Genomic DNA, 72,089 nt, shown 5'->3' on the forward strand with positions numbered 1-72,089 from the left:
CGGGGATCTATACACTTAGGAAATATATTAGATCAAATGTGGTGTTCATTTATACATGCTATGTACTACATTTTTTTGAAAAGCCGCATTTCTGTTTCAATATGTCTTTATTAAACAGTTGAGACATCAGAAAATATATGTGAACAGTTCTACTCGCAGGTAGAAGTAAATAGTTAAAGTCTCAAATAATAATTCAATTGTTAATTCCTATGAGTTTTAACATTTTGAGAAAATAGGATTCAAAATCATATGGATAATAAAAGAAAGGTAAATAAAATAAATGTTGTGAAGAACGTATACAGGTCATCATAAAGAAAAAATAAAATGTATACAACAGACAACGTATGAGCTCCCACTAGAAAGGGAGTGGTACGGCATATACAGAGTTATTCCAACACATCCAATCTCTACAGGCATAAATATATTCATATTGGTAGTTTGTATTGACTTTTTTAATGATGTCTGTGATGGTCGGGAAGTTACATGTTTTCCATCTGAACGCTACAGCTGATGTGGCAGATATTAAAATATGACATTCCCAAACAATTCCAAATTGTAATAACATCAATTCCAAGCCGTAGTAACCCAAGTTCCGGCGTGAGGTTAATATTTTGAATTGTAATCTCATTTAGTAGTGCGCTAATTGATTGCCAAAAGGTTAATAATAAAGGACATTCCCAAAATATGTGAAGTATGGATCCCAAATGGTTACATCCTCTCCAACATTGGGGCGATGCATCACTATATATTCTGGAAAGTTTATACGGAGTGAGATACCATCTATAGAATATTTTATAATATAATTCTGGATGATTAGTACAGGAAGAGGATTTAAGAGAGATGGAGAATGCTCTTAACCAGTGGTCTCTTGAAAATTGGCCGTTCAGATCTCTATGCCATTTAGATATGTGTTTGATTTTCAAAGGTGAGTGATTGGGAACCAATCTGATAAAACGTGTGAATACCTTTAATTGTTTATAATTGGTTATTTAAGTACGCATTTCAAGCAGTCTTATGACAAAGTGTCCATCTGTATTTAGATTACTAACACCCCAAAAAAGACGCACACGGCAATGAATACAATTACAAATACATAAATCTAGAAAAAAGTAAAAAACAAAGAATGATTGAATTCAATACCCTGAAAAGGGAAAATTAGACAAAATAAACTGGAAAACAATAATTCATAATACAAAGAAAGAAAAAAAAAAATATTACTATAAAAACAAACAATGGTAGGAATGTGTATTCAATTATTATCATGGTGATCATACTAATGACCACATCTATATATGTGCATTATTTTGCAACTACAAAGAATAGACATGGTATAGTATACATCTATAAATGAATTTGAATAATATAAAAGTCACAAAATTCCAAAAGGGATAGAATACATAGTCCGGATTAAGTCCACATCGTATGATATATAAGTGGTAAATAATCTACCCCAATATTTAGCATCCATATTTGGAAAATATTATTATTTTGGGTGTGTGGGGAATGTGCACAATTTTATAGACAGTATATCATGTGTGAATAGTACTACATATATATATATATATATATATATATATATATAATGATACTGGTTTGTTTTGTACTATCAATGTGTCCCAAATATTAACAAGTAAGCCTAGTACTGGAACATAAGTTCTTAAGTTGAGACCCAAAGGAAACCTTGTTTTAGATTGTAACTCCAAAAAGCTTCTCTGTTTAGTAACCTATGTTTTTAAATCCCCCCCCTCCAGTAGAGCCTTTGTTCAAAACATATGCAATTGAAAAAATCAAATTAATGCATCTGTTATGACAGCTGACAAAATGCCTAGCTGCATTCGATACAATGTATTCTAGATGTTCAACATATTTTCAGGATTCCAGCGGTGAAACAAATTTCCCAATAAAGTCATATATTAATTGCAACAGCGAGTTTGTTGTATATATTATAGAATGTACCAGCTGCAACTTAAAATATGTCGGCGCAGAAATGTAAAGTGCCCCAGAGTTTGCAGTTTTTTTTTTTTAACTTTACTTTTTTTTTTCTTCTCACTACTAAAAACTTTAATTCTTAGGGGACTTGATCCAGCGATCATTGGATCGCTGGTACAATATACTGCAGTATATTGTTATTCTTACAGGCTTCTATAACCGCACAATCGCTCTTCCGGTCTGTTAGTCCCCGGTGTCAGCTGTAATACACAGCTGACACCCGCACCGTATGGAGTGGGCTTAGCACGTGAGCCCGCTCCATACATCAACCCCCACACCAGGACGTGCAATTAAGTCATAGTGTGCAAAGGGGTTAATGCACAGCGGATGGTTCAAAGTGAACATTGCAATTTTCCACTGATATGCCATTTTAGTGCATAATGTCGTGCCCAGTTTGTGCCACTGAAGACATACCTCATGAAATGTTAAGCGGGTTCTCCCGGGTATGGCGATGCCATATTTGTGGGTGCAAACCGATGTTTGGGTATGCTGCAAGGGTCAAAAGGGAGGGAGCGCCATTTTGCTTTTGGAGCGCGGCTTTTTCGTGGTAGTAGTTCTGTTTGGGGTTTTACTGGTGTTTCAGTTTATAATGTGGGGGCATATGTAAGCTGTGCGGAGTACATCAGGGCATAAGAGGGTATAATGCGGTAAGTACATAATTCATAGATATGTGGCCGCTGATTACGGCGATACCATATGAATATAGTTTCTTTACGTTTTGCAGCGTTTGAGCAATAAAATCACTTTTTTTTAATTTTCTGTGTCACCATATTCTGAGAGCCATGACTATTTTTTAATCAAAAAAGCTGTGTAAGGACTTGTTTTTTGCTGGACGGGTTGTAGTTTTTATCGGTACTATTGTCGGGTGCATACAACTTTTTATTCTCTATTTTGGGAGGGGCGGTGACCAAAAAATAGCGATTCTGGTGTCGTTTTTTTATTGGATTTTTTTTTTTTGGGGTGTTCATCGTGCAGGAAAAATAACATTAGTTTTATAGTTAGGGTCGTTACGAACGAGGTGATACCAAATATGTGTACTTTTTTTAACGTGTTCATATTTTTCCTATAATGAAAATCTTATATAAACAAAAAATGCCTTTTTGCCCTATAATAACTTATAATTTTACACTTTTTTTTTTAAAAACATTTTTACTACCTTTTTTTTACTTGTCCCACTAGGGAACATTTAGACTTGCAGCTTTGATCGCTGCTAGAGTACATTACACTACCTACGTAGTGTAATGTATTCTAACTGTCATTGTGACGTGACAGTCACACTGACAGGAAGCCTAGGAGGACCGGCCAGAGGCTGCTCCTCTGAGGCTTCCTTACATGGCAACCCGGACGTCATTGTCTGGCCTGCGATTGCTACGACAAGCATCGGCAGCCCCCACAATCAGTTTGTGGGGGCTGCCGATGTGCTTCAAACCCCTTAAATGCGGCGATCGGTCGCAAGACTGGAGTCTCAGCTGTCGGGAACAGCTGACCTTTCGGTTCCCAGACAATGTCCGTTAAGACAGTGTGCGCCGGGAACTGCTCCGCAACTGTATGTCCTGATGCGGGCAGCAAACCCTCTCCGGGACGTACAGTTGCGGCGCAGAGCTGGAAGAGGTTAAAGAGTTATACAGAGAGACATCCTGAGAATAGGCCATGAATTTCATCTGATTGGCAGGGTACCATAAGTCAGACTGCCACCAATCAGCTGTTTGAAGAGGCCGCAGTGCTCATGCAAGTGCCGCTTCCCTTTCACTGCTCCATACCTTAAGGGGTAACTATTAGCAAAAACAGGGGAAATTGGATCCAGCGCTGAAAGGTGCAATTTCTATTAAAACTTGGGAACAGATTCCCGTTTTATTTAGTCTTGGTTAAAATCGCAGCAACTGCGGGACAGCAGTTAGTGACGGGTAGGTATAGTCCAAAGTAACAGAGAGAAAAGGAGGATAGGCGGTAGCCTACGCGTTTCAGACCTTCACTAGGTCCTAAGCCATGACTAAGGACCTAGTGAAGGTCTGAAACGCGTAGGCTACCGCCTATCCTCCTTTTCTCTCTGTTACTTTGGACTATACCTACCCGTCACTAACTGCTGTCCCGCAGTTGCTGCGATTTTAACCAAGACTAAATAAAACTTGGGAACAGATTCCCGTTTTAATAGAAATTGCACCTTTCAGCGCTGGATCCAATTTCCCCTGTTTTTGCTGTATCTCCTGCGTGTGCCGACACGAGGATCCGTGTGCCGATTCCTATACCCTTCTTGTGACAAGGTGAGCTGGAGGATTTTTTTCAAATTTTTTCTTGTGGGTAACTATTAGGGTATGTTCACACGCAGTGACCAAAAAAGTCTGAAAATACGGAGCTGTTTTCAGGCAAAAACAGCTCCTAATTTTCAGACATTTTTGTAGCAACTCGCGTTTTTCGCTGCGTACTTTACGGCCGTTATTGGAGCTGTTTTTCAATGGAGTCAATGAAAACCGGCTCCAAAAAGTCCCAAGACATGACATGCACTTTTTCGCGGGCGTGTTTTTACGCGCCGTATTTTGACAGTGACGCGTAAAATTACACCTCGTGGGAACAGAACACCGTAAAACCAATTGCAAGCAATGGGCAGATGTTTGTAGGCGTATTAGGGGCGTTTTTTCAGGCATAATTCGAGGTGTATAACGCCTGAAAACACTGCGTGTGAACATACCCTCAAACTCTTCGCACCTAGAATACTACTTAACCCCCTTCATGACCCACACACATATATACATACATACATACAAGCGGGCTACTACTCGTTACGCTAGTCGATTTTCACGGTCAATAGCGACCGCGGAATCTAAATGGCTAGAAACTGGGGAGGCCCCCTGTAACGTTACAATGGGGGCCACGATGCTATCGAGGGGTACCGCTGGTTGGCATAGCAGTGGTCTGCCGTACTCCAAAGCCCTACCTCTGGAAGGGCTTCATAGGGGAATGTCAGCATCACATTAGTATTGCAGTATATCATACAAGCGATCCAATGATTGCTGGTTCAAGTCCCCTAGGGGGGACAGGTAAAAAAAAATATTTTTTTATTTAGTAAATAACAAAAACTTCTATTAACCCCTTCCCACTTTTGATCTTCCTGACAGAGCCTCAAAAAAAACCAAAACAACGTTATGGCTTTTGGAAGGGAAGGAGGAAAAAACTAATGTGAAAATCCGAGAAAATGGCTGCGGCGGGAAAGGGTTAATATACTATAAAATCTCACTCTCTTTATTCTAAGTGGTAAGCAAAGAAATTCCACGTACGTGGTCTTGAGAAATCTGTATACATTACTCAATTTCTGTGAAGGCGCATTTCTTTCTGTGACCCAAATGTAATAATTTTCGTGCAAGCTCCCATTTTCTTTCCGAAGTGATGTCTGCCTGCACAGACAGTACTCCACCATTTCCGGCTGTATTCGTGTGTTAGCAGATTTTATCTGCAGAGGCTCAGCGCTGGGAACTTCTCGACATGAATGCAATCAGAAACAGAGTCACAACAGAAAGTGCGGTGCGCGTTCCCGATGGAACCGCACAGAAACGGTGGGTGCTACGGAAACCAGCGCCAGTATTACTGGCAAAGAACTCTGGGTCACCCCACCCCTTCATTCATGCTGCAGAGACAATTTTGCAAAGAAGACATGGCACATGCAGAGGGAGAAAAGAGTTGAAAAACAATATTAAAAAAAAGGTTAAGTAACTTGATCAGAAAGTTTATTATGACATTGTATAACATTTCCACAGGTTTTGAATTTTTTGGACCTGAAATGATCGACTAATTTATAAAACTGTTTGACTCTAGTTAAACTCCCAGAAACAGTGTTGTGTACTAAATATATTAGGTATCCACATGCAAGTCTTTGGCCACCAGCATTTCAGTCACTGGATGCATGAAGGATCTATTCTTGAGGAAAGTGCTGACGGCTTGATCCCGAGCTTTGTCAAAGTTGTACAGGTCCCTAAAGAACATACACAAAATAACACTTAGATCAGTACATAGACATGTGAAAAATTCTGATGAAGCAAAATTGAAAGAGCATATTTACTCCCATTTACTTCAATTCTACCAAATCGGCCCCCCTGCGACGATCGCGGGGAGCCAATGGTGGTCATGGCAGTCTGGGGGCCTAATGGAAGCCCCCAGGTCCATCTTTGTGCTCCTATTAAGCCCTGCCAAAGTCAGGGCTTCATAGATAGGAGCCTGTCAAAATCACGATATACATTAGTATTACTGTATGTAGTGCAAGCAATCAAACAAATCGCTGGTTCAAGTCCACAAGAGGGACTTGTAGAAAATAATAACAACTAAAATACAGCTACTTTTTGTACATGGGGGAGGGGGGGGGATTAAAACTTAAAAAAAAACAACTTCATTCTAGTGATGTTAAAAAATAAAAATATTACTATCTATCTATAATGATAACTGGTCTGTAGATGTCCTAACATTATTTGACACACACGGTAAAATGCCGTAAGAAAAAAAAAAAAAGCCACAATTGCAGTGTTTTTTTTAATATAAACTGCACACAAAAAAAGAAAAAAAAAAGTGACAGCTCTCAGAATATGGCGACAAAACAATTTTTCTTTTAACAAATTGCTTTTTCTTTGTACAAGTGGTAGAACATAAAAAAAAAAAAAGTATATAAACTGGTATCTCTGTAATCGTATAGTTTTTTGCCCATTTCACCCCACAGATTTGGTTTTCAGTTCAGTACGTTATAAAGTGCATTAGATGGTGGCGTGAAAAACTACAACTTGTTCTGCAAAAAACAAGCCCGAAGTATGGCTTTTGTAAGGTGGGGAGGAAAAAACAAAAAAGAACATTGGCTGCATCTCCAAGGCCTTAAAAGGGGTTGTCAACGCACAGGCAACTGATGGCCTCTCCACAGGATAGGGCATCAGTATATGATCGGTGGAAGTCAGACACCCGGACCCCGCACAGATCAGCTGCCTCCGAACGCCCGATGTCCATGCCAGAAGCAGAATGCTGCAGCCACGGAATAACGGCTGAGCTGCAGTACTGCAGCTCTGATCCTATTCAAGTGAATAGGGGAAGAGTTGCTGTTCTGCAGCACAGCTGCTATGCAGTAGTCAAAGTCATCTGCTTCCGGCTCAAAATACTGCATACCCTGCATAATATCCGGCAGCTGATGGGAGTCCGGATGTTGGATCCACACCGAGCATATACTGGTGACCTATTCTATCCGTGCGTGGACAACTCCTTTGAGTGTCCACCCTTTAACAATGTAGTTTTAGGTCCTAAATCCTGTGCCAATTAATCTATTGTAGGATTTAAATGTGCTGTATATACAGTTATATAGCTGGCACCACTAGAGGGAGTTTACTGCATACAGTTTTATTATTCAATTCAATATATAAACAGTATGCTGCAAGCACCCCCTAGTGGTGGCACAGCCAAGATTGTATAATTTACCTAATGTGGTTGGAGCTCAGTTTTTCTACTATAGAGATCAAAATCCTTTGTATAGATAAAGATATTAAGAAATCAAATCACCATGGAATTTGACCTATTGAAAAAAAACTAAATTATGTTAAAGGGTAACTAAACGGTCAAAACTCCTGACACGTCACTATGACATGTCAGAAGTTTGTTGATTAGTGAGGGTCAGAGCACTGGGACCCCCACCAATCACTAAAACGAAGTGGCAGAAGTGCTCCCGTGACCTGCTTAGTTTCTGATTGGCTTTTTCCGGATAGCCGAAGTATCGGAGTACGGGCTCATAGACTTTCTATGGAGTCCATACTCCGCTACATTGATTTCCGGAAAATGGCGAACAAACAAAATGGTTCAGCGCTCACACAAGCACTCCTGCCGCTTCGTTTCAGCGATTGGTGGGGGTCCAAGTGATCAAAACTTCTGACATGTCACTACGACGTGTCAGACGTTTGTTGAACGTTTGATTACCCTTTAAAAAAAAAAAAAAAGGTGGACATTCACTTTAATGCTATTTATACTGCATGTCTCCAAATGCAAAAATAATGCCACTGAATGTAATAACTATTTCTGTTTCCAGATCCCATCTCAACCAGATTTACAGTTTATTAAATTAGTCGTTTTTTAGCTTACCGATACAAGGGACGAGTGAACTTCATCCGTCCCTGCTCAGTTGCCATTTTTAAAGCCAAAGGGATCACGTCTTCCCATTTAGCACGAATACAGAGTCTTAACCACCTATATGTAAGGGGGAAGAAAAATAGAAATATTATAAACTAATCGCAGTTCTTTAAAGGCTATGTAAACCTTTGATGGGCATTTATTTTTTATTTTTTTACTAAACAGGTCAATGTGTTTGAGGTAACTTTTTAACTAGTCTTTAGTAAAAATTTGTTTTACTTTTTGACAAACAGCTGATCTGTGTTCTATATACAGAGGAGCTGTATGTAGCGCTAAATCCTGTTCCCGCCAGGTCCGTGTGACTGACTAGTTCAGTGACAGCGGATCCTGCGTGTCCCTAACATGCAAGATCCACCTGCTATCCATAATATCTAAGTTTAGTCCGCGGGACTGACTGATTCAGGTTATAGCGAACGATACAGCTGCTCTGTATAAAGAATACAGAGCAGCCGAATCTCAAAAAGTAAAGCTAATTTTTAATAAAGACCTATTAAAAAGTTACACCACACACACTGCCTAACCTGTTATGTGAAATATATATATATATATAAAAAATAAAATTGTAAATGCCCCTCAAAAGGTGTACATAGCCTTTAAAATGTAACGTTAAATGTTAATGTTTCAAGAAGCATCTTAAAGAGGAAAGAAATAAACCATGTGTAAGTATGTCAATCCAGCTCATAGCCATAAGATGGTCTCAAATGGCAAGAATACTGTAAAACATCTCACAAATAAGGAAGATAGCAGATAAAATATGTTCTGCTATATACACACACACTGGAGTGATGCTAAAGAAAACCACACCACTACCTAAACCTATTGATGGGAACTGCATCACATGATCAAATAAAACCTGCCAACATTACCAGGAAAAACGAAAAACATAAAACTGACTAGAAGACATGGGCGACTATTCTACACAACTCTGATTCGGTCCTAATTTCACAAAAACTTTGGATTTGGCAAAATACAAATATTTTGAGGTTTGTAGAGCACAAATCGGGGCAAAATGGCAGGTGCTGGCTGCCATTTTAGATTAGAAAAAGGATCACATGACCTTGGACGAGCTTCCCCATAATGCCTTTCAGGCAGCCTTCCCAAAATACACTGAGGTTATCCCTCCCTCTAGCACAGCCAATCATGTGGGGGTATAGGTGGATGACATTACTAATGCTGGCTTTAGCCGAAAAACGTCATAAATCGACCTGCTTGCGGTTTAATTCGCAGCATGTCAATTTATGCTGCGGAATCGCTGGTTCACTGTTGCGAGTTTTCTCCCATAAAATTCAATGTGGAGGTAAAACCCGGCCAAAAAAAAAAAAAAAAGTTCGTTACTTACCTGTAGTCACGGCGACGCGTCCCTCTGACGCCCTGCAATGACGTTCATCACATGTGACGGCTGCAGCCAATCACAGATGGCAGGGGTCACGTGGGATGAAACGTAATCCCAGGAGGCAAGACTGCAGGACGTCAGAGGGACGTATCAACATGACTACAGGTAAGTATTGGCTCCTTCGTTTTCAACAGCGGAACTTCCGGCCAAAAAAAACTGCACCCAAATTTGGTGCGGTTTTTCAGACTGAATCTCCTGTGTACTTTAACGCTGCCTATACGCTCTGTCTGAGCATACCCTAATGTTTAAAAAAAATAAATATTATATTCTAAAATATATATATTATATATATGCGCGCATTAATTTGCTGCCAGCAGAGTGTCTTTAATAGGATGGCAAATATTTTTAGATCTATCATTTCCAATTCTACATTATGAACTAGTTGCAGATCTTGGCCTTACATACCTAAACAGAATTTCTGAGTTTTTGACATCATTGAAGTTGTAAACATCTTGCATACGCTTAACATGAGACACAGGCAATGGATCCTACACAGAATGAAAATTAAATTAGGGTCCATATTCTACACAAACGTATTTGATTAAAATAAAATAACCGTACTTGTACAACAATGAAAAAAAGAATACATCCTTAATCTCCCTAGACAAACAATAGCACTAGAATATGTTGTAATGAAAACCTGAACAACTAGTATGTAATATAGATCGTACAGTAAATTGTCCCTGGCCTAGATGAAACAATATACTACTAACTTCCTATGTCACTGGCTCTCTGAACGTGGAAGGCAAGAAAGTCTTCCCTGCTCGCCCAGCTTAAAGAAAGAGGACACATTTCCTACTCTTCTTGATCTATCAGCTGGGAATGAGAACGGATATCCCATAGTCCCCCTAGATCTGTATTAGGAAGAAAAATAAATATTCTCACTCAACTGCAGCATGTATTGGAGTAGGGGGGAACAATATACCACACTATACCCGGAACATAAAATACCACCCAAAATGAGGGTCTCATGTTTTGATAATGTATCTGACCATTTCCATTATAACCAGATTACACAATTATCATGGTTCCTGAAGATTTAAATTTGATACTAAATAAAAGGTTATTTAACCATACAATGAAGAGAGTTCATTTTTATTAGAAACGCCTGCTTTTGGTTCACAAAGGAAAGCAGGACAGATGTAACTTGCCATTGCAGGCTGCACTATATGTATTTTAAAAACGAACACCAAAGTAAGGCTCTGTTCACACTAATATCGTGGCTTCTATTTATAACGGATTTAATTTGCTTTTATTCGGATACCAGCAAGTCCCAACAGGTGACATTGACTTCAACTAGGGTTCCGACTGCTATTCTTGCTATGAAAAATACTAGCAAGGCCGCCAAAAATTAAACCGGAACCCTTAATGCAAATGTCAACCAGCCCTTTTACATGCAGTTACACATTTCAGAACAATCTGTAGATCCAAAGGAAATAGGGGAGGGAGGACAAAGAAAAAAAACAACGATTAACAGTCTATAAAAATGCTTGTGGTAAAATACGCCTTGTGATCTCTATGCTGGAAACTTGTTGAATAGTAAAATGGAAACAATAGAAAACACTTTGCATAATAGAATGACATTATTGCCAGAGCAAAGCGGGAACAATTACCTTAAGAAGCAAGAGAGTCAGGAACTCAATTTGCTGATGGGATGATAATTCTTTCACATCTGCCGCCGTTAATGAACTCAAATCACTCTCCTTAGCCTAAACAAGCCAGAAGAAATGCAAATCAACAAAAGTAATTAGTGCGCAGTCACAAAAGTAAAAAAATATAAAATACTCATTTTAGTCTGATGAAACAAACATATACTTGCAACATTATATATGTTTAGATAATTAAAATAAATACGCTCACACAAAAAGGTCAAGATTGATTAAAAAATAGATTTCATCTTTTTCTTTGATATGGATATAAAACTTTAATCTTAATTGTCGGTATTCTACAAATATAATTTTTTTTTCTTTCTTTTAGAAGCACCCTTTTTAATGGGAAGGCTTTACGGAATGGTCTCACTAAGACAACCACTTTCCATATGCTCTATTAGGAAATATGAATGTCATAAATGGGGGTCCCCATGTTCAGGACCCCTCACTCTGAGCCAGACTGGGGAGACACTAAGTATCAGCAGCTTCCGCTCTGGCAGACCGAACCTGTATTCATTTTAATGTCAACCGTTTAATACTATATTTTCCCTGCAGCAGTTGATGCGGGGGAAACAGCTGGCAGACCTGCAGTGACCGATCGCATGGCCGGCTTCATTTAAAAAAGGGCTGTATTCATGAAACCACTTTTTTCATTTTCTTTTCAATTCAAAGCCAGGAAAGGAACAATGTTGCACCTCTTACCTCAGTCCATCTGTTGCCAAGTTTAATGCACGCGTTGGCAAGAGTCATATCATACCTGCAAAAGGATACACAATGGAGATACAGTCAGAATAATGTTTAAAAGACAAATGCATAAAACTGTGTCAGGACTCTCTACAGAGGTTTTGAAACGAGAGGCAGGACTAAGTCTAAGAAAAGTGGACATTGGGATACACTGCTGCGTTGAACTAAACATGGAGATTTGTGCCAAAGGCAAATTTCAAAGGCTGTGGAAACATTTACACTTAATTTGCTTTCAAAATGCAAAATTAAGCACCTTTCTAAAAAGTCTTCATAAAATAACGTCCTACTATTTTGCGCCTAGAGTCTGTAACTCCTTCACATAGCTGGTCGTCCTGCTGTTTCTGACATAGACCTGACAGTACACTACTCCTGGCTGTGCTGGCTCTCTCCCCTCCCTTCTCTTAGTCTTAGGCTGAGTTCACACTGAGTTTTTTTGCAGGCAGAAAATTCTGCCTCAAAATTCCGTTAGATTTTCATCTGCCTGCACGCCGTTTGCCGCGTTTTTAGCTTGCGCCCACGGAGTGCCACGAGCAAAAACGCAGCGAAATAGGCTCTCTGCCTCCCATTGAGGTCAATGGGAGGTCAGAGGCGTAAACGCCCGAAGATAGGGCATGTCGCTTTTTACCGCTCGCAGTAAATGGGAGGCATTTTCTGGCACGTTTTCCGACACGGTTTCCGCATCAAAAACTCAGTGTGAACAGGGCCTTAGATAGGAAGAAAAGCATACACGGGGAGGAGGTGAATCAAACAGACTGTGGATCTGAGTAAGGAGAGAGGAGAGCACTCAAGACAGACTGCAGGGAAGGGAGGGGAAACTACAGGCTCCTCAGCACATGAGAAAAAGTCTGAAACTAGGAGTACGTTGCAAACTGCAAATCAGGGAGTTTGAGAATGCATGAATGCAGACTGCAGCCTGAAACTTAGCGCAACTTTTCAAACTCAAGGTAACCACTAACCTATGTAAAAAATATTTTTATTAAAATATCGGTCAGTTTGTGAAAACTTTTTTGTGTAACTACAACTTTTAGTTATCAGTGGGACTTGTAAATCACCCCTCTACAACACATTCATCAGTTTAAAGACAGAAATGTGTCACACAAGAATGGAAAACATCTAAAGCTGGTGCCTATTGAAGGACATTTGTTAGTATCGAAAAAAAGTATCATGAGCCATGTAACATTTTAAAAATATTGCAGACATTAAGGCGGTGTTCACATCAGCGCTGTCAATTCGTTGAGGGATTCCGTCAGAGGTTAAACCTCAGGCGGAACCCCTCAACGGAAAGACATTGCTGTAGTGAACAGGCCCTAAGGACAGATCTTGGCATTGTGTATGAATGGTTATTTGTATAAATGATCATAGTATAAATTATTAAATTCAGAGCGTCTGACAGACGCCGTACTGACAAACTCGACTCCCCTTCCATTCAGTTAAGCGATTGTGACAAAGGCCTGGGATAGGCCGAAACATCAAAGAAAGGATCGCCGGTTACAAACTAATCATTTATACCTTTGAAACTAAGGAAATAAAAATATTTGGAAAATTCTATATGAATTCCTATATTCAGCTCTACACCGGAGTGCTTGGGTTGTTTTTTCTATACAAGTTGTGGGGTATCCACACCGGAGCCCTTATAGCACCTGAATATTCCATCCAGCAGTGCAGCCCATCGTTTTCTCTCTATGAATGGTTATTAGTTTGATTAACACAGTATAAATAAAGCTGCCAATTGTGTTTCCAAGCACGTAATGGATGGCGGGTCACGTTTTCGCTAGCCAATTTAAAAAAAAATAGCTTGAGCAATTATCTACAGTAGGGTTGCACATAATGTTTTTTGTCTGAGGGTCAGCCACAGAGACACATCTTGTACGTCCCGTTCTAGTGTTTTAGCACAGTTGCTGCACATTCTCCAAGCCGTGTACAGGAGTAGCAGAGCAGCTCTGTTGTACCCAACGGGAAGTATTTTCATGCTGTAAATGTTAGGGCAGAGAATGTATTTTTGTGATTTTGTCAATCAAAAAACTCACTTTGGTTGCACTGGTGGCATGCCAGGCGTGTGCATCCACCCATCCCAGTCAACTTGATCAAGAATTTCCACCTACATTTACACACAAGAATACATAACATTAGCCAACGCACATCTAAAAGACAAAGTACACAGCGCCAAGTAAACACTGCAGACATTACACTTTCATTCTGGATTAACATGATCCATGGTTATGTCGAACCCTAAAAAACAATAAACAGAAAAATATCTATCTATTTGTACCTTGTCTTTGAAGTATGAATACAGGAACGTTTTCCACTCCTCGGTGGTTACACTCTTATAAGCAAACAACTGGATATAAGTTTTCAAAAAACCCAGGAACACATCTAGGAGAAAACCGTATTTAAAATGAACCAAAATACAAAATCTCAAAAGTATAGTCAATTGTTAAAAAAAATTCAAAGACGAGAGCTCTCAGTATCATGAGTATTATGTGCATACAGGGGGCAGGCAAAGCAGGAAGCCTGTAAGGTGCAGCTTCAACCAATAGCTGCAGAGTGCTGAGTGATGTCAGAAGGGGGTGTGGTTTTAAAACTCATGTACAGCTCAGTAACATGAAGTTGTTATTTCTTGTGGTGTTAAGTAAACTTACATTCGGGAACCAGGGTGGAGGAATTAACAGCCCTGGTATGTTACATGACCCTAATAAATCCACTTTAATTATTTTACTTTAGCATCGGTTTCTTGGAAAGTGGAGATCTTAAAAGGGGTAATCTGGGTGTCAGCAAAATGAAAAAAGTGATACACTTTTCCCTAAATACTTTCTGCATAAATTCCTAAAATTTTTGAAGATCTCGGCTTGCTGTCATCCAGCAGAAACCTTTAATGGTAATTTCCAGGGGATAAAAATCTGTCCTAATCCCAATATAATACACCGGGTATATTCACCACTAGTCACTTTATTTGTTTCAACAAAATCCATAATAAACTATTATGGGAAATATCAGAGTCGCGTCTTCTAACAAGGAAGCAGGGGAAATAACACGAACCAGCTAATCTGGGTGAAAACTCCTATGGGTGCTGTAATGGCAACAAAATTGTTACCTAGCTTACACCCAGGAACAGATCTATGAAATTAAGACTGTTTCCTTTTTCTTTTAAATTTGAGTTTCTGGATAGGAGCGTTCAGGCAAAGGATTTACTTTTTAATTTGTCAAGGTTTTAAGCTATGGATTGTACAGCAGTGTGTCACCAAATTCAACATATGGCACCACTCAATAAGCAAATTGATGTTGCAATACTAATTTATAGAGAATGTCACAGGAGAACGATCCTTCACATGGAAGTCTATTATTCTGTGACATGAAAGCACCATCTATGGCTGCCATATAGGATCTGATCTGTAGATCTAATCTCAGGATGTTATGGCACCCAAAATGGAAACCATCAAAACTCTTATGTCACTCATGGGAGATAGAAAATGTTTTCCACTCGCACAAATGCAGTTATTAATCTTCAGCTTATATATATTTAAGTTTAGCAATTGCAGACCTGGTCCTCCAAGAAGCTGCTCCAAGTAGAACAAAAGGGCAAATCCTTTCTCATAAGGAACAGAGGAGAATGCTGCATCCACGTCCACCTCATGTAGATTAGGGACCAGGTTTGTGAGTGGATTAGTGGCACCGAAGGTGTTAACCTATATCGAAACAAGAGAAAAGGTACACACTATCAAATAACTTTGTTAAACACTCCTCTGGAGATTAGGATTCTGATAAGGTAAAGGGGTTGTCCAGGATTAGAAGAAGAAAAAAAAACAAAAAAAAACATACTGCTTTTTTCCCAGTAATCGCTCCATGCTGGTCTATGGGCTGAGTCTGGTATTACAAATCTTCCCTTTTCACTTGAATTGGGCTGAAGTGCAATACCAGACACAACTGTGGTGCTCTTTTTAGAGGGGGGGGGGGGGGGGAATTTTTTTTTTAATGCCAGACAAATCTCTAATTCCTATATAACAACAAAGAGTGCAGTCTTCTAACACCTCATTTTCATGTGCTGTGAAAACCTGAAGATACCTCAAACGTACCTCCAGAAAACAAAGTCATTGTCGTACCTGAAGAAATAGTGCAAAGCACTATTGGAAATTAAAGTAAAGTAAAGACAAGCCTCATAATGATTGAGTTCAGGCGTTTCATCCACACCCATTGCAAACAGGGGCATAAAATCAAGCACACAGCCATGCAATCTCCATAGACTAGTATTAATAGTAACGTGGGTCGTACTGAAGAGCCTAGTGACTTTAAATGTGGCACTGTCCTAGGAAGCCACCTTTGCAACAAGTCAGTCTGTGAAACTTCTGATGTGCTGGATCTGCTCAACTATAAGTGCTATTATTGTAAAGTGGAAGCATCTAGAAATAACAGAAGAACAGCTATGAAGCGGGGCTGCCGAGTGCTGTAGCACCAGCCACATACAAATCACCTATCCTATGTTACATTACTCACTAGAGTTCTAAACTGCCTCTGAAGGGGACATCAGCACATGAACGGAGAGTCGGGAGCTTCATGAAATGGGTTTCTATGGTCCAGCAGCTGCACACAAGCCTAAGGGTGTAGTGTGACGTAATCGGCGCATGCACAGTAGAGTCGATTTGACCGGTGAAACTTCAGTGCTGTACCGCGCCGATTCAGAAGCCGAGGATCGCTCAGGAGAATACGGGGCCAGACAGGATTATGGCTTCTCACTGCCTGGCCCTGTCAATCAAAGAAGGGAGGGATGGATGGGGGAAGGGAGGGACTGGGGATAGAAGGTAGAGCTGTTTGGAGCAATGAGGACGCCCTCAACAGCTCATTTGCATATGAAGAATAAAGCTATTATCGCTGCAACCGAGCCACGCGTCTGAAAAAGGAAAACAGCGTTATATTCAGGTGAGGCTACACTATGTTACTTTGCTGCCGCTTCGATTGGCCAATTTCTGGTGACAAGACTCCCTTTAATGGGTTTACAGATAGAATTTTGCCTTTTGAATAATTTCAGATTTGTATAAAGTTGCCAGACTAAAAGAGATAAAAAGTTACACTACATCATCTGAACTAAAATTTTAATTTACAACAAAGATAGTCAGATAGGATACATTTCAAATCATACCGAATTTTGGAGTTCTTTCCATCCCCCCAAAGCTTTGAACTGACGAAACTGCTCGCCATAGAGAAGTCCATCAATTCTCCTCTCCAGATATACTGTGTGACCTTCATTTAACCTGAAACAAAACAGCTTCAGCTAAAATGCATTCTTAAACATTAAAGGGTTTAACCACTTTATGTCTAACGTTAACAATTAGACATTGGACATTGTTAAAGGGGTTTCCGAGTTCATAAAAAATGTGGCCAAGGGGGGGGGAGATACTACCAAAAGAGCCATTACTTACCCGACAGATGGCTGCAGCGATGACGTGCCAGTGTACCCCACCCCAGTGATTGCTGCAACCAATCAGTGGCCTCAACGGTCTGCCATATACCCACTGAAGCCAGTGATTGTCTGCAGCGTTCCCGTGGGTATCCGGGCAGGTCATCGCTGCAGCCATGTCAACAAACAGTGGCCGGGAGCACCATAACAGCTTTTTTTATTTTTTTTTATTGCATCCTCCCCTTTGGCCACATTTTTGATAGAAAAAAAAACAATAATTCTGAGTTTAACATTAGACATTAAGTGGACAACCCCTTCAAATAAAAAACAAAAACAAAGATTAAAATAGTTTCTATATCTTCTAAGTACATTGCTATGGCATGACCAGGACCAAGAACGAAGCTTATGCAAAAATCAAAAACGTACATCTGGCCACATAATTTAAACACTCACAACTTTGATTTATTTATTTTTTAAAGTAGAATTTTTCAACCTATCAATACATCTAAATCAATCGCCAAATATTCATTTGTAGATATAAGCAAGACAGAATGCCATTTTAATTCACTGCCTATAGAAAGGGTACCTGTCTATAACAGCTCCACATTGTAAAATGAAAATAGGAGAGCTGGAGAGGGTTCAAAGGTAAATAACCTGATTATTAAATGGGATAGGAGGTCTCCCTTAGGGGGGATTCACACGAGCGTGTATTCGGTCCGTGCGGGCCGCGTGGTTTTCACGCGGCACGCATGGACCAATACAAGTCTATGGGGCAGTACAGACAGTCCGTGCTTTTTGCGCAGCGTTTGTCTGCTGCGCAAAAAGCGCGACATGCTCAATATCTCCGCGTATTTCGCGCATCACGCACCCATTGAAGTCAATGGGTGCGTGAAAACCACGCAGGTCGCATGGAAGCACTTCCGTGCGAACCGACTGAAACAGCGCACCAGCTGTCAAAAGGATGAATGTAAACAGAAAAGCACCATGTGCTTTTCTGTTTCCAAACATCCAAATGGAGTGTCTTTGAGATGAGTGAACCCGGACAACCGAACTTCACCGGGTTCGGCCGAACTCGTTTTGGCCGAACCCGGCAAAAAAATTATCGGTACGCGACGTCAGGAGATAGTCACTGTCCATGGTGCTGAAAGAGTTAAACTGTTTCAGCACCATGGACAGTGACTTCCGATCCCAATATACATAAACCTGTAAAAAAAAAAAAACGAAGTTCTGACTTACCGATAACTCCCGGCTTCTTCCTCCAGTCTGACCTCCCGGGATGACAATTCAGTCCAAGTGACAGCTCCAGCCAATCACAGGCCAAGCACAGGCTGCAGCGGTCACATGGACTGGTGCGTCATCCAGGGAGGTGGGGCCCGATGTCGAGAGACGCGTCACCAAGGACGCGTCATCAAGGACGCGTCACCAAGGCAACGGCCGGGAAGTTCTCGGTAAGTACGAACTTTTTCTTTTTTTTCAACAGGTTTTTCGATATTGTGTTCGGCATTCACTGTCGAGGGTGCTGAAAGAGTTAGCTCTTTCAGCACCTTGGACAGTGACGGCCGTCGACTAGCCTCATCTCTATGATGGCGGCTGCGCGAAAATCACGCAGCCGCGCATCATACACGGATGACACACGCAGCTGTCAAATAGTTTTTGCGCGCGCAAAAACGCAACGTCCGTCTGTATCTGCCCTTACAACGAAAGGCTAAAAAAAAAAAATTGGGCTTGTACAGCTTGTAGTAAAAAAAAAAAAAAGAGAAAAAAAAAAGGGAGGCCTTAGCATGGGGTCAATACAAAGAACTAACATTTGTATTATTAATTACAAGAACTGTACAAGCAACATTGTTTACCTGTGGAGGAAAAGACGATTCAGACATCAATGTAGGAAAGGGTTCTTTACAGTTAGAGTATTTGAGCTATGGAATTCCCTACCCCAAAAAATAGTAATGACTGATACAATGAAAGCAGCCAAGAAAGAGCAAGATACTTATCCAATGACAAATGGCATAAATAAATTTAGCAATGATCGATCTAGAATCCATCTGGGAAAGGTTGAACGTGTCTTTTTTTAAATTAACTAAAAAGAACTACAGCCCATAAGGTGACATGGATTTTGTTATACTGTCTATCAGCTACACACTATTTTCCTGGGGATGACAGAGACAATCCTGTAAGGAGATAAAGGACTCAAACGTACATACCAGAAGTTTTCCCAGGTTCTGTTTGTAACCAAGTTTCCTGTCCAGCTGTGTGAAATTTCATGTGCAATGACCTACAAATTAGATGGGAAAGAGTTACATTTCCGACGTCCAATAGAATAGACATTTGTAAACATTCCTGCACGTACCGAGAATGGTCACAAACTGCAGTACACTGGAAAAAGGTGTTGGAAATGTTCTGGGGGAGGATTATACAACTAGTGCAGATTAAAAAAAATGGAGGACTTGTTCATTGCAACCAATCAAAATGCTACTTTAACCCCTTCACGCACCCGGATGTGCAATTACGTCATAGTGCGGGGGGTGATGTTCGGAGCGCGCTCACACACCGAGCTCCCTCCATATGATGCGGGTGTCGGCTGTATTGTACAGCGGACACCTAGGACTAAGCCAGGAGCAGCAATCGCGCTGTTCCTGGCTGTTTAACCCCTCAAATGCTTCGGTCAATCGCGACTGCAGCATCCGAGGTGTTGAAAAGAGGGGGCCGGCTCCCCGACAGCTCATCGCCCCGCCCCCCCCCCGCAACGAGATCGGGAGGTAGCAACAGTTGTCATGGCAGTACAGGGGCCTAATTAAGGGCCCCCAGGACTGCCTTCACTCTGCCTCTGTTAAAGAGGCTCTGTCACCAGATTTTGCAACCCCTATCTGCTATTGCAGCAGATAGGCGCTGCAATGTAGATTACAGTAACGTTTTTATTTTTAAAAAACGAGCATTTTTGGCCAAGTTATGACCATTTTTGTAGTTATGCAAATGAGGCTTGCAAAAGTCCAAGTGGGTGTGTTTAAAAGTAAAAGTCCAAGTGGGCGTGTATTATGTGCGTACATCGGGGCGTTTTTAATACTTTCACTAGCTGGGCGCTCTGAAGAGAAGTAACATCCTCTTCTCTTCAGAACGCCCAGCTTCTGACAGTGCAGATCTGTGACGTCACTCACAGGTCCTGCATCGTGACGGCCACATCGGCACCAGAGGCTACAGTTGATTCTGCAGCAGCATCAGCGTTTGCAGGTAAGATCGACGTTTGCCGGTGGCCGGGCACATGGCCGCGGCCATTATTTTCAATGAGCCTGGACCACAGAACACGGCCCCCTGTACATAACGCCACGCACACACCTCCTGTACATAGCGCCACGCGCGCGCCCCCTCCCCCCTGTACATAGCGCCACGCGCGCGCCCCCTCCCCCCTGTACATAGCGGCACGCGCACGCCCCCTCCCCCCTGTACATAGCGGCACGCGCACGCCCCTCCCCTGTAGAGAGTGCCCCACACACACACACACCTCCCCTGTAGAGAGTGCCCCCCACACACACACACCTCCCCTGTAGAGAGTGCCCCCCACACACACACACCTCCCCTGTAGAGAGTGCCCCCCACACACACACACCTCCCCTGTAGAGAGTGCCCCCCACACACACACACCTCCCCTGTAGAGAGTGCCCCCCACACACACACACCTCCCCTGTAGAGAGTGCCCCCCACACACACACACCTCCCCTGTAGAGAGTGCCCCCCACACACACACACCTCCCCTGTAGAGAGTGCCCCCCACACACACACACCTCCCCTGTAGAGAGTGCCCCCCACACACACACACCTCCCCTGTAGAGAGTGCCCCCCACACACACACACCTCCCCTGTAGAGAGTGCCCCCCACACACACACACCTCCCCTGTAGAGAGTGCCCCCCACACACACACACCTCCCCTGTAGAGAGTGCCCCCCACACACACACACCTCCCCTGTAGAGAGTGCCCCCCACACACACACACCTCCCCTGTAGAGAGTGCCCCCCACACACACACACCTCCCCTGTAGAGAGTGCCCCCCACACACACACACCTCCCCTGTAGAGAGTGCCCCCCACACACACACACCTCCCCTGTAGAGAGTGCCCCCCACACACACACACCTCCCCTGTAGAGAGTGCCCCCCACACACACACACCTCCCCTGTAGAGAGTGCCCCCCACACACACACACCTCCCCTGTAGAGAGTGCCCCCCACACACACACACCTCCCCTGTAGAGAGTGCCCCCCACACACACACACCTCCCCTGTAGAGAGTGCCCCCCACACACACACACCTCCCCTGTAGAGAGTGCCCCCCACACACACACACCTCCCCTGTAGAGAGTGCCCCCCACACACACACACCTCCCCTGTAGAGAGTGCCCCCCACACACACACACCTCCCCTGTAGAGAGTGCCCCCCACACACACACACCTCCCCTGTAGAGAGTGCCCCCCACACACACACACCTCCCCTGTAGAGAGTGCCCCCCACACACACACACCTCCCCTGTAGAGAGTGCCCCCCACACACACACACCTCCCCTGTAGAGAGTGCCACACACACACACACACCTCCCCTGTAGAGAGTGCCACACACACACACACACACACACACACACACACACACACACACACACACACACACACACACACACACACACACACACACACACACACACACACACACACACACACACACACACACACACACACACACACACACACACACACACCCCACCTGTAGAGAAAGCTCCCCCCTGTAGAAAGTGGCCCACACATATCCCCCCTTTAGATAAAAGTCCAAATGCTAAACTCTGGCCACAGGTAGGGGGTCTGGTCTAGGGTCTGAATTTTTTTCTGGTTTGGTGTCTGAATTCAATTTTGTTGTGTGGTTTTTACACCGATAACGTGTGTGCGGTGTGTGAAGAGAATGCAAAAGAATCATCCAGGCGTGCCCGTGGGAGATCTTAGGGACTGCAGCAGCCAGAACTACATTTTGGTGAGTGACTCTGCTGTGTATAGGACTTCAGCAGCTTCGGTGCAATGAATTTTGTTCATGATGCGCGCCCCCCCCCCCCCCTACACCCTGACAGACTCATTCTATCTACACACACTCCCTTTTTGCCCCCTCACAGAGCTGCTGTCTCTTCCCTGTCACTCCACAGAGCCCCTGTGAGATTGCGTCTCCCCCCTGGCTACCATTGCTACTTTCAGTTCTACCAGCCCTGGCACTTAGTCTCTCCCCCTTGCCCTCAGACACCCTCCTCCAGTCTCTGCCCTGCTCCTCCAAAGAGTTTTCTTTTTAATGTGCCTCACCTCCCGCCCCTTTACATTTCACCCCCCCTCCTAATAACGAGGGGGGGGCGGGGGCCCAGACTCATTGGCAGTATGGGGCCCAGAAATTCCTGATGGCGCGTGTGTGTGGACTATGACGTACATGTATGTCAAATGTCGGGAAGGGGTTAATATTTTGTACTGCGGGGAAGCAATTGAATGAAAAAACATACATGACATTAAATACAAAATGACAGGGTGACTGAACAGTATAACCGCAAACTCGGTGGGGGAGATTTATTAAAACTGTCCTAAATGGAGTCTGTCACCACTTTTGATCCCTTACCCCTCAAAACCGCTGACAGCACTAGATGGGGAAAGAGGATACAAGTTTAAACACACCTATGTTGGCGATCATACTCCAAGCATTACTAGGAATATGAAGTTTTAAATCACTCATGTGTCATTTGCGAATGAGATGCTAGGAAGTGTCCTGGCTCCTTGGCTATAGACCCTCCCTAACCCCCCTCCCCTCTGCTCCTGAGTGACAGCTCTAGCGGATATCATGTTATATTATCGGATATCTAGCAGATCAGGGGCGTAGCTAGAGGCTCATGGGCCCCGATGCAAAAATTCTTACTGGGCCCCCCCCCGCAAACTTCTCATGGCCGACGGTCCACTTTCAGCTGCATCGCTGGGTCTCCTAAGTGACCCAACAATGCAGCACTAGCAGCCGGGGGCATCACTAAGGCTGGGTTCACACACACTATTTACGGATGTAATTAGGGCGTTTTAGCATTGAATTACGTCCGAAAATGCGGCTCAAAAGCGTCGGCAAACATCTGCCCATTCATTTGAATGGGTCTTACGATGTTCTGTGCCGACGGTCATTTTTTTTTTACGCGTCGCTGTCAAAAGGCGGCGTGTAAAAAAGTGCCTGTCACTTCTTCAGACGTAAATGGAGCCGTTTTCCATGGACTCCATGGAAAACCAGCTTCAGTTACTTCCGTAATGGACGCAGCAAAAGACGCCTCCACATGCCATTACGGCTGAAATTACGGTGCTGTTTTCTCCTGAAAACAGCACAGTAATTTCAGCCGTAACGGACGCTGCCGTGTGAACATACCCTCAGGGCTTAAAATGTCCGGGAAATAGCCCCAATACATATGTGTCCGCCCCCAAAAAAAGTGTGTATATGAGACAGCATAGCATATCTATAGCACTACGACCCTATAAACTATGGATAGGATTAGATACAGTGGCTGAGCAGACAGTATCACACATGATAGCATTAGATACAGTGGCTCAGAAGGCAGTATCACACATGATAGGATTAGATACACAGCTCAGCAGACAGTATCACACATGATAGGATTAGATACAGTGGCCCAGCAGACAGTATCACACATGATAGGATTAGATACAGTGGCTCAGCAGACAGTACCACACATGATAGGATTAGATACAGTGGCTCAGCAGACAGTACCACACATGATTGGATTAGATACACAGCTCAGCAGACTGTATCACACATGATAGGATTAGATACAGGGCCCAGCTCGCTGACATTGCGGCTCCAGCGCTGGACCCAGGATAGGTAAGAATAATAATTTTGCTTCTTTATGTGTTACTGATTATTTTTGTGTTTGTGTTTTTTTTACAGGTTCGGTTGTTGGACTTCGGATTTGAGGACTTCAATGACGGCGTTTTTTTTATTCTCAATAAAATGGTTAATGAGGGTTGTGTTTTTTTATTTCAATAAAATATTTTTTCTATGTGCTTGTATCTTTTTAAACTTTATTACTACCGCCTTAGTAATGGCCGCTGGCTGATTGACAACCTCCATTACTAAGGCGAGGCTTAATGTCAGCCGGTGCAGAGGCTACACTAACCCCCATTATTACCCCGGTACCCACCGCCACCAGGGGTACTGGGAAGAGCCGGGTACAAACCAGTACCCGACCATCTGTAGTGACGGGCAGGCACCGGGGTGGCCGCAGGCTGGTAGTATTAGGCTGGGGAAGGCCAAAAACAGTGGCCCTCCCACCCTTGTAATGCTGCCTGCTGCGTTGTATCTGGCTGGTTATGAAAATTGGGGGGGACCCGACATCATTCTTTCCAATTATTTTTTTTTAAATGACGTGGGGTCCCCCCCATTTTCATAACCAGCCAGATACAATAAAGCAGCAACAGCCTAGCATTACCAGGATGGGAAGGGCCACTGTTTTCGACCTTTCCACTCCTGATAATACCAGCCTGCGGCCACCCCAGTGGCCAACCATCACTACAGATGGTCAAGTACTGGATGGTACCCGGCTCTTCCCAGCACCCCTGGTGGTGGTGGGTAACGGGGTAATAATGGGGGTTAGTGTTAGCCTCTGTACCTGCTAACACTAAGCCCCGCCTTAGCAATGGATGCTGTCAATCAGCCGGCGGCCATTACTAAGGCGGTAGTAATATAGTTTAAAAAAAAACCACAAAGACATAGAAAAAATATTTTATTGAAATAAAAAAACCCACAGTCCTCATTAACCATTTTATTAATAAAAAAAAAAGCTGTCATCGAAGTAGTCCTGGAATCCGCCGTAGTCCAACGACCGAACCTGTAAGAAAACACACAAAAAATGATTAGTAACACATGTGTTAGGGTATGTGCACACACACTAATTACGTCCGTAATTGACGGACGTATTTCGGCCGCAAGTACTGGACCAAACACAGTGCAGGGAGCCGGGCTCCTAGCATCATACTTATGTACGACGCTAGGAGTCCCTGCCTCGCTGCCGGACAACTGTCCCGTACTGAAAACATGTTTACAGTATTGGACAGTTGTCCTGCAGCGAGCCAGGGACTCCTAGCATCGTACATAACTATAATGCTAGGAGCCCGGCTCCCTGCACTGTGTTCGGTCCGGTACTTGCGGCCGAAATACGTCCGTCAATTACGGACGTAATTAGTGTGTGTGCACATACCCTAAGGCTTAGATACAGGGCCCATGTGTGATACTGTCTGTGGGACCCTGTAACTAAGCCTACCACAAGGTAGGCTTAGATACAGGGTCCAGCAGACAGTAATCTTATACAGTATAAGATTAGTGTGTGCTGGGGCCCTGTATCTAAACCTACAGTGTGGTAGGCTTAGATACAGGGCCCAGCAGACAGGATCACGCATGGGCCATGTATCTAAGCCTACCATGTGATTGGCTTAGATACAGGGCCCAGCAGACAGGATCACACAATCTGTGATCCTGTCTCATGGGCCCCCTAAGCCTGATACATCGTAGGCTTAGGGGTTGTGCAGTCCCTAAACATTGATGGCCTATCCACAGGATAGGCCATCAATAGCTGATGTGTCACCCGGGACCCGCAAATCAGCTGTTTTGAAGGGGCCGCAGCACTCGTACGAGAGCTGCTTCCCCTTCATTTCACTACTCGCTCACACTGTGAATCGCCGACACCGATTCACAGTGTGACCGGAATGAAGTGACAGGAATGAAGGGGAGCAGCTCTCGTACGAGTGCTGCGGCCCCTTCAAAACAGCTGATTGGCGGGTCCCGGGAGTCAGACCCCGCCAGTCAGGGCTAACCTTACTTTCCTCTTCGGCCGCGGCGGGAGTTCTGTAGTCTCGATGCTGTGCGCGGCGGCATAGCACTGTGACGTCATGCGCTGCGCACAGCGCTTGACGTCAGGACCTCCGCTGCGATCCGGAACCAGGAAGGTAAGTAAAGTATGTTACTATAGTAACAGGGGCCCGCGGCCCGAGTTACTATAGTAACTTTTTATTGATGTGGTGCGGGGGGCCGTGGGCCCCCCTGGCTTCGGGGCCCGGTCGCAATTGCGACCGCTGCGACCCCTATAGCTACGCCAGTGTAGCAGATATCATGTTATGATGCAGGAGACCACTAGAGCTGCCACAAAACAGCAGAGGGGAGGGTTTGGGGGAACTTTTACAGCCAAGAAACCAGGATACTTCCCTGCCTGGCAGACACTTGGCATCTCATTAGCATACAGCACCTGAGCAATTGACACTTAATTAAATGGTGATTTAAAGGAACTCCTTTTAAAAGTTAGGGTATGTTCACACACAAACACAAAATACATCTGAAAATACGGAGCTGTTTTCAGGCGAAAACAGCTCCTGATTTTCAGACGTTTTTTTAACAACTCGCGTTTTTCATGGACGTTATTGGAGCGGTTTTTCAATGGAGTCAATGAAAAACGCCTCCAAAAACATCACAAGAAGTTTCCTGCACTTCTTTTGACGAGCGGTCATTTTATGCGCCATATTTTGACAGCGACGCATAAAATAAAGGCCCTTGGAAACAGAACATCGTAAATCCCATTGCAAGCAATGGGCAGATGTTTGTAGGCGTAATGGAGCCATTTTTTCAGGCGTAATTCGAGGCGTAAACTGCCCGAATTACGCCTGGAAACACTGCGTGTGAACATACCCTTAGACAGAATAAAACCAGACCAGACATGTTGAAACTGCGACATATTAGTCACAGTGGCACACACTGTATGAGGAATTTGGTGCATCTAGCTAGACATGTTAAGATAGATACTTTTCTTTATGCACCGATTGATAAATCTGCTGATTAATACATTTTACGATTTCTTAGCCACTTACCTTATTCTACAGACTTTTACACCATCTAAAAAAAAACTGAATCAATTTGGCACACCGTATGTACGCCAGTTTTTTGGCACGCTTTGCTATGTAAATCTCTCCCACTGTTCTATTTTTTATTTTTTTTTACTATTTGCAAAAGGATACTCACACTTGCTAGAGATCGGTCGCCAGCCTAGAATATACAAACATAATACAAAACCAAAATCAGACTGAATACATTTTTGGCAAACCACAAAAGTCACAAAAATATTAGTTATTGAACCCATTTTAAAAATTACCATTGTATAAACTAAAAGTAAAACTCTGAGCAGAATAAAACATTTCACTAAATGGAAACAACTAGAATTCTTAAGTAATTGTCCGCCACATGCCCTTTTCCTAGGGGTGTTAGCGTGGTAAAAATGGTAAAAATCAAAACCCGCCTCAGTTAGCCATTAGCGGTGGGGCTCTGGCATCACTACCTGCCATCTACCGTAGCTGCCAACATTGTATAGCAGTATGCACTCTAATAGCCTATTCTTTATGCATTTTGAAGGACCTAAAATACAAGCATGTGGTGGGGAATTACTTAACCCCTTAAAGACAGGCCAATTTGAGGTTTTTCATTTTTATTTTTTTCACCCCGCCTTCCAAAAGCCATAAGTTTTTTTATTTCTTCGTCGACAGACGTATGAGGGTTTGTTTTTTGCGGGACAAGTTGTAGTTTTTCATGGTACCATTTATTGTACCACGTAACGTACTAGGAAGCTGGAAAAAGATTTGTGGGGTGAAATGGACATAAAACGGCGCTTACACCATATTTTAGGGGGTTTTGTTTTTACGGCGCCCATCAAGCGGTAAAAACTACATATTCACCTTATTCCTACAGGTTGATACGATTATGGCGATACCAAAATTTCTATGTTTTACCACTTTTAAAAAAATAAATCCATTTGCTAAAAAAAATAAATATATATGTTTTGTGTCGCCATATTCTGAGAGCCATAACTGTTTTATTTTCCATCAATTTAGCGGTGTGAGGGCTTAAATTTTGCAGGACCAGCGGAGGTTTTCACGGATACCATTTTGGGCTACATGTGACTTTTTGATCACTTTTTATTCCACTTTTTTTTTTGGAGAGCCAAGGTGACCAAAAAACATAAATTCGCATGTTTTATATATACACATTTCATTTATTTTTGGAACATTAAAAAAAAAAAAACAACAACTATATTTAACAGTTTTTTTTACTAGTCCCCCTAGGGAAATTGAGCTTGCATGATATACTGCAATACTAAAGTATCGCAGTATATCGGGATACTGACAGTCTCCTTTGAAGCCCTGTCAGAGGCAGGGCTTCAAAGGAGTACAAAGATGGCAGACCTAGGGGCCTTCATTAGGCCCCCAGGCTGCCATGACAACCATAGTCACCGGCTGATTCCATCGCGCAGGTTGGCAGAATGGCGTGTTTTAGGGGACGACCCCGATTCTAACAATTTAAATGCAGCGGTCACGTTTGACCGCGGAATACAAGGTGTTAGATGGAATCAAATTGATCTTTGATTCCGCCCGTTGCAGTGAGGTGTCAGATGTAAAACACAGCCGTCACGCACGAGTGGAGAGCGCTCAGCCCGTTCCATACTTTCCCTTAACGGCTGCCACGTACATGCAAGTGACAGGTCGTTAAGGGTTCAACCCCTTCCCGCCGCAGCCCTTTCAGATTTTCATTTTTGTTTTTCCTCCCTATGAGGGCTTGATTTTTGCGGAACGAGTTGTAGTTTTTGGTAGCACCATTTATTGTGCCATATAATGTACTAGGAAACAGGAAAAAAATTATTTGTGGGGTAGAAAATAAAAAAAATTAAAAAAACAGCGATTTCTCCATGTTTTTTTGCACGTTGTTTTTACAGAATTCAGTGTGCAATTAAAACAACATGTTACCTTTATTCTGCGGGTCAATACGATCACGGCTATACTAAATATATATAGTTTTTTCTATATTTTACTACTTTTACAAGTAAAAACCTAAGTGTAAAAAAGAAAATTTATTTTGTGTCGCCAAATTCCAAGAGCCATAACTTTATTTTTCCGTCGATTAAGTGGTATGAGGGCTTATTTTTAGCGGAATAAGCTGTAGTTTTTAATAATACCATTTTGGTGTACATGCGACGTTTTGATCACTTTTAATTTTATTTTTTTCCCGTGCGGGTTAAATAATGATATATTGTAATAGTTCAGACGGATGCGGCGATACCAATTATGTTTATTTTTTTTTACTATGCTCTAGGGGGGCAAAAAAATTTTTGTTGCTTTTTTACTAGTCCCCCTAGGGGACTTCAACCAGCGATCGTTAGATCGCTTGCACGATATACTGCAATACTAATGTATTGCAGTATATCGTAACTCTGACAGGCATCAGAGGCAGGGCTTAATAGGTGCACCAAGAGGGCGGACCTGGGGGCCTTCATCAGGCCCCCAGGCAGCCATCGCCCCCCCCGCGATTACGTTGCGGGGGGCGCGATGAGCTGTTAGAGGGGGTCGCCCCACTCTAACGATTTAAATGCTGCGGTCGCTATTGACCGTGGCATTTAACGAGTTAAACGAGCGGCAGGGACAGTTATATTTAGGAGGAAGTGGGACAGAAACAGTGAGCGTGTGTGTATTGTAATGCAACTTACATGTATGTTTAGATAAGTGGATTGTGGTATAGATTAGTATTGTTAAGACCTTGTTAATAATACTGCACCACGTGTAGTGTTAGTGTATTCAATACATATTCACTTATGTGTATTTGGATACACCGATACTATACAGTGATTATTTACGGTGTTTGGTGTATTTTATATGCAAGCGTGAATACGGTTTGTATTAATAATTATTATCTTTATTTACTATACAGTCGTATACACTTACTTAGTAGCAAAGCAATTAGATGGACGTTAGTATAAGAAAAAGATAGGGGAACTAGGCATAACCCTAGTTACCCTGATATAAAGGAGGTAGTAAGAGTGGGTGACACTAGCCGGTGAACCCCGCTATTACTCAATGCCCTTTTACAGTAATCAGAAGTGTTCTCTACGTAAATATGATTATACAGTTAGTGATCACTGGGTCATTTTTATTATCTACTATATCACAAAGTAGATTGCATAAAGTAATAACCTACATAAACATGATATACAAACACTCACCAGCACAGTCGGAGTTACAAAGGTAAGGCAAGGGTTCTCCATTCCACCATATGGGAATGATGGAGGCAAAATGAGAAGGTCATATTTCTCCCAGACATAAGGACCTACCAGAGACTCAGCATATTTGAGCATTTTTTCTGTCTACGTAGAAAAACATATTAGATTAGTTAACACAAAAAAAAATAAAAAATAATATATATATATATATATCTCACTGACAATTATGGAGCAGCATGTTAATAGAATGATGGCTCAGCCAACAACCACCTTGTGTGTATTTGGCCAGCCTTAGGCTTAGGATTTTTAAAGATGGAAACCGCCTCAAGATAGGGCATGTTGCTTCTTTTTCCCACTTGCGGGGAAAAAAAGCCTCCACCTCCCATTGAAATCAATGGGAGACAATTTCGGAAGCTTATTGCCGCGGGATTTGTTGCGGTTTTCGCAGCAAAAACTCCATGTGAACATGGCCTTAGACTTCATCGTTACTTTTGCGTAATTGTAATAGGACTGTGAGCTTTAGGCCTCATTTACACGAACGTGATATACGTCCGTGCGACTCGTGTGCTTTTCACGCGGGTCGCACGGACCTATACAAGTCTATGGGGGCATGCAGACAGTCCGTGAGTTTTGGTCAGCATGAGTGCGCTGAAAAAAAACTCACGACATGTTCTAAAAATCTGCGTGTTTCGCGCATCACGCCCCCATTGAAGTCAATGGGTGCGTGAAAACCATTCGCGCAAGAGCTGTCAAACTGAATGTAAACAGAAAAGCACCACGTGTCAGTTAACTCTTTCAGCACCCTGGACAGTGACCGACGTCGACTAGCCTCATCTCTATGATGGCGGCTGCGCGAAAATCACACAGCCGCGCATCATACACTGATGACACACGGAGCTGTCAAGTGCCTTTTGCGCACGCAAAACGCTGCGTTTTTTTTGCGTGCGCAAAACGCACACGCTCGTGTAAATGAGGCCTTAAACACATCTCTGACAAGCTGTGTAAGACCAACCTCAGCAAATTCATAGGCAGAAGCTTCCAGTAACTCTTTCTCAGTCCACACTGTGGTCCTAGGGCCAATCTTCCTAAAAATAATGAGTATATCATGAATACAGGATTAGAAGGTTTCTTAGGTTACATTTATGCTACAAGAAAAAAAAAAACAAAAAAAAAAAAAAAAAACTGTATTAACAAGTTGATTTATCTACAGAGAACACCCATTACAGTACAACTCGTGCAATCCATGGAATTTCTGTAGAAAAACCAGAAAGGGATAAAGCATACTACAGATCATAATCTCTGCAACATTCACTAAAATTCCACATCGGTCTTTGTCCGCATAGTGTGAAAGGCATATACAAAAATATAGTTTACCTTCATGGCAGGTGTTTTATGCATGCTTTATGCAGCTTGTGAACTATACCGTATCACGCGGATACTTTGTGATCTGCTTATGGTCAAGGGACACCTAACAAGTTGAGGTTGTCCAATATGGGGGGGGGGGGGGGGGGGGGGCGACTTCTTTATGTAGTTTATCATTTTTAAACTATGTAACCTAAGGCTTCATTCTGACAACAGTATTTAAGTCCGTATTTGTAAGCGAAAACCAGGTCTGGGTCCATAACACGGAAGAGGTACAAATCTTTTCGTTATAGTTTGTGTGTAAAGTAGGTTCCACTCCTGGTTTTAATTTCCAAATACGGATGCAAAAAAAACGGACCTAAACACTGCTGTCTGAATCAGCATTTGGAAGCCAAAACCAGGCACGGAACCTACTGTACACACAAACCCTACAATGGAGATTTGTAACTTTTCCGTGTTATTGACCAACGCCTGGTTTTAGCTTACAAATACAGATGCAAAATACTGACCTAAATACTGCCGTGTGAATGAGCATTGAAATCAATGGATTGTTTGTGTAATAGAGGTCAGGTCCTGCATAGTGAGAGACATTCTTTGTAACCGCTCTCCACCCTTGACAAGAGATAAGGATCCTGAACAAGGAACCCCCTATATTCCCTAACTGGTTATATGAAAATGCCTTTTTTTAAACTCCTATTCTGAAACGTTGCCTGAAAGGTTGACGCTTTAACTTTTTATTGAAAATAAATGAATTCTTTTAATTTAAGAATTTAGTCAACTTAACCTTCAGGACGCAGCATATTTTTCTGGTCTGGTTCTTTGAATTTCAGTATATTTTTTTCTGTTTACAGTGGCATTTAATTTGTGATTTTTCTTTTATTGTAATTGCAAATCAATTGCCCCATTTTTATTTATTTTCTCTAAATTATTTGTTACGTTTATTGTAGGGAATACCTAATATGTGTATTTTTAATGCTTTAGGACTTAACTTATTTTGTTACGTGTACAGATTTTTCAACCAGTTATTTAAAAAAATGGCATTTGTAAGTGTACAAACCATTTTACATAGGTAATTACAAAGATCACCCGTGGGTTTATTAGATATCTATCTATCTCTCTATCTCTCTTACATATACTCCAGTGTGAGCATTGCATTGGAAACTAAGGATCATTCGCCAGGAGTACTGCCTTGTTTTCCACTTTTTATTTCGAAGGGACTTTGGACCAAGTCTTGAAAAGGCGTGCACCTTATACTTTGGCTTTTTTCCTATGCTGCTGACTGCTACTATTAACTGTTAAACCCAGGCCTGTCTCTAAAACAGAAAAAAAACACGTCAGCATGACGATTGGGGATCAAAGGTAGCTCCCTCCCTGTGGATGACGCTATGGATTACAGCATAACAAGGGTTAAACAGCCAGGTGATCATAATGTACAGTGCTGGCCATTAAACGTACTTCTTTTCGGCGTTACCAGTGCTTACAGGACAAACACCTGCTGCTGTACAACACTTCCTACTTGTGCTCAGCCAAGTTCAGAGTCCCTCATAGGGACATTCAGAGACTACAAATCAATACACACACACACCAATATATACATCTTGACTGGCTGAGGAAGTTGCAGCTTCACATACAGACACTAATGTAAATGGTGATTTGTATCCAGACAATGGGGGTATGTATAAAAACTGATGCAAATGAAAACTGGAGCAGTTCCCCATTATGACTAACCAGATTCAAGCACTTATGTTTTTTATACCATGGCATGTTAGAATAAGTGATAAGGGCACCTACTCCATTCTTTGCCCTAGATTTACAAGTTACCCCAAATGTGGATAAGCTAACACTGAACGAGCCACAGGATGGAAGAGTAAGGCTGGGTTCACACAACCTATTTTCAGACGTAATGGAGGAGTTTTACGCCTCGAATTACGTCTGAAAAAAAGGGTCCAATACGTCGGCAAACATCTGCCTATTACTGTCAATGGGCTTTACGATGTACTGTGCCGACGACCTGTCATTTTACGAGTCGCTGTCAAAAGACGGCGCATAAAATTACAGCCTCGTCAAAAGAAGTGAAGGACACTTCTTGGGACGTAATTGGAGCCGTTTTTCATTGACTCCAATGAAGAACAGCTCCAAATTACGTCCGTAAAAGACGCCCCTCAAAACGCGAGTACATGCAATTACGTCTGAAATTCAGGAGATTTTTTCTCCAGAAAACCGCTCCGTAATTTCAGACGTAATTGCAGTTATCATGTGCACATACCCGAAGTGTTGTCCTGGACACACCGCTCTATATGAGCTGCATGCATAAAACCCCTAACTTTAAGCAGCGATGACTCGCAAATGTAGTAAGCTTTTAAAAAGAACCCATACCATTTTTTTTATTTTTTTTTACCCCTTATGGATGTGGCGTAATTCTTGCCTTAATTTTGAAGTTCTTTTCCCTTACATAACTTATTAGTTTGAGAAGTGGGGCTTAACCATAATTTTGCCATTTTTTGAGGGTTTTATTTTTATAAATGACATAACGTTTTTCTGCGGGTCATTACGATTACAATGATACCAAGTTTATCGCTAAGAACCTTACTATTCTAGTTAGATTTAGCATAAATGCATTTTTATTTATAGTGTTTAGGTGGCATTAGTGTTCGCAGTGCGCTGTCACCATTTTCTGGTGTACTGTATTGTGTTGCAGTCACAGGCGTACTTGCAACTATATACATGTTGGTTTCATTTTGTTGGATTGTGCTGTTCAAACTTGTGTTGTTTATGTGATTCATATATGTGGGGTTAGTGACCGCCTCTATTTTTGTTCTTGCACTCCTCCCTTTCTGCCCTCTGATTTTAATTGGTTTAAAGCTGGTTCCTACCATCCCCAAGCATAAGTAAGCTTAGCCCCAGTTCTGGGTGTATGAGCAGCGTAGGTTCCCACCTCAGGAGGTCGCCATGTTGTGGCAGGTGGGCTCACACAATTTGATCAAAATGTGCACTAAGAACCTCACTATTGTAAGTAGATTCAGCAGTAATGCTTGTTTATTTATTCATAGTGTTTAGGTGGAATTAGTGTTCACAGAGTGCTGTTGCCATGTTTGGGGAATAAAAAAATAAATAATAATACTACTTTTGTACAATAACACAATATAATGTGATTTATAGTTTAATTGGTACCCAAGACTTTTTGATCATTTTATTCCGTTTTTTGATGGCAGAATGAACAAGAAAAACCAAACAAAAACAGCAATTTTGGCACGGTTTCTTTTCGTTTTTTTTTAAGGTGTTCACTGTGCTGGATAAATAATATGTTTATTTTTACACATTCATCCATTAGGAGCCTCCATTGCAGATTCTGTTTATGCCAGACAAAGCGATATTTTGTCTGACAAAACAACAGACACGCAGCGGAACCCATTAAAGTTAATGGGTACAGTCGGCCGCCGTTGGTGTTCATTTATATTTTTCTTGTTATTCTGTTCCTATGACGAGACAGAATAATGGAAATATTAACACAAATGTGAACAGAGCCTCACTCACAGGCAGCCTATTAGGCCTCTGGCAGGGCCTAATAGACAAATGAACATTGCAGACCTTGGGGAATTTTAGGCCCCCAGCTACCATGGCAACCCATCGATTGTGCCATCGGAGCGCCGATGGAGTGAAGCCCCATTTCTCTGTCTTGGGTGCCGCGGTTTACATATAAGAGGTTAAACACCCGGGCACTATGACATGATCTGTAATACACATTGCTGGTGAAATGACTGATCATGGAATTTGTTGATTGTAAAAGTAAAAACAGTAAAGGTTGGGTCAAATTTACAGCATATAAAACTGAAAAAACCCATACATACGGATACAAGGGGCAGGTGAAAACACAAGTATTTTTGTGACCAGGACACTTACCTTCCCTCCAAATCGCCAACTACTAGAGCAATTAAATAGCTTGGTATTGGCACCTATTTGAAAACAAACAAAAACGAGCTGTTACAAAATGCTTGGGCTTTCTGTGGGGTCAAAATAGTTGATCATGACAAAAACAGTAGCGTGCCACTTCTTTTCCCCTTACAGACGGTTATGATAAATGGGGTCCATCGTTTGGGTTTTTTCTTTCGGACTGGACTAGCTTCTGTTATGTTAAACTATGTACAATATAATCTTGCAGAGTTGTTCAGCTTAGGCATCATTCACACGAGCGTGAATCACGTCCGTGTGCTGTGCGTTGAAACAATGCACAGCACACGGGCCCATTGATTTCAATGGGGCCATTCACGATTTTTCACGCAGCGAGAGTCCACTGCATGTCCTATATTGGTGAGTTATCACGCACCTATGCACCCTTTGAAGTCAATGGGTACGTGAAAACCACACACCGCACACGGATGCACATCCGTGTGCAGTGCGTGATTTACGCATCAATTCAATTGAAAATAATTTAAAAAAAATATATGATGTGCTTTGCAAGTGCGTGAACAACGCATGCCACTCGCAAAGCACACTGATGCATAACGCAACACACAAGGATCAGATTCACGCACGTTTTTTCAAGCGTGTGAATCGGATACGCTCATGTGAACAAGGCCTTATGCTGTGGAAAAGAAGAAACGTTTATTGTGCAACCTTCATTATGTACCACAAGGCCTAGAAGGCATAATAGTGCTGTAACCCAGATAAAAAATAATATGTCTAATGGTAAGAGCTAAAAAAATAAAATCTATGTGTTATTTATTAAAGGGAAAAAAACAAAAAACAACCTACATTTTGCTTAAAGCAATAGATCTTCCTTTTGCAGTCATGTGGATCAATAAAATCTCCGTCATGTAGAGCGCTCATTAATGCCACCAACTCCTTCGGAACGGAAACCTAATGTAGGTAAATAATAATTCTAGTATATTTCTCATGCACTGAAGAATTTCATTTTCACTATTGCAGGTTTTAAACAACGAAAGTCAATAGAAAAATTTGCCATAAAATGGTACATAGAAAATAAATAATAAAAAAAAAAAAACACATTTTTTAAAATCTTCTCAAAACCACAGGATACAGCCAGGAATGCAGTCACAGCATCCAGTCACTCATGCAATGTGTGGTTTGCCATTTGGGCGTGGAGGTAAAATATTGCAGCAACGATATCAAATGAAACATAGTCCCACATTTTTTATGTATTTGCACCTTTTTTTTTTTTTTAACCATTTTAAGAAAAAACAATATGCTGATAAATATTACACATTTGTGCCAGAATTTAGTGTCATTTCTGCCATACGTGCCAGTTTATGGAGCGTGGCTAATGCTTGACCAGGATTTAGACAAAGTTATAAAATTTGACTTTTCATAGAAAAAAACAAACTAAGTTAGATCTCTACTCCACAGAATCTGGCACAGAAATAGTGGTCATTTTAAGTTATTGGCATTCATGCATGTTGTGACAGAAAAAGGCACATGCAGTCATAAACTTGTTGCAACAGGTTGGTAAATTAGTCTAGCTTTAAATTAGACATTGGCTTAAATGACGCCACAGTTTACATTAAACCAGTTTACATTAAACCGGTTAGGAACGAACTTCATATTAATAGGACTAGGACTACCAACTAAAACACGTCAAAAGCATAGGCTACAGCAGAATTCCATAGCTACAAGACAGTAATACCATAGGTCCTATACTTCTGTTATCCTACTGGTAATTGTTCAATATAGCCACAATAACACAGGCTATATGGTTATTTAGAAACGTTAGACTAGTTACTGGGGATTAGATCTAAATCACTGAAAAGCGGTAGTATCAGAATTTGAATATTCTTAGCCCAACATCTTTGGAATAGGGAAAAAAAAAAAAAATGAACAAACAAAACACAACAACTTCAATCAAATTCTTCTAAACAGCGAAAGCCCCTACTTCAATGAAGTTCCAGTTGGACATACACTACCGTTCAAAAGTTTAGGGTCACTTAGACATTTCCTTATTTTTGAAAGAAAATCCGTTTTTTTCAATGAAGATAACATTAAATTAATCAGAAATACACTCTATACATTGTTAATGTGCTAAATGACTATTCTAGCTGCAAACGTCTGGATTTAATGCAACATCTACATAGGTGTATAGAGGCCCATTTCCAGCAACCATCACTCCAGTGTTCTAATGGCACATTGTGTTTGCTAACTGTGTTAGAAGGCTAATGGATGATTAGAAAACACTTGAAAACCCTTGTGCAATTATGTTAGCACCGCTGTAAACAGTTTTGCCGTTAAGAGGAGCTATAAAACGGACCTTCCTTTGAGCTAGTTGAGAATCTGGAGCATTACATTTGTGGGTTCAATTAAACTCTCAAAATTGCTAGAAAAAGAGAGCTTTAATGTGAAACTCGACAGTCTATTCTTGTTCTTAGAAATGAAGGCTATTCCAAGCGAGAAATTGCAAAGAAACTGAAGATTTCCTACAACGGTGTGTACTACTCCCTTCAGAGGACAGCACAAACAGGCTCTAACCAGAGTAGAAAGAGAAGTGGGAGGCCCCGCTGCACAACAAGACAAGTACATTAGAGTCTTTAGTTTGAGAAATAGACGCCTCACAGGTCCTCAACTGGCAGCTTTATTAAATAGTACCCGCAAAACGCCAGTGTCAACGTCTACAGTGAAGAGGCGACTCCGGGATGCTGGCCTTCAGGGCAGAGTGGCAAAGAAAAAGCCATATCGGAGACTGGCTAATAAAAGGCAAAGATTAATATGGGCAAAAGCACACCGACATTGGACAGAGGAAGATTGGAAAAAAGTGTTATGGACAGACGAATCGAAGTTTGGGGTGTTTGGACCACACAGAAGAACATTTGTGAGACGCAGAAAAACTGAAAAAGATGCTGGAAGAGTGCCTGACGCCATCTGTCAAGCATGGTGGAGGTAATGTGATGGTCTGGGGTTGCTTTGGTGCTGGTAAAGTGGGAGATTTGTACAAGGTAAAAGGGATTTTGAATAAGGAAGGCTATCACTCCATTTTGCAACGCCATGCCATACCCTGTGGACAGCGCTTGATTGGAGCCAATTTCATCCTACAACAGGACAATGACCCAAAGCACACCTCCAAATTATGCAAGAACTATTTAGGGAAGAAGCAGGCAGCTGGTATTCTATCTGTAATGGAGTGGCCAGCGCAGTCACCAGATCTCAACCCCATAGAGCTGTTGTGGGAGCAGCTTGACCGTATGGTACGCAAGAAGTGCCCATCAAGCCAATCCAACTTGTGGGAGGGTCTTCTGGAAGCATGGGGTGAAATTTCTCCCGATTACCTCAGCAAATTAACAGCTAGAATGCCAAAGGTGTGCAATGTTGTAAATGGAGCATTCTTTGACGAAAGCAAAAGTTTGAAGGAGAAAATTATTATTTCAAATAAAAATCATTATTTCTAACCTTGTCAATGTCTTGACTATATTTTCTAGTCATTTTGCAACTCAATTGATAAATATAAGTGTGAGTTTTCATGAAAAACACAAAATTGTCTGGATGACCCCAAGCTTTTGAACGGTAGTGTATAAGCCCTCTTTGCACGGAGAATAGCCAAAGGGGGTCTCCAATGGTGCACAATTTTTCACAGGGACTTCAGGGAGATTCCCAGTATTTAAGATATGGTAAGGAATCTCACGAATTCCTACACTTAGAAGGAGCCTGTCCCGATGAAGTGTACCCTATGAGAAGTTAGGACAGCGGACCAAGAGCTTCCACTACACAGTCCACTGAATCAGAGTACAGGGGGTGCTGTTTGCCGATTCCTAAGTCCCTGTGAAATGAACGTGCAGTTGGCACTTCAGAAGGAGAACCCTGTCTTATCCAATCAGCGGTGCCAGGTGTAGCACCCTACACTTCGTCATCTTATAGATGGCACTTTAACAATGATTGAAACCACCCACACACAGGGTCTTCATACAATGATTTAGTTCAATTTGCAATTTTTGTGAAACGGTCATCAGGGTATTTCTAAAGGCACTCGGTGTACGTGCCCAGCTTCTATTATTTAACACTTCTTTAGGTAACAAACCTGACAGTAGTAGGTGAATTTCACTGATGGAGTGTCTTGACAAGGAACTATAGTTCTGCAATGTGTGGCCTGTAATACATAAAAATACAAACGGATATGGTTACTTCTCGTCCTTGCTGTAAAACACGCAACTCTTAATTCGTAAATGTCTAAATACTGATAAAAATAGAATTTAAGTGCACCTTGGATTGGACTCGCTTTCAGATCCATAGTGCAAATTTTATGGTGCTATAATGAGGTTCAATCAGAACATTTACCTGACAAGTCAGATCAGAAGAGGAGACTACGGAGCACAGCACTAACATGTATAGTATGGATTAAACACAGTGCTACAGTAGCCTGTTAAGGCTCACAAGCTGCAGACTTTTTTTCCGCATGGAACCCTGTAAAGATTTTGCTGTAAAATCCCCACGCGATACCATGTATTACGCAGATTTAACAGTGGTATTATCACACATTTCACCTCTCACAACAGAGTAGAGTGTGCTAAATCCGCAACACAATCCGGATCGTATGCTTGGCAGAATAGGGCACCTGTTATGAATTTCAAAATCTGCAGCTTTCTCTCAAATTGTGTGTCTCCAATAGTTATTATGCACGACAACCTATATATCCATCAATACATTATACAGCATCTCCTCCAATACAAGTATAGGCTGTCAAAGCTTTAAATGTAAGAAGTACATCTACTAACCTGGCACTGACTGAAAAGATAAGGGTGGGTCTTCCCTGCGGTCTGTTCAGGGTTAAGCCACTGAAGAGCAGATGATTTTGGGGACGTTTCAGAACAGATTTCCAAAATGGCCTCTTGTCCTCTATTTTCCACAAAAATGTATAAAATAAATAAATTATATAGGTCATACTACAGAACAAATTCTTCATTGTAAAATATTACATGATGATCCTACAAATTATACAAACTAGCCTGTAGAGATTATGCGCGTATAGATTATGTAGACAACACTATAAATATATATTTTGTAAAAGTGCAGCCAAGGAGCTTTCTTTCCCATCAAGAAAAATCTTTATCAATTACGGACATCATACAAGGTTTGGGGGGGGCCCCTGCTCAGGTTTCCGTCTAGCAGCTAGATCAAAGAGCTGCTACCAAGAGTAGTTTTCCCCAGGTATACGAGCGGATCTCAGGGGGTTTTGTCTACCAAGTTACCCGCCATTTAGAAAAGGGGGCGTCCTGATGTGATTTTCACCCGGTTTGTGAAATTTTAATTTCATTGCAGCATCCATTTTTTGCAGGACATAACAGGATCCGCCATCATATTGGAGGTCTCTGACAGAGATCTTGAAATTGCAAGGAACAAAAAATATTTTAAAACGCATTTTAGAGAGTTATAGACCTTTTTCGGTTTCAATCGTTTTTATATGTGAAATATATATTGACGTAATCATCAAGAAGAACATTAAAATTGACAGTCACCATAGCCCCACAGTGTGGAGCACATACAAGTGACTTAATAAAGCAGACCTATAACCAAGAAAATATTTGTAAGGAACACATAGTAGTCTCAAAAGCAACATAGAAAACACACAGGAATGGAATGGAAAAAAAAAAAAAAAATGAAATAAAAATAATGTGTGGTTGTGTGTGGGATTCTGCCGACCATCAAGCAAGAGCAGAGAGAATTTATGTCCACAGAGTAAATTATCCAGGGGGACCAGACAATTTAACCTTATCCTCTAGAATCCTAGAAAGGGTCTCATTGACCATAATCCAGTAAAACTTTAGATTACCATAGATCCTGTGAAAGTAATCAAAGGAATCTTCGTTGCCCCCACCATCATGATTACGGCAGCCAGAAACATGAATGAGATACATTTTTGAGTATGTTTGGGGATATCAGGAACAGATTTATTTAGAGACGCTTCCTAAGTGGATTTATTGAGGCAAGGGTATAGAATTTATTATACAAAATGATAAACCTTCAAATTTACAGAAAACTAGAAAATTCCCTTTACAGTAGGAAAACAGAAGGCAGATACGCTGCGTAAAACTACACACAGTGTATCTGCCCTTGAAACCGCAGGGAATTCCACCCGAAAATCCGCACCAAATAGTGGTGGTTAGACTTACTCCGGCCGGGGACACCTCCCTCTCTTCTGAGCGTAGCCCAGCCTCCTGGGATGATGCTGTAGACCTTGTGACCGCTGCAGTCTTTGATCGGCTGCAGAAGTCACATGAGATGAAATGTCATCCTAGGAGGCCGGGCTGCGCTCAGAAGAGAGGATTGCGTCGCTAGGACTACAGCCGGGCTAAGTATAAGCTTTTTCTTTAATTAATTTCAAAATAAAAAAAACCTTTTATTTGATTTTTGCGATGGAATCAGTGTTTCCGCCGCAAAACATAGCTCTTTGTTACGGGTTTACCTCTCCTTTGGATTCACTGGGGAAAACCAGCAACAGAAGAGCAGCGATTTCGCAGAATAAATTGACATGCTACAGCTTAAAAAGAAAAAAAAAAAAAAATGCACCACAGGTCAATTTAGGAAAAAATTTTCGGCACATTTTTCCCACTGTGTGTGGACGAGATTTGTTCAAATCTCACCCACACTGCTGCTACTGCATTACGCTGCGCATTTTCCACAGTGAAATCCATTGTGGAAAACCTGCAGTGTTTACGCCTAGTGTGTTCCTACCCTTTAGGTTAGAACTTCTCTAACCTTAGCAGATCATGGATACCTGCAATGGCTTGCCAAAGTGATGGAAAGATCCAACGTTTAAATGTTATTGTTCTTTTACTACGCGACAGTAACATTCAGGGGACACATACATAGTTATGGGTCAAGTTGTGGTCATGTAAGTAAGCAGTGGTGTACCTCTAATGGAGGCAGACCACCTCACTGCTATGGGGCCAATGGACAGGGTTGGGCCTGGGGTCGAATGGCCCCAACCCACCCAATTAGTGACGACCTGGCCACTGGATTCAATTGCATCTAGGTTTCCAGCACTGCAGGGGGCAAGAAAGGCAGCTTGGCTGGAAGAAGCCAGGCCTTACCTGTGTGGCAGCGGTGAGTAGGAATGGTCAGAGCAGCGTTGGATCATGGCAGGTGAATATTCCATTCCTTACTGAAGGGAGGGAGGCTTTTAATTCAGGTTGCACAGTGAGGGGCAAGTTTTTTTATTCAAAAGGCACAGTGTTTGGCAATTTTTGTGCAAGAGGCATATTGTGGGTCATTTTTTTTTATTCAGGGGCATATTTTTTAATCAGGGGCACATTTTTATTCAGGGGCACAGTGTGGGACATATTTTTATTGAGGGGCACTATTTGTGACATTGTTGTTTTTAAGGGAACAGTAGGAGGATTTGCTGCAAAAATGAGGAAGAGAGAACATCTCGGCGGTAAACTCTGAAGAGAAGATGAAGGTCGGGAAAAGTTATTATGGTTGTCTGGACCAAAGGGAGAAGAAAAGGAAAGTGATCGACTCCAGTCAGAGAAGACGACCCCTTGAATCAATGACTGTAAATATTTATTCTGCCTCTGATCAGTGCTGTAGTAACCAATATGCTCTACAGCATGATGATGGGGGCAGGGCCCAATTCTGACTTTTGCTATGAGGCCCCATGATTTCCACGTATGCCTCTGCAAGAAAACTCTAAAAACATAGCAAAAAGCTATGGCAGTCAATGGAGTCACCTCTACAGCCCTAACCCTATATGCCTTGGAAAGATTTGAACGCATTAAAACTTGTTGTAACTAAGGGACAATATTTAGACGCACAAGTACAAATATAAGACGAGAAACTGCGAAGAAAGTAGCATCAGGGCCTGAACCATCAGGCCCTGTTCACACTGAGTTTTTTTGCAGGCAGAAAATTCTGCCTCAAAATTCCGTCTGGAATTTTGAGACAGATTTTGATCTGCCTGAGCGCAGTTTGCTGCGTTTGCCACGAAAAATGCTTTCTCTGCCTCCCATTGATGTCAATCGGAGGTCAGAGACGTAAACGCCCGAAGATAGGACATGCCGCTTCTTTGTCCCGCGAGACTGTTTTACTGCTCGCGGGGAAAAACGCCTCCACCTCCCATTGAATTCAATGGGAGGCGTTTGACTTTTTTGGCGCGTTCAACAGGGCCTTAAAGAGGTTTTCCAACTGATAGTTAAATCATTAGATCTTTGTAGCGTCACCTGTGACACTTGCAATCTGTGGTCACGTATACACATTTCTCTTTTTTTCTCCCTGGATCATACCCGCTATTCTCCGCACCTGCCATCTTGTTCAGCTCTTGGGCAAGAAATGTACTTCTCATTTCCCGGCACATGCGCTGTAGCTCCCTGAACACTGCTTGCGGCGTGGAGGAACACAAGGGTACTGTGGCAATCATGTGATGATGCAACAGCGGCACTTGGAGCTTCGTGCGTGCGGATTATGGGAGAGCAGCAGCATGTAAAGTGAAGCGCACAGCCTGACAACATTTTGCAGACAGAGCACAGAATTGCACAGATCCCATGGAGAGACAGACTCTTTAAAATCAATATACTTCATACTTTGTTCAGTCATTAGGTATACGTTGCAGACACTTGTGATTTGAAGACAAGTAATAAAACTGGTCAAAGACTTCAGAATGTACAAGGTTGCAAAATATAATCATATTTTCAAAGCAATCTAAAAAGAGTGAAAAGTCAGAGGATTTTAATCTGACGTCTAACCAGATAACAGAATCTACTAGCAAGTCATTTCTCACCTATTCTTTCCCCCGGCGATCCAGAGCCAACGCTCTGGAGGTACTCCGGGTGTTTGTTTCCATGCGGCCAGCATGTGACCGCTGCAGCCAATCAGAGGGCTCAGCAATCATGTTTTATATTCCTGGAATGAACGCTCAGCGATGGGCACCACGATGCAAGTAATATGACACTTCACTGCGGAACCCTCTGAGTGCAGCGGTCACATACTGCAAGGACTGATGAAACGCCAGCGCTGGATCACCAAGGGAAAGAATATGTGGGGAATGATTATTATATTTTTTTTCAGGACATTTGCAGCTGTTTGTACCATATTTTAACAACCCGGATAATCTTTTTAAGTCGTAAAATAAAATGATTAATTGGAGGAGCAGACAAAAGTTAACTGCACAGTATATAATTTCACCACACAAATGCCTTATGAATGGAGCAGGCAAAAGGGCGTCTGTACCTGGTCAGGGGGAAAGGAAGGGTGATTTCCAGGGGCGTGCCTTTAAAACTGTGGGCTGCCCCAAGGGAAAATGTTGCTGCTTGTCCATTTAGAGAAACTTTCTTGACAGTGAGATCTTTGGTGTCCAAAGTCTATGGAGAAACAAAGATAGAAACAAGCACATATAAATCACAAGGAAAGAGTGCAAACAATTCTGCAGTGAAAAGAATACTAAAGGGCTTGTCTCAAATGATAGCTATGATAACCCTAGGCATTCCATCAGTGTGTGATCAGTGTGTCTGACCTCTGGAATATCCATAGATTGTGAGATTTTGGATTTTTCCAGACAGCGCTGGTTACACCCATGCACGGTGTCTGGTATTGCAGCGGAGCTCTATTCACTTGAATGAGGCAGAGATGCATTGAGCGATAATATACGTCTGTGCTTAGACGAGAGCAGCTCTGTGTCTGGAATTCAGCAAAGGACTCCCTTGGTTCTCACGATTGCTGGAGTTGCAATATAGCAGAATGTATATAATCAATCCTTGGCAGTACTTATTGCCAAAGACCCAGAGATTGGAGCCAAATTTAAATCTGCATGTAAATATTGAATTTATCTAGATGCAAAGGGTGCAAGTTTCGTTAAAACGTGGGCTCCGGCTCACAAACACGACTCCCCTGGTCATATATGTACAATTTAAAAAACAAAACAAAACGTGTGTCGTAAACTTCACTAGACCAATGACAAAAGAGTATTTTAACCCCTATCCGCACCAGGACGTAACTGTCCGTCGTTGCGGGAGGTTACTTCCCGCACGAGGACGTATAGTTACTGAGTTGTCGCTCCCCTCTTGCCGGCCAGCGGTCCTTTGCCGCTGATTTCGGCGAATTAACCCCTTAAATTCGGCAATCGGGTGCAATCGCCGAATTTTAGGGGTTTCTAGCAGATCGGCAGACCCCCGTCCGAAATCGCGGGGTCTGCCGATAGTTAGTATGGCAAACGGAAGCCAAACAATGGCTTCCGGGTCTGCCATGGACGGAAGCCCATCAGGACCAACCTTCGGCTGGTCCTGATAGGCTTCCTGTCAGAGTGTCACTGTGTCATTCCCGACAGCTGACACTCCAGTGTTGCCGATCAGCGGCTTATCGCCGCTGATTTCGGCAATTAACCCGTTACATGCGGGGCTCGATTGCGATCTCCGCATGTAGCGGGTTTGTAGCGCATCAGCAGCCCCCATGCAATCGTGGGGGTTTCTGATGCTTGTGATGGCACCCGGGGGCCAGACAACGGCCCCCAAGTCTGCCATGTATGTCAGCCTATGAGGATCAGCCTCTGCTGATCCTCGTAGACCAACTGTCAGAGTGACTGTGACGTCACACTGACAGTTGGAACACGTTACACTACCTAGGTAGTGTAATGTATTCTAGCAGCGATCAGAGCTGCAGGTCAAAAAAATAAAAAAGTGTAAAAAGTAAAAAAAAAAAGTTAATAAAAATGTTTTATAAAAGGTTTTGTTTTCCAATAATAAGTCATTTATTATAGGAAAAAAATGAAAATGTTTAAAAAAAGTACACATATTTGGTATCGCCGTGTTCTTAACGACCCAAACTATGAAACTATAATGTTAATTTTTCCGCACGGTGAACGCCGCAAACAAAATAAACGGAGAACTGTCAGCATCGCTATTTTTTGGTCACCACCCCTCCCAAGATATAGAATAAAAAGTGATCAAAAAGTCGCATTTACCCCAAAATAGTATCAATAAAAACTACAACCCGTCCCGCAAAAAACAAGACCTCCCACAGCTTTTTTTGACGAAAAAATAAAAAAGTTACGGCTCAGAATAGCGTGTCTCAGAAAATAAATTATTTTATAGAAAAGTAATTTTATTGTGCAAACGCTGCAAAACGTAAAAAAAACTATACACATATGGTATCGGCGTAATCGTACCGACCGGCAGAATAAATTAAAACGTAATTTATTGCGCACGGTGAATGCTGTAATAAATAAAGAATTTTAAGCGCCAAAATCGCTGTTTTTTGGTCACCTTAGCTCTAAAAAAGATCCTGAGGGGCCAAAATGCTCACTATACCCCCTAGAAAAATTCCTTGGAGGGGTGTAGATTCCAAAATAGGGTGACTTTTGGGGGGGGTTTCCACTGTTTTGGTCCCTCCGGGGCGTTGCAAACCAGACATGGCACTGAAAACCAATCCAGCAAAATCTGCGCTCCAAAATCCAAAAGGCGCTCCCTCCCTCCTGAGCCCTGCTGTGGGTCCAAACATCAGTTTAAGACCACATATGGGGTATTGCCGTAATCTGGAGAAATTGCTTTACAAATGTTGGGCGGCTTTTTCTCCTTTATTCCTTGTAAAAATTAAAAAATTCTATGTTTCTACAGAAAAATAGGTGATTTTCATCTTCACAGACTAATTCCACTAAATTCTGCAAAAAAACTGTGGGGTCAAAATGCTAACTATACCCCTAGAAAAATGCCCTGAGGGGTGTAGTTTCCAAAATGGGGTCACTTTTTGGGGGTTTCGACTGTTTAGGTACCACAAGACCTCTTCAAACCTGACATGGTGCCTAAAATATATTCCTAAAAAAAGGAGGCCCCAAAATCCACTAGGTGCTCCTTTGCTTCTGAGGCCTTTGCTTCAGTCCAGTAGCGCACTAGGGCCACATGTGGGGTATTTCTAAAATCTGCAGAATCTGGGCAATAAATATTGAGTTGCGTTTCCCTGGTAAAACCTTCTGTGTTACAGATTTTTTTTATTACAAATGAATTTCGGCAAAAAAAATGAAATTTGTAAATTTCACCTCTACTTTGCCTTAATGCCTGTGAAACGCCTAAAGGGTTAAAATACTTTCTGAATGTGGTTTTCAATACCTTGAGGGGTGCAGTTTTCAAAATGGGGTGATTTATGGGGACTTTCTAATATATAAGGCCCTCAAAGCCACTTCAGAACTGAACTGGTCACTGAAAAAATAGCCTTTTGAAATGTTATTGAAAATATGAGAAATTGCTGCTAAAGTTCTAAGCCTCGTAACGTCCTAGAAAAATAAAAGTACGTGAAAAAAAATGATGCAAACATAAAGTAGACATATGGGGGATGTTAACTAGTAACTATTTTGTGTGGTATTACTATCCGTTTCACAAGCAAATACATTTAAATTTAGAAAAATGCTAATTTTTGCAAAAATTTGAAGTTTTTCACAAATATTGAATTTATCGACCAAATTTTTTCACTAACATAAAGTACAATATGTCACGAGAAAGCAATCTCAGAATCGCTTGGATATGTAAAAGCATGCCGGAGTTATTACCACATAAAGTGACACATGTCAGATTTGAAAAAAATCATCTGTGTCCACAAGGCCAAAACAGGCTGTGTCCTAAAGGGGTTAAGAGTGGCATACAATCGGATATTGTGAGACTTTCAAGAGTAAACACTGAACCTAGTCAACTAACAGAGCATTAGATCAACTATGCTATCTACTATAAACAACTAGTAGTAATAATAATAATAATGAAAAAAATAGAGTTGACAATAACAAGAGATACACAACACTAAACTATAAAGAAACTAAATTGATAGAGTTACTTGCAAAGTATTAAATTACCAAACAGTAAGTTAATAAAGAAAACTGCTACATTTAAAAAAAAAAAAAAAAAATCCTGCCAAGAAACTCAATACAGAGTTGTTATTGTATAACCAGTGACATAAACCAGACTCGTGAAACAGCAGATTGTATAAAAAAGCTGTACACTGGATTAGAACGGTCCACGGCAGATTTGTAGCATGCTCATACAATTATTCACTGTTCTTTAGCTTGCACGGATGAAGCTAATAAGGCGGAACAGCAGCATGTAGCCTAATGTACAGGACTGGATATCTCGTAGTTCTAGAGATAATGCATTCGAAGGTTTGAAGGGTAACTAAAAAAAAAGACTTTTGACATGTCAAAATTTAAGGGGATTGGCCATTACCGGACAACTGATGACTTATCCACCGGATTGGTCATCAGTATATGATCTGTGTGGGTCCAACGCCCGCACCCTGCAGCGATCAGCTTCCCCGGTGGCCTGCAGGAACCGGTTGTCATTACACAGTATGCAATGTACGGAGCCAGAAGTAGTTTGCTCCATACATTGCATAGCGACTGTGCAGTACTGCAGCTCGGACGCTATTCCGTGACCGGAGCCACCTGCTTCCAGCATGGACATCTGGTGCTCGTAGGCCACCAGAGCAGCTGATCGATGCGAGGTTCGGGTGTCGGACCCCCACAGATCATATACGGATGACCTTTCCGGTGGATGGATCATCGGTTGTCCGGTAGTGGACAACCCCTTTAAGTATTTGCCACCAATCTGCAACCAGTATTGAAATATTTTTTGTGATTTGGACATTGGGAAATATATCTGCAACAACTGGAATGACCTTCTGTGGGTTTGGTGTAATGGAGATCTACTGAATGACATTTAAATGGTAAACCTGTCAATAGGGTTGGAGCAACTAAACCACGAGTATGCGGTTACACAGCTGGGGATTAGTGTTGTAAACCTGCCCACTTCAAAAATGGCCATTTCAGGAAGAATAAAGTAAGTTACAACTTACTGAGATGAGCCCGGGAGCAGCATCGGGCACATGCGTATTGTACAGAGGAGCGTACACTGTGCATGCTTAGTATACAGTCCTCTGCTTCAAGTGCGCAATACAGCAGATGCCGCGGGACTCCTCTTTGTAAGTTGTAATTTACTTCATGGGCAGGTTCGGAACACTAAACCCCAACTGAATAACGACATGCCAACAAACCTACTGACAGGTTTCCTTCATAGGGGTTATCCCATAAATAATATTATGTTTAGTTAAAGGGGTTTTCCACGACCGGTCAACTGATTACCTATCCACAGGATAGGTAGTCAGTATATGATCGGTGCGGGTCCGACACGCGGACAGATCAGCCGTTCCAGCTTCCTCCTGGCACCGGATGTTTTGAACGGTATGCTGTAGTTGGAGCCGGAAGCAGACCACTGCAGAACGGCTGCTATGCTGTGGTCAGAGTGATCTGCTTCCGGCTCCAGCATACCGTTCAAAACATCCGGCGCCCGGAGGACACTGGAACAGCTGATCTGTGCGGGGTTCGGGTGTCGGACCCGCACTAATCATATACTGATGACCTATCCTGTGGATAGGTTATCAGTTGTCCGTCCTGGACAACCCCTTTAAATAAAGCAACCAATTCTAAAGGAGGTTTTTAATTGGCACAATGTTTTTTCTTCCAGTTATACATTTATAAACGTATTACAGCACCATAGAGTGTTTCAGTGCTACCCCTATAATGTATTAACCCCAGTAAGCGTTCAGAGGTGGGCATGCATGCGCCCTTTCACTGCTCAGTATTACCTTCGGTGGTGCGGAAGGATCTCTGCTGGTGAGCAGACTGTCCTATAATCTTCAGCATCTTCTCTGACAGATGGCATTCTCCTCCTCTGCATCACTAAAGAGGAGAAGGGGCGCATGCGTGTCTACCTCTGACCATTAAGTAAGGTGGACACACTATAGGGGGGGGGGTGCTGAAACACTAGGAGTAGCTAGAATACATTAATAGAGAGAATATCTCATCATAGAATTTTTTTTAACAAGTGTCAATACAAAACATGTTTAGAACTAGGTGCTTTATTTAAACTAAAACAATGTTATTTGTAGGATACCCCCTTAAAATTCTACCAGTTGCTCCTTAACAACATATTACAGTCAATTTGTCAGCATTCAGGCTGGAGCTAGACAGACTTTTTTATAGCTAGCAATAAATTGCTGTCCACAGGAATGCATTAGACTAGGGCTACACAGAGAACTTCTCTCACCATAAAAAAAATAAAACGCTGCCCACAGGAATGCATTAGACTAGGGCTACACACAGAGAACTTCTCACCATAAGAAAAGAAAAAAAAAACCCGCTTTTCATAGGAATGCATTGAAAATCTTGAAAATATCTTCAAATTCACTGCGTACAAGGGTGTAGCTCTAAAATCCCAGCACGTAGCCATTAAAGGAGACCCAAAAATGTCTGGAGCGATTCTGAAGAGATTCTAAAGCTACTCAATGCATAGCTATGGACAGCGATGTATGACAGCGATTTTTGTGGTGCGATAAATACTTGTATATAGCCCGATCAATAACTACAAAAATAAAAAAAAGTCTAGCCCCAGCCCCATTATTTCAAAATGTGACAGTTTGAGCAACTGAGAGAAAGAAAAGGCACACAGGAAATCTCCCCTAGATTGAATCTGCACCTAAACCGCACTCCGAGCCGGTTACAAGAGCAAAGTTCCATCAGTCAGAACCGCTCGCCATAGCAACATGGATATAATGATTATTAATAACGGTCTTTTACGGTTGCGTTACATCTACGCCCAGCCTAAACTTCTGCTTCTCATAAGGAGCCCGAGCAACTAAAAATTGATGGAGAATATTCTAGCCTGTCCTAAAGTATCCAAGTTTCTACTACTGTCTTAAAGGAACAATGCATACAATTATATGGATGTGGTGCCAGCTATTTTACCTATCATAGATCGAGAACACGTTCATGGCTGGAGGTATAGGCGATTGTACAAGGCAGGGAGTATACATGGGGCTGCAGCGTGTGTGGTATGTATATGGGTATAGAGAACAGTTACCAGGCGGGTGAGGGAGTCCTGCAGGCATCGCACAGTCAGTGCAGTGGAGGCGGCGATCACGCGGGCAGAGAAGTCCACGTTCAGGTGCAGGTTCAGGTGCCGGGTGGTGAACTGCTCCGGGAAACAGAACGAGCTGGGATCAGACATGATGACTGTGATCCTGGAGCTGTGGGCACTGATCACACTGACAGGAATGTGACGGCTCAGACAGAAGACGAATAAAAAAAAAAAAAGACAATCCCTGCATGCAACGCGGCCACGTGACCGCGCATGCCCTTATGGGAAATGTAGTTTTACTATTATACTGTTAGTGTCGCAATCCTACAGGTCGGGTTCTAGTCCTCTCCAGGAAGTGCACTTAGCCTGTAGTCTATGGAGAGACGAGCACAACGCTTCATCCATGTGCTGCAATCCACTCCACTCCCTGCAGACACTATTAGGGTATGTTCACACGGCGGGGGTCCGTAACGGCTGAATTTACGGGGATGTTTCAGCCTGAAAACATCCCCGTAATTTCAGCCGTACCGGCATGTGCAGGCGCTTGAACGCCGCGTCAATTACGGCCGTAATTAGCGCTGCTATTCATTGGAGTCAATGAATAGCGGCTCCAATTACGGCCAAAGAAGTGACAGGTCACTTCTTTGACGCGGGCGTCTATTTGCGCGCCGTCATTTGACAGCGGCGCGTAAATATACGCCTCGTGTGAACAGACAAACGTCTGCCCATTGCTTTCAATGGGCAGATGTTTGTCAGCGCTATTGAGGCGCTATTTTCGGGCGTAATTCGGGGCAAGAACGCCCGATTTACGTCCGTAAATAGGCCGTGTGAACATACCCTTAGGGTATGTGCACACACACTAATTACGTCCGTAATTGACGGACGTATTTCGGCCGCAAGTCCCGGACCGAACACAGTGCAGGGAGCCGGGCTCCTAGCATCATACTTATGTACGACGCTAGGAGTCCCTGCCTTGCTGCAGGACAACTGTCCCGTAGTATAATCATGATTACAGTACGGGACAGTTGTCCTGCAGAGAGGCAGGGACTCCTAGCGTCGTACATAACTATGATGCTAGGAGCCCGGCTCCTTGCACTGTGTTCGGTCCGGGACTTGCGGCCGAAATACGTCCGTCAATTACGGACGTAATTAGTGTGTGTGCACATACCCTTAGGGTATGTTCACACGGCCTATTTACGGACGTAATTCGGGCGTTTTGGCCCCGAATTACGTCTGAAAATAGCGCCTCAATAGCGCTGACAAACATCTGCCCATTGAAAGCAATGGGCAGACGTTTGTCTGTTCACACGAGGCGTATATTTACGCGCCGCTGTCAAATGACGGCGCGTAACTAGACGCCCGCGTCAAAGAAGTGACCTGTCACTTCTTTGGCCGTAATTGGAGCCGCTATTCATTGACTCCAATGAATAGCAGCGCTAATTACGGCCGTAATTGACGCGCCGTTCAAGCGCCTGCACATGCCGGTACGGCTGAAATTACGGGGATGTTTTCAGGCTGAAACATCCCCGTAATTTCAGCCGTTACGGACCCCCGCCGTGTGAACATACCCTTAGATAGAGGCATAGTGAATAGCCGTCTTCATGTTCTACATACGAGAGGGGCACTACAGAAATAGAATTGTGCGAATTCGGTAACATACATTTGGATCTTACTTTATCCACAACAGTTTTGGTTGATGAATATATTTTGTATTGACATTTCTAATGGTGTTTTCACATACACTGTACATTGTGCAAAATGTTTAGCATCAGTGATGACATGGAGATATGTATATGCAGGGCTGGTTCCAGGTTTATTTGGGCGACAAACTTAGTGGGCCCCTATGCGAGGGAACTCACGGTGGCAGTAAAATGGCAGAAAACTTCACTTTGTGCCCCATATAGAAGTTAAGCCCTGTTTATGTCCCTATAGATAAGTTAGGCCCCCAGTTTGTACCCCTATAAATTTAGTGCCCCCCTGTAGATTGTGCCATACAGACCCCCTCATAGGTAGTGCCACACAGCCCCCCTCAGGTACTGCCATGCAGCCCCCCTCGTAGGTACTGCCACATTGCCCCCCTCCCAGGTAGTGCCAGACAGCCCCCCTCCCTGGTAGTGCCACACAGCCCCCTTCCCTGTAGTTAGTGCCTCTGGGGCTCCCTCTAGGAGTGGAACCCCCAGCCAGAGCGTTGCCGACGGTCTGGCTAGGGGTTAAGCTCCTGGTGAAGCCCCTGACGTCACTGTCTATATATGGACAATGGTCTGGTTGGGGATTCCACTCCTAGAGGGAGCCCCAAAGTCACTTCCTACAGGAAAGGGGGCTCTGTGGCACTACCAGGGAGGGGGGATGGGTGGCACTACCAGGGAGGGATGATTCCGCTTCTAGACAGGGGCTATTTCTAGGAGTGGAATCCCCAGCAAGAGCGTTGGCAACGCTCTGACCAGGGACTCAACTCCTGGAGGAGCCATGACTGCAATGTCAGCACTCGGCGGCCGAGCGGGCCCTCCCAAGGATAGTGGGCCCGGCACTTGCCCGGGCTCACCTGGTGCTGATGCCTGTCCTGTGTATATGCAGTGTTTATTCTATATATGTGGAGCGCTATACAGGACTATAATAACAAGCAAGTCACATTGTACCTCCACCTTTTATCACTATATCCAAAATTCGGAGCTGATTTAAGTTCTTTATATGTCTTTCTAGAAGTCAGAGCTCAGTTTTTCATATAGAGCTCCAAATCCCCTACACAGACATAGATTTAAATGTTGTAGCTGCTTGCTGATGCCACTAGAGGCAGATTAGTGCAAACTGTTTTACTGTTGAGGATACCAGAGTTTCTGTTTTTTTGTCACTTTGCCCTACAAATATTGAAAACCTATAAGTTGTAGGGTCAATTAACACATAGTCATTTTTGAAAGAACATGTATAAATTTTTATTAAATATCACAGTATTAACAATATTAAAAGATGGATCATGCAGAGCATGAAATAAAACGTCTGTCAGTTACAGAGGACGTACAGGTAATATGAAGACGTAGAATAAGTAAATACGTGCACTACTGGACCCAAGAGAATCTGCCCAGAAAAATGATTGCAGTCTTTATATAAATAGCAACAGCAAAGAATTGCATAACATGTGTGAAGGAGCAGAGATGGGAAACTCTGCTGCAAATAACCACAAAAGACTGGGATGTAACGCCAGATAATTGCCTGTTAGTAAACCTAATGAATGCAGATGCAGTTGGTAAAGATGCAAATGGTTGGAGCGAAGTAGTGCACAAAAAATACAGCATGTAACATACCCATAACAGCCCTCTGCATAGAGAGAACGTCAGTCCCGACGCGCGTTTCGGCGAAATGCCTTCGTCCGGGGGTGGCGTCTCTCCAGCAGGGGCCTCCCCTTTACAGAGACAGCCGTCCAATCAGAGTTGCAGACGCCTGTCAGATGATGCATGAAGTCTGTAGTAGTTGGCGTCATGTGTCCGGACAGGAGAGCCCATGGAAATCCCCCGACCGCGCGTCATCCGGGGGGCGTGGATCCACGGCGTCTGACGCCATGGAGACACGCCCCCCCAGATGCAGACGCACGGACCGAAAGGGCACCAGGACACTCCCCCCGACACACGCGCACATACAGACACTGTAGAGAGGTAAAGTATAAACAGGACAATGTCTGACAAATCCGACAGAACGGCAATGTCAAAGCAGAGAGCCATAGATACTATTTATTAATTCTCAAACCATTAGTGGAATATATATGTGTTTAAGATAACATGTGCTGAGACTAGTTAACAAATAGAAGATAAATTAGACATAAGCCACTATATGGGGATAACGGAAAAGGATCTTTTTGATCCACAATATGCTTCACCATACTGATAATACACATTATAAATATATATACTCGGTGTATATTGATAGCATGTTTAATCAATATAATTGTATATAATATACATATAATAAAGATACTCTAATGCTTAACATGATTTTGGTGTATATTTAATGAAAATACATGCCGAACACCTACATGGATATAACTTCTATTCACTACATTCTCAATAATAAAAATAAAAAATATATTAATATATAAATAAGTGTAAAGGAAAAAATATATAAATGAAAAATAATAAATGAATAAAATAAAAAATAATAAAAATTAATGGGTATTAGTTAATATCAAATAGTGCATATTACACAGATATTCATTGTATTATGTCTATATGAAGTGATGTACAGGAAGTATGTGATAAAGGTGACTAACTCTTAGGAAAAAATTAAAAAATTAAAAAATATATTAATAAGTGAGATAATATGGGACAGAAAATATATATATAAAATAGGACCCATATAGATTATGCATACAACCAAAAAATGTGTCATTAAAAAGTGTGTGTAATACAAGACAATATTGTGTGGATATCCATAGATATTTAAAATATGAATAACCATAAAGATTAAAAAGTGTGATAATAAAGAATGTAGAAAAAATATATAAGTGTATCATATATATATACAGTGAGAATATACATTATATTAATCTTGATACGAGAACACAAATATATATGTATGTAAAAAAGTGATAGAAACAAATTTAAGTGAATCATAGGAAATGTATACAATGAATAAATATATACAAAGAAGAAAATCCATGTACAATATATAAGGTAAAACATATGCATAAATCCAATAGATAACCAATCCACATCAGTATATATGACATGAAAAAGCAATTGTATAACACATGAAGAAGACAGAATATTGATGGGAACAAAAAGTCCAATAAGACCACAATGGTGAATCGTATTCTTCTTTAGTGTGGATCGATATTCATCATATAATGTTCATGACTTAAGCTTCTCTAGGCTATACCAAAATCGGAAATAGTCTATAATAAAGGAGAGGAAATTAGATATAAATAGCATAAAACATACTTAAAATATACTTAAAATAACCCACTGGAGGTCAATGGTCAAAGGAATGGCGCAAAGTTTAAATTTTCATTGAGTCCAAGGGGAACCATGGTCCCCAGAGTCCAGATCCACTTGGATTCACATTTTGCCAAGTTTTTAGAGACATCACCCCTTCGAATGTGTTTTTCGATACAGTCAATTCCCTTTACTTTAAATTTAGTTGGGTCACAGGAGTGGTACTTTTTAAAATGTCTTGCGACAGGTTTCAAAGTTTCAAGAGTCTCTATTTCTTTAGCCAGAACAATATCACGGACATGTTCCCTAACCCGTATTTTAAGTTCGCGAGTGGTGAGGCCAACATAGATCTTGGGGCAGGGGCATGTGGCGTAATATACAACTGCCTTGGTTGTGCACGTGATAGTGTGGGTGATTGTAAAGGTGTGTTTTCCCGCAGAGTCAACAAATGATGTTGCTCTCTCAATATTTGAGCAGGCAACACAGTGGCCACATGTCTTGCAGCCCCATTTTGGACCCTTAGTACCAAAGGGAAACTTTTGATTTTTATGTTGATAGTGACTTCGAACTAAGTGGTCCTTTAGGTTTTTAGAACGTCGAGCCGATACTGATGGAAATTTGGAAATATATTTCTCAATGGTAGGATCTGTACATAATATGGGCCAGAATTGCTTCAAAATTACTTTCATTTGGGGCCACCGTGAATGATATTCCGTGGTAAATCTTACCTGGGTTTCTGATTTATTCTTGGGTTTCGGAAATAGGAGGTCGTCTCGAGATGTATTTTTCGCACGGTGATACGCCTTTTTTATCGAGCGTTTGCTGTATCCGCGGGCAATAAATCGATTGGTAAGATCATACGCTTGTTTCTCAAACACCTCTGTGGAGGAACAGATCCTCCTAATCCTTAAGAATTGACCTATCGGCACGGCCCGTATGGTCTGCACGGGATGGGAAGAAGAGGCGTGAAGAAGAGAATTAACTGCCGTGGCTTTCCTGAAAACATCTGAATGAAGAAATCCATTAACATCTCTTGATAGTTTGACATCTAAGAATTCCGCCTTGTGTTTGTCGTAATGATACGTCAATTTAATGTTCAGATTGTTTGCGTTAAGCTCATCAATAAAGGTCTCAAAAGACTCAGATGTCCCCTTCCAGATGAGCAGAATGTCATCGATGTACCTGGCCCAAAAAATGACCTGGTCCATCGAGACATTCCGCCCACCCTGAAAAAGTTCGCGTTCCCACAGCCCCAGGAACAAATTGGCATATGACGGGGCACAGGCTGCCCCCATTGCCGTTCCCTGGAGCTGGAGATAGAAAGAATCGTTAAAAATGAAAAAATTAAAAAAAATTATGCGTGAGTGCGAACTCAAGCAACGTCACAATAAAGTTGGAAAAATTGGGTTCCATACTCCCTGTAGTTAGGAAGAAGGAGACGGCCTTTAAACCATCAGTGTGACGGATGCTGGTATAGAGTGACTCAACGTCGCAAGTGACTAGAAGCATGTCTTCCTCTATACTGATTCCATCTATTTTTTGTAACAAATCTGAGGTATCGCGGACGTATGAAGGCAGACACTCAACATACCCCTTAAGATAATAATCGATAAATTTACATGTTTTTTCCGTAAGATTACCCCTACCTGAAATAATTGGTCGTCCTGGGGGGATTTTTGGGTTCTTATGGACTTTCGGGAGTAGATAAAGTGTTGATATAGTCGGTTCAACAGGAGTGAGTGCCTCATACAATTCTTTGTTAATAACGTTGTCGATTTGAGCCTTCATTAAAATCTTTTCCAACTCTCCTTTAAAAGTGCATAATGGATTATATGTCAGTCTCCTATAACAGTTTTTGTCATTTAATTGTCTATAGGCCTCGGTCTCATACATTGTACAGGGCCAAATCACAATGTTTCCGCCTTTGTCGGCTGCTTTAAAAACAACGTCATCAATTTGAGTAAGCTTTTTAAGGCTTTGGCGCTGTTCTGCTGATAGATTATCATTTTTAATCCCTTTAGACATTTTTCCAAATTCATGACTGACTGATTTTACAAACGAATCAACTGCTGAGCACATGCTCATTGCAGGAAATCTTTTAGATTTAATCCTTATTGGTAATGGAACCTTACCTGTTGGGTCATCTTCCTGTTCTTTTAATAGTTCTTCTAGATCACGTATGGTCTGTTGTTCAATGACCGTGGGAAAGAATTCATCAGACTCGGACCTATGAAAATATTTTTTATAGATCAATGAGCGACCAAAGATATGCAAATCTTTGATTGCAGAAAACGCATCAAAACGGGCACAGGGGGCAAAAGTCAGCCCCTTCTCTAAGACCTCCATATCTGATATAGAGAGGGTATGGTTAGAGAGATTAATCACCTTGAGAGCGTTTGAAGCTTCGTCGACTTCGGGTTTCCTTTTGTTGGAAGCTTGTCTGTACGTTAATTTTCTCTTTTGTCTCGTACCATAGGTATGATAGGGCCGCTGCCGCGCTCCCCCATCAGATTCACTCTGAGATGAGATTGATGTTGTAGACATGGATCGATTACTCTGATTAGATGGAAGGCTTTTTCTCCATTTATATACTCTTTGTTGAGCGTAATCGGTGGTATCTCTGGAGAATTTTTTAGATTTTATTTCTTTAATTTCTTTTTCCCATTCGCTAAATTGTTGTTCCAATGTAAGATTGAAACTAATAAGGCCTTCAGGGGTCATTTTATCTTTGAGATTGGATTGTATTACCTCAATCTCAATATCAAGCTGGTCAAGCGTCGTTTGATTCAAATTAATCAGCAGCTCCATAAATTTAAATGAGCTCTGATTACAAACCTCCTCCCAATTAGCAACAAAGGTGACATCATTGATAGGGAAGGAGGGGAAGATCTGGACTCTGAGGCCTCTCGGAATCAATTTTCTTTGAGAATAATTCTCCAAAAAGATTTTATTCCACCATATTCTCATACGGCGGTGAAGTATATTTTTATATTTATTCTGTAGCTCGCCCACATTCCCTTGACCATTAAAAGCAGGCTGTGATGATCCATCGTTAAAAACCTGATCCATTTGGGAACGCCAGATACGTTCTCTAGCTTTATGATCCATGGATCCTGATGTACTTGAGTCTGTGAGAAACACAGCAAAAAATTAGCCAACATAAACCTATTGGTACATACAGGGAGGGTCTAGTTAGTATGTAATTATATATGTGAATGCATACTCTATAAGTCACTGTATCGTGCACTAGACCTGTAGTGAAACCAAGTAAACCTTGGTGTATTGCCCTAATCAATCAATAGAAAACCTATAAGTTGTAGGGTCAATTAACACATAGTCATTTTTGAAAGAACATGTATAAATTTTTATTAAATATCACAGTATTAACAATATTAAAAGATGGATCATGCAGAGCATGAAATAAAACGTCTGTCAGTTACAGAGGACGTACAGGTAATATGAAGACGTAGAATAAGTAAATACGTGCACTACTGGACCCAAGAGAATCTGCCCAGAAAAATGATTGCAGTCTTTATATAAATAGCAACAGCAAAGAATTGCATAACATGTGTGAAGGAGCAGAGATGGGAAACTCTGCTGCAAATAACCACAAAAGACTGGGATGTAACGCCAGATAATTGCCTGTTAGTAAACCTAATGAATGCAGATGCAGTTGGTAAAGATGCAAATGGTTGGAGCGAAGTAGTGCACAAAAAATACAGCATGTAACATACCCATAACAGCCCTCTGCATAGAGAGAACGTCAGTCCCGACGCGCGTTTCGGCGAAATGCCTTCGTCCGGGGGTGGCGTCTCTCCAGCAGGGGCCTCCCCTTTACAGAGACAGCCGTCCAATCAGAGTTGCAGACGCCTGTCAGATGATGCATGAAGTCTGTAGTAGTTGGCGTCATGTGTCCGGACAGGAGAGCCCATGGAAATCCCCCGACCGCGCGTCATCCGGGGGGCGTGGATCCACGGCGTCTGACGCCATGGAGACACGCCCCCCCAGATGCAGACGCACGGACCGAAAGGGCACCAGGACACTCCCCCCGACACACGCGCACATACAGACACTGTAGAGAGGTAAAGTATAAACAGGACAATGTCTGACAAATCCGACAGAACGGCAATGTCAAAGCAGAGAGCCATAGATACTATTTATTAATTCTCAAACCATTAGTGGAATATATATGTGTTTAAGATAACATGTGCTGAGACTAGTTAACAAATAGAAGATAAATTAGACATAAGCCACTATATGGGGATAACGGAAAAGGATCTTTTTGATCCACAATATGCTTCACCATACTGATAATACACATTATAAATATATATACTCGGTGTATATTGATAGCATGTTTAATCAATATAATTGTATATAATATACATATAATAAAGATACTCTAATGCTTAACATGATTTTGGTGTATATTTAATGAAAATACATGCCGAACACCTACATGGATATAACTTCTATTCACTACATTCTCAATAATAAAAATAAAAAATATATTAATATATAAATAAGTGTAAAGGAAAAAATATATAAATGAAAAATAATAAATGAATAAAATAAAAAATAATAAAAATTAATGGGTATTAGTTAATATCAAATAGTGCATATTACACAGATATTCATTGTATTATGTCTATATGAAGTGATGTACAGGAAGTATGTGATAAAGGTGACTAACTCTTAGGAAAAAATTAAAAAATTAAAAAATATATTAATAAGTGAGATAATATGGGACAGAAAATATATATATAAAATAGGACCCATATAGATTATGCATACAACCAAAAAATGTGTCATTAAAAAGTGTGTGTAATACAAGACAATATTGTGTGGATATCCATAGATATTTAAAATATGAATAACCATAAAGATTAAAAAGTGTGATAATAAAGAATGTAGAAAAAATATATAAGTGTATCATATATATATACAGTGAGAATATACATTATATTAATCTTGATACGAGAACACAAATATATATGTATGTAAAAAAGTGATAGAAACAAATTTAAGTGAATCATAGGAAATGTATACAATGAATAAATATATACAAAGAAGAAAATCCATGTACAATATATAAGGTAAAACATATGCATAAATCCAATAGATAACCAATCCACATCAGTATATATGACATGAAAAAGCAATTGTATAACACATGAAGAAGACAGAATATTGATGGGAACAAAAAGTCCAATAAGACCACAATGGTGAATCGTATTCTTCTTTAGTGTGGATCGATATTCATCATATAATGTTCATGACTTAAGCTTCTCTAGGCTATACCAAAATCGGAAATAGTCTATAATAAAGGAGAGGAAATTAGATATAAATAGCATAAAACATACTTAAAATATACTTAAAATAACCCACTGGAGGTCAATGGTCAAAGGAATGGCGCAAAGTTTAAATTTTCATTGAGTCCAAGGGGAACCATGGTCCCCAGAGTCCAGATCCACTTGGATTCACATTTTGCCAAGTTTTTAGAGACATCACCCCTTCGAATGTGTTTTTCGATACAGTCAATTCCCTTTACTTTAAATTTAGTTGGGTCACAGGAGTGGTACTTTTTAAAATGTCTTGCGACAGGTTTCAAAGTTTCAAGAGTCTCTATTTCTTTAGCCAGAACAATATCACGGACATGTTCCCTAACCCGTATTTTAAGTTCGCGAGTGGTGAGGCCAACATAGATCTTGGGGCAGGGGCATGTGGCGTAATATACAACTGCCTTGGTTGTGCACGTGATAGTGTGGGTGATTGTAAAGGTGTGTTTTCCCGCAGAGTCAACAAATGATGTTGCTCTCTCAATATTTGAGCAGGCAACACAGTGGCCACATGTCTTGCAGCCCCATTTTGGACCCTTAGTACCAAAGGGAAACTTTTGATTTTTATGTTGATAGTGACTTCGAACTAAGTGGTCCTTTAGGTTTTTAGAACGTCGAGCCGATACTGATGGAAATTTGGAAATATATTTCTCAATGGTAGGATCTGTACATAATATGGGCCAGAATTGCTTCAAAATTACTTTCATTTGGGGCCACCGTGAATGATATTCCGTGGTAAATCTTACCTGGGTTTCTGATTTATTCTTGGGTTTCGGAAATAGGAGGTCGTCTCGAGATGTATTTTTCGCACGGTGATACGCCTTTTTTATCGAGCGTTTGCTGTATCCGCGGGCAATAAATCGATTGGTAAGATCATACGCTTGTTTCTCAAACACCTCTGTGGAGGAACAGATCCTCCTAATCCTTAAGAATTGACCTATCGGCACGGCCCGTATGGTCTGCACGGGATGGGAAGAAGAGGCGTGAAGAAGAGAATTAACTGCCGTGGCTTTCCTGAAAACATCTGAATGAAGAAATCCATTAACATCTCTTGATAGTTTGACATCTAAGAATTCCGCCTTGTGTTTGTCGTAATGATACGTCAATTTAATGTTCAGATTGTTTGCGTTAAGCTCATCAATAAAGGTCTCAAAAGACTCAGATGTCCCCTTCCAGATGAGCAGAATGTCATCGATGTACCTGGCCCAAAAAATGACCTGGTCCATCGAGACATTCCGCCCACCCTGAAAAAGTTCGCGTTCCCACAGCCCCAGGAACAAATTGGCATATGACGGGGCACAGGCTGCCCCCATTGCCGTTCCCTGGAGCTGGAGATAGAAAGAATCGTTAAAAATGAAAAAATTATGCGTGAGTGCGAACTCAAGCAACGTCACAATAAAGTTGGAAAAATTGGGTTCCATACTCCCTGTAGTTAGGAAGAAGGAGACGGCCTTTAAACCATCAGTGTGACGGATGCTGGTATAGAGTGACTCAACGTCGCAAGTGACTAGAAGCATGTCTTCCTCTATACTGATTCCATCTATTTTTTGTAACAAATCTGAGGTATCGCGGACGTATGAAGGCAGACACTCAACATACCCCTTAAGATAATAATCGATAAATTTACATGTTTTTTCCGTAAGATTACCCCTACCTGAAATAATTGGTCGTCCTGGGGGGATTTTTGGGTTCTTATGGACTTTCGGGAGTAGATAAAGTGTTGATATAGTCGGTTCAACAGGAGTGAGTGCCTCATACAATTCTTTGTTAATAACGTTGTCGATTTGAGCCTTCATTAAAATCTTTTCCAACTCTCCTTTAAAAGTGCATAATGGATTATATGTCAGTCTCCTATAACAGTTTTTGTCATTTAATTGTCTATAGGCCTCGGTCTCATACATTGTACAGGGCCAAATCACAATGTTTCCGCCTTTGTCGGCTGCTTTAAAAACAACGTCATCAATTTGAGTAAGCTTTTTAAGGCTTTGGCGCTGTTCTGCTGATAGATTATCATTTTTAATCCCTTTAGACATTTTTCCAAATTCATGACTGACTGATTTTACAAACGAATCAACTGCTGAGCACATGCTCATTGCAGGAAATCTTTTAGATTTAATCCTTATTGGTAATGGAACCTTACCTGTTGGGTCATCTTCCTGTTCTTTTAATAGTTCTTCTAGATCACGTATGGTCTGTTGTTCAATGACCGTGGGAAAGAATTCATCAGACTCGGACCTATGAAAATATTTTTTATAGATCAATGAGCGACCAAAGATATGCAAATCTTTGATTGCAGAAAACGCATCAAAACGGGCACAGGGGGCAAAAGTCAGCCCCTTCTCTAAGACCTCCATATCTGATATAGAGAGGGTATGGTTAGAGAGATTAATCACCTTGAGAGCGTTTGAAGCTTCGTCGACTTCGGGTTTCCTTTTGTTGGAAGCTTGTCTGTACGTTAATTTTCTCTTTTGTCTCGTACCATAGGTATGATAGGGCCGCTGCCGCGCTCCCCCATCAGATTCACTCTGAGATGAGATTGATGTTGTAGACATGGATCGATTACTCTGATTAGATGGAAGGCTTTTTCTCCATTTATATACTCTTTGTTGAGCGTAATCGGTGGTATCTCTGGAGAATTTTTTAGATTTTATTTCTTTAATTTCTTTTTCCCATTCGCTAAATTGTTGTTCCAATGTAAGATTGAAACTAATAAGGCCTTCAGGGGTCATTTTATCTTTGAGATTGGATTGTATTACCTCAATCTCAATATCAAGCTGGTCAAGCGTCGTTTGATTCAAATTAATCAGCAGCTCCATAAATTTAAATGAGCTCTGATTACAAACCTCCTCCCAATTAGCAACAAAGGTGACATCATTGATAGGGAAGGAGGGGAAGATCTGGACTCTGAGGCCTCTCGGAATCAATTTTCTTTGAGAATAATTCTCCAAAAAGATTTTATTCCACCATATTCTCATACGGCGGTGAAGTATATTTTTATATTTATTCTGTAGCTCGCCCACATTCCCTTGACCATTAAAAGCAGGCTGTGATGATCCATCGTTAAAAACCTGATCCATTTGGGAACGCCAGATACGTTCTCTAGCTTTATGATCCATGGATCCTGATGTACTTGAGTCTGTGAGAAACACAGCAAAAAATTAGCCAACATAAACCTATTGGTACATACAGGGAGGGTCTAGTTAGTATGTAATTATATATGTGAATGCATACTCTATAAGTCACTGTATCGTGCACTAGACCTGTAGTGAAACCAAGTAAACCTTGGTGTATTGCCCTAATCAATCAATAGAAAACCTATAAGTTGTAGGGTCAATTAACACATAGTCATTTTTGAAAGAACATGTATAAATTTTTATTAAATATCACAGTATTAACAATATTAAAAGATGGATCATGCAGAGCATGAAATAAAACGTCTGTCAGTTACAGAGGACGTACAGGTAATATGAAGACGTAGAATAAGTAAATACGTGCACTACTGGACCCAAGAGAATCTGCCCAGAAAAATGATTGCAGTCTTTATATAAATAGCAACAGCAAAGAATTGCATAACATGTGTGAAGGAGCAGATTCTTTCTATCTCCAGCTCCAGGGAACGGCAATGGGGGCAGCCTGTGCCCCGTCATATGCCAATTTGTTCCTGGGGCTGTGGGAACGCGAACTTTTTCAGGGTGGGCGGAATGTCTCGATGGACCAGGTCATTTTTTGGGCCAGGTACATCGATGACATTCTGCTCATCTGGAAGGGGACATCTGAGTCTTTTGAGACCTTTATTGATGAGCTTAACGCAAACAATCTGAACATTAAATTGACGTATCATTACGACAAACACAAGGCGGAATTCTTAGATGTCAAACTATCAAGAGATGTTAATGGATTTCTTCATTCAGATGTTTTCAGGAAAGCCACGGCAGTTAATTCTCTTCTTCACGCCTCTTCTTCCCATCCCGTGCAGACCATACGGGCCGTGCCGATAGGTCAATTCTTAAGGATTAGGAGGATCTGTTCCTCCACAGAGGTGTTTGAGAAACAAGCGTATGATCTTACCAATCGATTTATTGCCCGCGGATACAGCAAACGCTCGATAAAAAAGGCGTATCACCGTGCGAAAAATACATCTCGAGACGACCTCCTATTTCCGAAACCCAAGAATAAATCAGAAACCCAGGTAAGATTTACCACGGAATATCATTCACGGTGGCCCCAAATGAAAGTAATTTTGAAGCAATTCTGGCCCATATTATGTACAGATCCTACCATTGAGAAATATATTTCCAAATTTCCATCAGTATCGGCTCGACGTTCTAAAAACCTAAAGGACCACTTAGTTCGAAGTCACTATCAACATAAAAATCAAAAGTTTCCCTTTGGTACTAAGGGTCCAAAATGGGGCTGCAAGACATGTGGCCACTGTGTTGCCTGCTCAAATATTGAGAGAGCAACATCATTTGTTGACTCTGCGGGAAAACACACCTTTACAATCACCCACACTATCACGTGCACAACCAAGGCAGTTGTATATTACGCCACATGCCCCTGCCCCAAGATCTATGTTGGCCTCACCACTCGCGAACTTAAAATACGGGTTAGGGAACATGTCCGTGATATTGTTCTGGCTAAAGAAATAGAGACTCTTGAAACTTTGAAACCTGTCGCAAGACATTTTAAAAAGTACCACTCCTGTGACCCAACTAAATTTAAAGTAAAGGGAATTGACTGTATCGAAAAACACATTCGAAGGGGTGATGTCTCTAAAAACTTGGCAAAATGTGAATCCAAGTGGATCTGGACTCTGGGGACCATGGTTCCCCTTGGACTCAATGAAAATTTAAACTTTGCGCCATTCCTTTGACCATTGACCTCCAGTGGGTTATTTTAAGTATATTTTAAGTATGTTTTATGCTATTTATATCTAATTTCCTCTCCTTTATTATAGACTATTTCCGATTTTGGTATAGCCTAGAGAAGCTTAAGTCATGAACATTATATGATGAATATCGATCCACACTAAAGAAGAATACGATTCACCATTGTGGTCTTATTGGACTTTTTGTTCCCATCAATATTCTGTCTTCTTCATGTGTTATACAATTGCTTTTTCATGTCATATATACTGATGTGGATTGGTTATCTATTGGATTTATGCATATGTTTTACCTTATATATTGTACATGGATTTTCTTCTTTGTATATATTTATTCATTGTATACATTTCCTATGATTCACTTAAATTTGTTTCTATCACTTTTTTACATACATATATATTTGTGTTCTCGTATCAAGATTAATATAATGTATATTCTCACTGTATATATATATGATACACTTATATATTTTTTCTACATTCTTTATTATCACACTTTTTAATCTTTATGGTTATTCATATTTTAAATATCTATGGATATCCACACAATATTGTCTTGTATTACACACACTTTTTAATGACACATTTTTTGGTTGTATGCATAATCTATATGGGTCCTATTTTATATATATATTTTCTGTCCCATATTATCTCACTTATTAATATATTTTTTAATTTTTTAATTTTTTCCTAAGAGTTAGTCACCTTTATCACATACTTCCTGTACATCACTTCATATAGACATAATACAATGAATATCTGTGTAATATGCACTATTTGATATTAACTAATACCCATTAATTTTTATTATTTTTTATTTTATTCATTTATTATTTTTCATTTATATATTTTTTCCTTTACACTTATTTATATATTAATATATTTTTTATTTTTATTATTGAGAATGTAGTGAATAGAAGTTATATCCATGTAGGTGTTCGGCATGTATTTTCATTAAATATACACCAAAATCATGTTAAGCATTAGAGTATCTTTATTATATGTATATTATATACAATTATATTGATTAAACATGCTATCAATATACACCGAGTATATATATTTATAATGTGTATTATCAGTATGGTGAAGCATATTGTGGATCAAAAAGATCCTTTTCCGTTATCCCCATATAGTGGCTTATGTCTAATTTATCTTCTATTTGTTAACTAGTCTCAGCACATGTTATCTTAAACACATATATATTCCACTAATGGTTTGAGAATTAATAAATAGTATCTATGGCTCTCTGCTTTGACATTGCCGTTCTGTCGGATTTGTCAGACATTGTCCTGTTTATACTTTACCTCTCTACAGTGTCTGTATGTGCGCGTGTGTCGGGGGGAGTGTCCTGGTGCCCTTTCGGTCCGTGCGTCTGCATCTGGGGGGGCGTGTCTCCATGGCGTCAGACGCCGTGGATCCACGCCCCCCGGATGACGCGCGGTCGGGGGATTTCCATGGGCTCTCCTGTCCGGACACGACGCCAACTACTACAGACTTCATGCATCATCTGACAGGCGTCTGCAACTCTGATTGGACGGCTGTCTCTGTAAAGGGGAGGCCCCTGCTGGAGAGACGCCACCCCCGGACGAAGGCATTTCGCCGAAACGCGCGTCGGGACTGACGTTCTCTCTATGCAGAGGGCTGTTATGGGTATGTTACATGCTGTATTTTTTGTGCACTACTTCGCTCCAACCATTTGCATCTTTACCAACTGCATCTGCATTCATTAGGTTTACTAACAGGCAATTATCTGGCGTTACATCCCAGTCTTTTGTGGTTATTTGCAGCAGAGTTTCCCATCTCTGCTCCTTCACACATGTTATGCAATTCTTTGCTGTTGCTATTTATATAAAGACTGCAATCATTTTTCTGGGCAGATTCTCTTGGGTCCAGTAGTGCACGTATTTACTTATTCTACGTCTTCATATTACCTGTACGTCCTCTGTAACTGACAGACGTTTTATTTCATGCTCTGCATGATCCATCTTTTAATATTGTTAATACTGTGATATTTAATAAAAATTTATACATGTTCTTTCAAAAATGACTATGTGTTAATTGACCCTACAACTTATAGGTTTTCTATTGATTGATTAGGGCAATACACCAAGGTTTACTTGGTTTCACTACAGGTCTAGTGCACGATACAGTGACTTATAGAGTATGCATTCACATATATAATTACATACTAACTAGACCCTCCCTGTATGTACCAATAGGTTTATGTTCCCTACAAATATTGGAATAAAAAGTGATCAAAAAACAAGCCCTCATACAGCTCCGTCGACAAAAACATGTAAAGGTTATGGTTCTCACAACTTGGTGACAGAAAAAATACATCATTTTTACAAAAGTAATTTTATTGTGCAAAAAGTTGTAAAACATAAAAAAGTGCTATAAATTAGGTATCTCCGGAATCGCACTGACCCGCAAAATAAAGTTAACATGTAATTTATAACGCGTGGTGAACGCTGTATAAAAAACCCGAAATAAAACTATGCCAGAATTGCGGTTTTTTGTTTACCTGGCCTCCCAAAAGGCCAAAAGGCTTGTTTACTACCAAGCAAAATCCGCTCTCCAAAAGCCAAATGTAGGTGATGCCACACAGCCCCCTGTAGGTGATGCCACACAGCCCCCTGTAGGTGATGCCACACAGCCCCCTGCAGGCGATGCCACCCTGCCCCCTGTAGGCGATGCCACCCTGCCCCCTGTAGGTGATGCCACCCAGCCCCCTGTAGGAATACCACCCTGTCCCCTGTAGGTAATGCCACCCAGCTCCCTGTAGGTAATGCCACCCAGCCCCCTGTAGGTGATGCCACCAAGCCCACTGTAGGTGATGCCACCAAGCCCCCTGTAGGTTGCACCCATCCCCCCCCCCTTCCAGGAGAAGTCACTGACTTCAATGTCCATATATGGACAGTGTAGTCACTGACTTCTCCTGGAGAGGAATTCCCTGCCACAGGTCGGGAATTCCGCTTCAGAAGTGAGTGACGTCACTGTGTCCATATATGGACAGTGTAGTCACTCACTTCTCCTGTAGCGGAATCCCCGGCCATAGAGTCGGGGATTCCGCTGCAGAAGTGAGTGACTTCGCTCTGTCCATATATGGACAGTGTAGTCACTCACTTCTCCTGTAGCGGAATCCCCGGCCATAGAGTCGGGGATTTTGCTGCAGAAGTGAGTGACTTCGCTCTGTCCATATATGGACAGTGTAGTCACTCACTTCTCCTGTAGCGGAATCCCCGGCCATAGAGTCGGGGATTCCGATGCAGAAGTGAGTGACTTCGCTGTGTCCATATATGGACAGTGTAGTCACGCACTTCTCCTGTAGCGGAATCCCTGGCCATAGAGTCTGGGATTCCGCTGCAGAAGTGCGTGACATCGCTGTGTCCATATATGGACAGTGTAGTCACTCACTTCTCCTGTAGCGGAATCCCCAATCCCCGGCCGGGGATTGGGGATTCCGACTCCTACAGCGAGCAATAAAAGACCATCCTCCTCCTCCTCACATGCACTCTGCACTGTGAGGAGGAGGAGAGAGAGTGCGCGAGCGACGGTAGACCCGGCCATCACTCGGGACACATTCCGGTGAAGGCCGTGTATTACCCGGCCCAATAGACTTCTATGGGAGCCGGGCGGCCGGGCACCTGGCCGAAAATAGGGCATGTCCCATTTTTTGACGGCTGGTTTTCCCGGCCGTCAAAAAATCGGTCGTGTGAATAGCCCCATTAGGAGTCTATTATTCCTAATGCAGCCGGGTGCCGGCCGATTTATGAACGGCCGGCACCCGGCCGGGAAACCCTGTCGTGTGAATCCCGCCTAAGTCTCAATACATAAAATATACACATATTCGGTATCGTCACGACCGTAATAACACATTTATAGCGTCATTCATGTTTACGCTGTTATAAAATAAAATAAAAACTGCTTTCTTTCACTTATTAATGTGGGGCACGAGGTATTATACATTTTGAACCTCCATGGGCCTCACATTAATAGTAATTAACCCCATCATGTACCTCACACATTAACCCAATGTTCTCCATTATGACTGAGGAGCATGATGGGGTTAATTACTATTAATGTGAGGCACACGGAGGTTCAAAATTCATCACACCTCGTGCCTCACAGAAAATGGAAGAACTTTTTTTTTTTTATTACTGTTGCAAAGTATCGTTTTGGTATTGAGTATCGCAATACTACACGAAGTATCGGTATCGAAGTCCAAATTCTGGTATCGTGACATCCCTATTGCAGGGTACTTTTTTTTTTGCATGAGGGGCCTGCTTGAATAGGCACCTTTTTTGCTTGAAGGTGGTTGTGTGTATAAATGATTCAGTTGTATTTTTATACACGGTATGCTATGCACTCTCAAAATATTTAGATTGTGGTAGCATAATAGCTGTTCGCCTTGTGCATTATATATTTTTAACACATTTGTGGATGATGTCCAAATATTACATGACTGTCTGAGGGTTTTTGAGATCCCATGCTCTTGTTGATGTATGTGGTATATATGAACTTTGCACACCATTGTCTTACTTTTACATTGTTTTGTGTTTCAACCTCTAATGCAGGGGTCTCAAACTCGGCCGGGTAAGTGGGCCGCATATAGAAAAAATGGGAAGTTGACGGGCCGCATTACTTTCAAATTTGATACAATACAAAATTATTGTTAATCAATTAGTTATTTGAACTACTAGAACACTATATTACTAGAATAATACTACTACATTACTATAATAATAGCGCTAGGTTTAAAATTTGAGATATTTCTCCACGTGCTTATTTCAACAATCCAGTTTTCCAGTTTAAGTGTCGCTAAATGCAGTCCGGCGGCTCAGTTAGCACACATGTCAAGATTGGGCAGCCCCTTTTTAGATAGTGCCGTAGTGCCCTCTGTGGATGCTGCCGCAGTGCCCTCTGTGGATGCTGCCGCAGTGCCCTCTGTGGATGCTGCCGCAGTGCCCTCTTTGGATGCTGCCGCAGTGCCCTCTGTGGATGCTGCCGCAGTGCCCTCTGTGGATAATGCAACACACCCCTAGATAAGGCCACAGTGCCCTTTGTAGATAAGGCCACAGTGCCCTCTGTAGATAAGGCCACAGTGCCCTCTGTAGAGGCTGCCCCAGTGCCCTCGGTAGAGGCTGCCCCAGTGCCCTCTGTAGAGGCTGCCGGAATCTCACCAAAAGAGAGTCAGAAGTGTCAGGATTCTGAGTACACATGACGTCCGGGCTGGATTTCATGTGTATTCATTATCAGGACACTGTAGTAATGTTAGGGCTTGTGTATGAGGCTGCACATAGCGATATATCTATATCGCTAGTGCAGTGTAAATGAATGGAGAGGAGTGCATGATGCCGATTGGTCAGCGTCA

General features: G+C 41.8%; 1 protein-coding gene across 1 annotated transcript; it reads right to left on the reverse strand.

Annotated features, from left to right (window-relative positions):
* Positions 1 to 5,691: 5,691 nt before the first annotated feature.
* On the reverse strand, positions 5,692 to 51,793 carry LTA4H (leukotriene A4 hydrolase). The gene is made up of 19 exons (XM_075856762.1): positions 51,570 to 51,793; positions 44,911 to 45,041; positions 40,461 to 40,581; positions 39,767 to 39,835; positions 36,502 to 36,606; positions 35,650 to 35,702; positions 31,400 to 31,472; positions 30,391 to 30,531; positions 27,369 to 27,392; positions 19,507 to 19,577; positions 17,048 to 17,159; positions 15,455 to 15,599; positions 14,186 to 14,289; positions 13,944 to 14,014; positions 11,875 to 11,929; positions 11,137 to 11,232; positions 9,929 to 10,011; positions 8,083 to 8,187; positions 5,692 to 5,953 (listed from the first exon to the last, which is right to left on the reverse strand). Exons 1-19 carry the CDS (start codon positions 51,714 to 51,716, stop codon positions 5,833 to 5,835), a joined length of 1,827 nt encoding a protein of 608 aa, XP_075712877.1. The 5' UTR covers positions 51,717 to 51,793; the 3' UTR covers positions 5,692 to 5,832.
* Positions 51,794 to 72,089: the final 20,296 nt, after the last annotated feature.

The sequence above is a fragment of the Rhinoderma darwinii genome, chromosome 3 (assembly GCF_050947455.1).
Source record: "Rhinoderma darwinii isolate aRhiDar2 chromosome 3, aRhiDar2.hap1, whole genome shotgun sequence".
Lineage (NCBI taxonomy): Eukaryota > Metazoa > Chordata > Amphibia > Anura > Rhinodermatidae > Rhinoderma > Rhinoderma darwinii.

Excerpts from the sequence above, each read along its gene's own strand:
- LTA4H (XM_075856762.1), bottom strand. The coding sequence starts at position 51,716 with ATGTCTGATCCCAGCTCGTTCTGTTTCCCGGAGCAGTTCACCACCCGG. Across the intron at positions 45,042-51,569 it reads AGGACTCCCTCACCCGCCTG|ACTTTGGACACCAAAGATCT; the intron begins GTAACTGTTCTC and ends GTTTCTCCATAG. Across the intron at positions 5,954-8,082 it reads TTCACTCGTCCCTTGTATCG|GGACCTGTACAACTTTGACA; the intron begins GTAAGCTAAAAA and ends TATGTTCTTTAG.